A 71,381-nucleotide genomic window follows, 5' to 3' on the forward strand; every position below is an offset into this window, starting at 1 on the left:
AATCCTGCCTTCTTTCTCTTCTCTGCCAGCATTTGCGATGTCATTGGGCATTGCCCGTGTACTTTTAACCCTCTCCTTTTCATCTTAAGGACAACTGACTTAAGCAAACAAGCTGGTGAGATTCCCAGAATGCTGCAATCTGCACCAAGTACAGAAGAAGAAGAAGAAGAAGAAGAAGAAGAAGAAGAAGAAGAAGAAGAAGAAGAAGAAGAAGAAGAAGAAGAGAAGAAGGAAGAAGAAGAAGAAGAAGAAGAAGAAGAAGAAGAAGAAGAAAGAAGATGATGATGATATTGGATTTATATCCCACTTTTCTCTCTGAATCTTAAGAGTCTCAGAGTGACTCACAGTCTTCTTTATCTCCCTCCCACACAGCAAACACGCGGTGAGGTGGGTGGGGTTGAGAGTTCTCCCAGAAGCTGTCTTTCAAGGACAACCTCTGCCAGAGCTATGGCTAACCCAAGGCCATTTCAGCAGCTGCAAGTGGAGGAGTGGGGAATCAAGTCCATGCACTTAACCACTACACAACCTCTGCCAGAGCTATGGCTAACCCAAGGCATGGTGACAGTGGTACTGTAGTGGGAAAGATTCCCTACTCCTCCTCACGCATTTAACCACGACACTAAACTGTGTATTGGGCTGTGATCCGATTCCCCTGGAGAAATCATCCAATCCTTCCTGTTCCTTTTTCGAGGTACTGGTGGATCCCCCTCTCTCCACCGGGAGAAGAACGAGAGGCGCCCTGTCCAAGCAATTAAATAAACTGCCTCTTTTCCTGCTCTCTTTTGAAACCACACTTTACATATAGATTCTTTATGGTAAACACAGTCTGCCCGCCTGCTGAATGGCTTATGAAGAATGTGCTTTCATCTTGCAAATGCCAGTTCCATTTATCCTCACACTCCTAAACTTTACGGCTTTGGGAGAAGGGATGGGATTGATTGATTGCAATCTGGAAGCTTTCTCCTCCCCCCCGCCACCCCCGCAACCACCCACTGCAGTCTTCAGCTTATGCCATAAACCATTGAATAACGGAATCCAAAGGGCAGGGTGGCACCTTAAGGGGTCATCTGGACCTATTGCCCGCATATATTCAGGACGATCGCTAATGCAAGCATCTTTCACTGGCATTTGGGAGTGAGAATCCAAGGTGGGAAGGCTTGGAGAGGTAGCTTTGTTAAACACTCTATTGTAGCAAAGTAAAACAGAAGTCTAGCAGCACCTTTAAAGACCAACATATGAGCCCCGGAGATTATTACGATCGGCCAATCAACATCTTTTTGACTTCCCCTGGTTCAAAGGATGTCTGGCTTGCCTCGACCAGGGCCAGGGCCTTTTTGGACCTGGTGGAATCAGCTCTCCATGGAAACTCGGGCCCTACCCGATTTACTACCATTCTGTAGGTCCTGTAAAATGGAGCTATTCCGCCAGGCTTTTGGCTGAGGCAAGCAGGTGTCCTCATTCTATTTCATTTTATTGATTATACCATCTAATTGTCCTCTCTGCACTGATTTACCATCCTGGCTACTAGAGTTCGGGCCGATATCTTTGATATCTCGACACCTATGACATCTATGTCCTAATCTGTAAAATGTGCTTATGCCATCCACACTGTTTTATTTGCTTGTTTTAATTTGTAAGAGCCCCGTGGCGCAGAGTGTTAAAGCTGCAGTACTGCAGTCCTAAGCTCTGCTCACGACCTGAGTTCGATCCCTGGCGGAAGCTGGGTTTTCAGGTAGCCGGATCGAGGTTGACTCAGCCTTCCATCCTTCCGAGGTTGGTAAAATGAGTGCCCAGCTTGCTGGGGGGGAAAGTGTAGATGACTGGGGGAAGGCAATGGCAAACCGACCCCGTAAAAAGTCTGCCGTGAAAACGTGAAGGCAACATCACCCCAGAGTCGGAAACGACTGGTGCTTGCACAGGGGACCTTTCCTTTTCCTTTAATTGTTTAATTGTTGGAGTTTAAGTGGGCTGGGCAGTGCTTTTCTTGTAGAAAAAGCTCAGCAGGAACTCATTTGCCCATTAGGCGCACCCCTGATGTCAAGCCAGCCGTATCTGCGTTCCTGTTCAAAAAAAGCCCTGAGGTTGCAAAACTCTGGAGATTTGGGGAGGATTGGAGCACAGTGGGGTACAGTCCCATAGAGTCCACCTTCCAAAGCATCCAGTTTCTTCAGGGGAACTGATCTCTGTAAAAGAAGAAGACTGCAGATTTATACCCCGCGCTTCTCTCTGAATCAGAGTCTCAGAGCGGCTTTCAGTCTTCTATCTTCTTCCCCCACAACAGACACCCTGTGAAGTGGGTGGAGCTGAGAGAAATCTCACAGCAGCTGCCCTTTCAAGGACAGCTCTGCAAGAGTATAGCTGACCCAAGGCCATTCCAGCAGGTGCAGGTGGAGGAGTGGGGAAACAAACCTGGGTCTCCCAGATAAGAGTTTGCACACTCAACCACTACACCAAACTGGCTCCGTAGTCTGGAGATGAGCTGTAATGCTGGGGGATCCCCAGGTCCCACCTGGAGGCTGGCATCCCTAGAAATAGGGGAGACACAATTAGGATGCCAGCCTCCAGGTGGGACCTGAGGATCCCCCAGAATTACAGCTAGTCTCCAGACTTCAGAGATCAGTTCCTCTAGAGACAATGGATGCTTTGGAGGGTGGTCTCTGTGGCATTGGACCCCACTGAGGTCTCTGTCTCCTCCAGGCTCCAACCCCAAATTTCCAGGAGTTTCCCAACCTGGATTTAGTAACCCTACCTCCCCATCCCATGTCAGTGGCCAAGGTGGACCTGGCAATGCTACACATGGTCAGTGGCCTCCATCAGAAGCCCTGGGCCCTGGAAGAAGAAGGAAAGAAAGAAGAGAAAGAAAGAAAGAAAGAAAGAAAGAAAGAAAGAAGAGAAGAAAGAAAGAAAGAAAGAAAGAAAGAAAGAAAGAAAGAAAGAAAGAAGGAAGGAAGAAGGAAGAAGGAAGGAAGGAAGGAAGGAAGGAAGGAAGGAAGGAAGGAAGGAAGGAAGGAAGGAAGGAAGGAATGATAAATAGATAGATAGATAGATAGATAGATAGATAGATAGATAGATAGATAGATAGATAGATAGATATTGGATTTATACCCCACTGAATCTCAGAGTCTCTGAGCAGCTTACAATCTCCTTTATTTTCCTCCCTACAACAGACACCCTCTGAGGTGGGTGGGGCTGAGAGTTCTCCCAGAAGCTGCCCTTTCAAGGACAGCTCTGTGAGAGCTATGAATGACCCGAGGCCATTCCAGCAGCTGCAAGTGGAGGAAGTGGGGAATCAAACCCGGTTCTCCCAGATAAAACTCTGTGCACTTAACCGCTACATCAAACTGCCCCACCTGAGGGTATTGCCAATGCCTGCCTTGGATATGCTTCACTGTGCAAGAGACCACAAGAGATCTCATTTGTTACACGTAACGGATGATGAGCGGGGTCAGAGACTCCGGCTTCTCACAGAATGCAGATCTACAGAACTGCAATTAAGTAGGATCAACATCACTAATCAGAGAAGAAGCCATCTGAAAAATAAGAGGGGAGGGGGGGCATCTAACAGGCCTAGAATACGATGCAGCGTGTTACAAAGTGCCAGTTCATGTCTCTATAAATAATGTAGAGAAATAGAAAATCTTCAAAAAGGGTTCCTGCTGAGCTATCAGCCAGGCTGGAGATGCTTCAAATAAAGTGGTTTGCTGGCTCACCCCGTATCCCTGCTCCTGGGTTGACATAAGGCCAGCATTTGGAAGCAGGATAAGTGGGCAAAGCCAAATTCAGGTTGACCAGGGGGTTCCAACACAACCAAGAGACCGAGGGTATGATGTAGGTTTACATTCCCAGGAAGCTGCCTTATATTAAATCAGACGCTTGGTCCATCAAGCTCGGTATTGTCTACTCAGACTGGCAGCAGCTCTCCAGGGTCTTAGGTCTGCTGAGTCCTCATGGACATTCAATGAAATTACTGAGCAGCCAGGTTAGAACTGATAAAAGGAAGTCTTCTTCACCCAAAGGGTGATTAACACATGGAATTCACTGCCACAAGAACATAAGAGAAGCCATGTTAGATCAGGCCAATGGCTCATCCAGTCCAACACTCTGTGTCACACAGTGGCCAAAAAAAATTATATATATATATATATATATATATATATATATATATATATATATATATATATATATATATATATATATATATATATATATATATACACACACACACACACACACACACATATATACACACTGTGGCTAATAGCCACTGATGGACCTCTGCTCCATATTTTTATCTAACCCCCTCTTGAAGCTGGCTATGCTTGTAGCCACTGCCACCTCCTGTGGCAGTGAATTCCACATGTTAATCACCCTTTGGGTGAAGAAGTACTTCCTTTTATCCGTTTTAACCTGTCTGCTCAGCAATTTCAGGAGGTGGCAGTGGCTGCAAGCATAGACAGCTTCAAGGGGGGATTGGATAAGCATATGGAACAGAGGTCCATCAGTGGCTATTATCCACAGCGTATTGTTGGAACTCTCTGTCTGGGGCAGTGAGTCTCTGTATCCTTGGTGCTTGAGGGGGGGCACAGTGGGAGGGCTTCTAGTGTCCTGGCCCCACTGGTGGACCTCCTGATGGCACTTGTTTTTTTTGGCCACTGAGTGACACAGAGGTGTTGGATTTCCTTCTACTGGGGAGGAGCCATGGCTCAGTGAACATAGCTTCTCTTGTGTTCTTATGTTTCCTATCACCTCTCCTTTCAGGGCTTTTTTTGCAATATGCAACTCTTTTGCATATTAGGCCACACCTCCCTGATGTAGCCAACCCTCCAAGAGCTTACAGGACTCTTAGTCCAGGGCCTACTGTAAGCTCCAGGAGGATTGGCTACATCAGGGTGTGTGGCCTAATATGCAAAGGAGTGTTTGCTACAAAGGGGAAAAAAAAGCCCTGCCTTCTTTAAATTGGAGATGCCAGGGATTGAACATGGGACCTTCTGCATGCCATGCAGAGGTTCTGCCACTAAGCCACAGCCCCTTCCCTGGCCCAGATTGCCTCTGGCTTCAATCCCCAGTGTTGACCTGCTGAGGGTCTGACCTCTCAATGGTGAACTTGCTTGTGATGTCATTTCTCTGCCTGCTCGGAATTGTCACTTTGCAGTTCAGCTCTGCTCACAGTTCAGCTCCCAGGGGGAAGTGTCTGCCACCTCTCCTGTTTGGGAGGGGACAAGGCCAACTACATTTTCCAATACGATCCCATCAGATAGTCTCAAAAGTGGGAAAACTGCATTGACCCATGACCTCTTTAAAACGCAAGTCAGGTAAAGAGGAACGTAACACATCTGACACATTGTGCCGGTCATATTCCTGGCATGGCGAGATAATGGCTCTCCAGGGTCTTAGGCTGAGGTCTTTCCCATCACCTCCTTTTCACTGTGATGCCAGGGACTGAAACTGGGACCTTCTGCGCGCCAAGCAGCAGTTCTACCACTGAGCCGTGGCCCCTCCCCAGTAGAAGGAAATCAGGGCTTTTTTTGTAGCAGGAGCTCTTTTGCATATTAGACCACACACCCCTGATGTAGCCAATCCTCCAGGAGCTTACAGTAGGCCCTGCAAGAAGAGCCCTGGAAGCTCTTGGAGGATTGGCTACATCTGGGGGCGTGGCCTAATATGCAAAGGAGTTCCTGCTACAAAAAAGCCCTGAAGGAAATGATTTTTTTTTTGGAGTTTAGCAACCTTTCCTCTTTTTTGCCTTGTGCTTTCAGCCTATGCCACTCACTGGAGCCCTTTCAGCAGTCGCTGGTGTCTTATGACATCACCCAATATGCTTTGATGATGATTTGCCATCCTCCACTGAGCTGGAATAAATTGGACCACACTCAAATGCACTTAAGGGCACGAGGAAGCAATTTCTTTACATGCCAGCAGGGGGCGCAATGTCTATGCTGTAAGGAGGAAACTGAAAGAAACCCAGTAGTTCCCTTCCAGCAAAATCATACATCCAACTGCTTGCTGCTCTATAAATCACTGTTATAGGGGCAGTGGTTGTTGGGAAAAAGAATCCTGGAATATTTAGGGCAGGGGTGGCCAACCTGTGGCTTGGGATCCACAGGTGGCTCTTTCATACATATTGTGTGGCTCTTGAAGCCCCCACCACTCCATTGGCCAACATGGAGAAGGCATTTAAATCACTTCTCCAAGCCAAGCCAGCTGGCAGCTTGGAGAATGCATTTAAAGTTAAAGTTGCTTTCTTTCCACCTCTCACTCCTCCATCTATTTCCCTCCCTCCCTCCCTCCTTTCCTTCTTCAAACATCTGACATTCATGTCTTGTGGCTTTCAAACATCTGATGTTTATTCTATGTGGCTCTTACTTTAAGCAAGTTTGGCCACCCTTGAATTAGAGAAAAGGCCACTTCTCCTTTCTTTTTTTGGAGAGAGGGGGGAGTGCTTTCTTCATTGTAAAAGCTAATCAGAGTCTTGGAGCAGGATATGTATTGAATGAAACGAGCATGTACTCAGCAAAAGGAAGCGGAGGAGGGGGCGGGGGGAAGGCGAATTGTAGCAGACCGTCTTTCACAAGAACTGACCCCAAACCATCTTTCCAGCTTTCAGATTCTCTGAGCCAGAGCTAAAAGCAGCTTCGCGGAGAGAAACGCATCCCCCCGGTTTTTTAATCCAACGGGGAGTCGCCGGCGAGAGAAACGGGTGAACTGCAGGCTGACAGGTTAAATATATGTTTATCAAAACCCCAACCAAGCAGACACCCGCCTGGGAAACCTCCGAACATCTGCCTGGGAGAGGAGGCAGCAATTGCCGAGGTAAACACGGCCGACAGGATGATAGATGGCAGAGCCTCTGGGCAGCAGAGCTGAGCCGGGTGGGTTGGGGAAGGGGGGGGGGCGAAGAATAGACTGCGCCCCAAAAAGAGGGTAACGAATGAGGCTGTTGGGCGGGCCAGAGTTTGACCCTCTGGGAAATTAAAGATGTAAATCCTCTAAGATCTATAATTCAACACAAGCCGCCCACGGTCTACCAAGCTGGCACGTGAACTGCATGGAGATGGGGGCAGGCAGCGCTCAGTCTGTCAAAGATTGCCTTCCCTTGGCAGAGAGGCCTTCGAGCCAGGCTGCACAGCTTCTAGGGAGTCAGACCGAGCCCAGCTCACGGGACAGGGATCACCACCGCCTTCCAGATGCAAGACAATCCTCTCCTTTCTATTTTGTCCCACCTGGCTTATCCTGGCCCTTCGAAGCTGCCAAACGCAAGGATGGACTGAATCAGACCAGGGCTTTATTGGTAGCAGGAACTCTTTTGCATATTAGGCCACACACCCCTAATGTAGCCAATCCTGGAGCTTATAGTAGGCCCTGTACAAAGAGCTCTGTCAGTTCTTGGAGGATTGGCTACATCAGGGAAGTGTGGCCTAATAGGCAAAGGAGTTCTTGCTACAGAGAAAAGTCCTTGGTCCACCAGTGTCAGTATTGTCTGCTCACACTTGCAGTGGCTTTCCAGGGTCTCAGGTGGAGGTCTTTTCACATCACCTGCTGCCAGGTCTTTTAATTGGAGATGCCGGGGATTGAACCGAGGACCTTCTACAGGCCAAGCTCGGTTGCCAATCCCCAGGTGGGGGCAGGGGATCCCCTGGTTTGGAGGCCCTCCCCCCCACTTCAGGGTCATTAGAAAGCGGGGGGGGGATGTCTGCTGGGCACTCCATTATTCCCTATGGAGACCAATTCTCATTGAATATAATAGATAGTTGATCTGCAGGTATCTGGGGCTCTGGTGGGCTGGTTTTTGAGACAGAGGAACCAATTTCTCAGCATAGCATCCAGTGCCTCTCTCCAAAATACCCTCCAAGTTTCAAATGGATTGGACCAGGGGGTCCAATTCTATGAGCTCCCAAAGAAGGTGCCCCATTATTTCCAATGGAGGGAAGGCATTTAAAAGGTGTGCGGTCCCTTTAAATGTGATGGCCAGAACTCCCTTTGGAGTTCAATCATGCTTGTCACAACCTTGCTCCTGGCTCCACCCCCAATGTCTCCTGACTCCACCCCCAGTGTTTCCTGGCCCCACCCCCAAAGTCCCCAGATATTTCTTGAATTGGACATGGCAACCCTAAGCCAAGCAGAGGCACTTCCACGGAGCCACGGCCCTTCTCCATCACATCCTGCCTCTGACATCATGTCCTGTCCCTGGTGCTGTTGGCAGGATTGCCATCTCCAGGCTGGAAATGCCTGGAGATATGGAGTGGCAGAGCCTTGGTATTGTGGGGTTTGGGGAGGGGAGGGACCTCATCAGGGCATGAACACCATGGCCTCCACCCTCCAGAGCATCTGTTTTCTCCAGGGGAACAGAGACGGCATCTGGAAATCAGTCATAATTGCAAAAGATATCCAGGCCATACCTGGAGGTTGGCAACCCTCCCTGTCAGATGTATGTGCACTTGGAGTTCTGGACTCAGGACTTAATTCCCACACTCACACAGGCTGAATCGAAATGAGGGTTTAGGGGAGAGAAGGTTTAAGCACCATGCGTGGTGATAGTGGTACTCCTCCTCCACTTACAGTTAGCTGGGTGATCTTGAGTCAGTCACAGTTCTCTCAGAGCTCTTTCAGCCTCACTATGTCACAGGCAGTGTCCCCTCTTACGCTGAGTTAGCACGAGCTGGCTGGCTCACAGATTTTTTAGCCTCCAGCTCACACCTTTTGTCTTAGCTCAGGAAGGATGACCCCAGAGCACAATAATTGATGCAGCGGCTCACAACTTGAATGCCGGTAGCTCACAAAGTAGAATTTTTTGCTCACAAGACTCTGCAGCTTAGAGGGAACATTGCTCACAGGGGGCCTGTTGTAAGCCATTACAGCCCCACCTACCTCACAGGGTGTCTGTTGTGTGGAGGGGAAGGGAAAGGAGATTGTGAGCCACTCTGAGACTCCTCCTCCTCCCACTCCTCCTCCCCCCTCCTTGCCAGATCCAGTTTGGGAAACTCCTGGAGATTTGGGAATGGAGTCTGGGCAGGGCAGGACCTCAGTGGGGTACAATGTTAAACAACCCACCACCCCAAGCAGCCATTTCCTCCAAGGGAACTGATGTTTGTAGTCTGAAGATGAACTGCGGTTCTGCCGCCCACCTCCCCCAAAGCATCCCGCTTACAGTCCTGAATTCTGGAGGATGGCCATGCCCCACATGGAAGATGGCATCCCTGTCCTCAGCAGTCATAGTTAGGGTTGCCACTTCCAGGTTAGAAAATTCCTGGAGATTTGGGGCAGAAACCGTGGAAGATGTAGTTTGGGGAGGGGAGAGATCTTAGCAGGGCACAATGTAGGGTTGCTAAGTCCAAGTCAAGAAATATCTGGGGACGTTGGGGGTGGAGCCAGGAGATTTCAGGGTGGAGCCAGGAGCAAGGTTGTGGCAAGCATATCTGAACTCCAAAGGGAGTTTTGGTCATCACATTGAAAGGGACCACACATCTTTTAATGCCTTCCCTCCATTGGAAATAATGAAGGATGGGGGCACTTTCCTTGGGGGCTCACAGAATTGGACCCCCTGGTCCCATCATTTTGAAACTTGGTGAGTCTTCTGGGGAATGCACTGAATGCTATGCTGAAAATGTGGTGCCTCTAACTGAAAGAATAGCCCCCCCCAGCCCCAGATACTCGTGGATCAATTCTCCATTATTCCTTAAGGGAATTGGTCTCCGTAGGGAATAATGGAGTGCCCAGCAGACATTCCCCCCCTCACTTTCTGATGACCCTGAAGCAGGGGGAGGGCCTCCAAACCGGGGGATCCCCTGCCTCCACCTGGGAATTGGCAACCCTAGCACAATGCCATAGAGTCCACCCTCCAAAGTAGCCATTTTCTCCAGGGGAACTGATCTCTGCCATCTGGAGAGCAGTTGTACTTCGGGGAGATCTCCAGCTCCCACCTGGAGGCTGGCAACCCTCCTCCCCATCTTTTACCCGGCTGCTGAAGAGAAAGGCCTTCTGACATACAGATGATGGGGAAAGAAATAGTTTTTGGTTAAGAGAACTATGGGAGATAGAGGTGATGAGGGGTGTGTATCAGGTGATCCATGACTTTGGGTCTGTGATTCATCAGAAGACTATTAGCCTGGTGGTGAGGCCTGATAACCTTTGAATTTTCATGGCCTGCTGTGAAGTAAAAAGCATCTATTCCAGCCTCCTGCTTAAAGGCAGGGCCGTTCCTCCACTGGCCTCTGCAACAACCATGAAAGGATGGGTGTTTCCAAAGCATCTGAGAGAAAAGAGACACTTTTTCTTTTGAATTAAGACACACTTCATTTTTGTGCTTGATTTTTTTTTTTAGCTTTTAAATTGTGACTAACTAGGTATGTGACCTGAGAAGAGCCTACCCACAGTGTTTCTGCATGAGTCCCTGCTCTAAGAGCGCCTCCTGTAAGGTGATTCTGCTCTCTGAGTCTGAGGGGCTCAGTGCAGCAACCGGATACAGCTGCTGCTGATGATGATATTGGATTTATATCCGGCCCTCCACTTCGAAGAGTCTCAGAGCGGCTCACAATCTCCTTTACCTTCCTCCCCCACAACAGACACCCTGTGAGGTGGATGGGGCTGAGAGGGCTCTCACAGCAGCTGCCCTTCCAAGGACAACCTCTGCCAGAGCTATGGCTGACCCAAGGCCATTCCAGCAGGTGCAAGTGGAGGAGTGGGGAATCAAACCCGGTTCTCCCAGATAAGAGTCCGCACACTTAACCACTACACCAAACTGGCTGATGCAGAGACATGGCAGAATCACTCACCTATCCCAGAGGCTGATTGAGAACCAGCATGCTGTGGTGGTCAGAGCGTTGCCTCAAGACCCGGCCCATCCAGATTCGAATCCCCACTATGCCGTGAAGCTTATTGGGTGACCTTGGGCCAGTCTCTCTCTCATTCTGTTAGTCTAACGAACCTCACAGAGTTGTTGTGAAAGCGAAACAAGGAGAGGACAGCATTGTGTATCACACTGAGCACTTTGCAGGAAAGGCGCATTGAAAACATAGCAAATAAAAGCCAGGGCAGTTAATCATACAGAGACACCATAGGCAGCTTACTTTGTGAGTGGACCAGCATGATGTGACAGATTAGCAGCTGGGTTCAAATCCCCACTGCACCAGGGAAATGGACAGTTGGGTGACCTTGGACCAGTCACACACTCAGCCTGAGCAGCCTCGCAGGGCGGTTGTTGTGAGGTTAAAACGGAGCGAGGATGGTGATGTAAGTTGCTTTGGGTCTCTGTTGGGGAGAAAAATCAATCAATCAGTACTTTGTACCAGAGGTGATTTTGTAGAAAAAGAGGTGCCTGCTTTGTACACAGAAGACCCTTTCATGGTGTAGTTAATTCATTTTTGGGAGTATGTTAGAAATAGATCCTTGGGTAGGGTTGCCAGGTCTCTTTTGGAAAATACCTGGAGACTTTGGGGTGGATCCAGGAGAGGGTGGGGTTTGGGAAGGGGAGGGGCCTCAGCATGGTACAATGCCACAGAGTCCACCCTTCAGAGCAGCCATTTTCTCCAGGGGAGCTGTTCCCTGCCAGCTGGAGATCAGCTGTAAAAGCAGGAGATCTCCAGGCCCTGCCTGGAGGCTGGCAACCAGTGTTCCCTTGAAGCTGAGTTAGTGTGAGCTAGCTCGCAGATTTTTAGCCTCCAGTTCACACATTTTTGTCTTAGCTCAGGCAAAAATGGCCTCAGAGCAAACTGATTTATACAGTAGCTCACAACTGTCAGGCCAGTAGCTCACAAAGTAGAATTTTTGTTTACAAGACTCTGCAGCTTAGAGAGGGAACACGGCTGGCAACCCTGTTTGGGGAATAATTAATGGAGTGGAGGGTTATTGCAAGTGATCCAAACCAGACGGATGCACAGACTATATGGATCCACTTTCTTATGTGCCCCTTCTGGGTTGGATGGAGATTTATGATACACAGCTAGGGACTCAGATGACTGGCCGCAGAGTATCATTAACAGATGAAATTTATTATCACAAGAGTGAGGTTCAATTCCAATAGCACTTGTGTGGCCAACAGGATCTGAGGGATATAAATGTACAAGAGACGAAGCTCCCTTCAGCAGACTCCCAAAAGCTTATATCCTGAAATTCAGCCATGACTCTCAAAAGTTTATATCCCCTCAAATCTTGTCAGTCTCTTAAACTGCTGCCAGGCTGGAATCTGAGGTGGACAAATATGGCCGCCCTCCGAAACTATCCTCACAAGAAGCCAACACATGAAGCTGTCCTGTATGAATCCAAACACTGAAAAGGTAAGTATTGTCTACTCCGACTGACAGTGGCTTTCCAGGGTCTCTGGCAAAGAGCTTTTTATGGCATTTGGAGGCCCTCCCCCCACTTCAGGGTCATCAGAAAGCGGGGGGAGGGCAAGGAAATGTCTGCTGGACACTCCATTATACCCTATGGAGACCTGTTCCCATTGAGTATAATGGAGAATTGATCTGTGGGTATTGGGGGCTCTGGGGGCTGGGTTTTTTTAGGTTAAGGCACTGGATTTTCAGCATAGCATCCAGTGCCTCTCCTCAAAACACCCTCCGAGTCCCTTTAAATGTGATGACCAGAACTCCCTTTGGAGTTCAAGTATGCTTTTGGTGTAGTGGTTAAGTGTGTGGACTCTTATCTGGGAGAACCGGGTTTGATTCCCCACTCCTCCACTTGCACCTGCTAGCATGGCCTTGGGTCAGCCATAGCTCTGGCAGAGGTTGTCTTTGAAAGGGCAGCTGCTGTGAGAGCCCTCTCAGCCCCACCCACCTCATAGGGTGTCTGTTGTGGGGGAGGAAGGTAAAGGAGATTGTGAGCCGCTCTGAGACTCTTCGGAGTGGAGGGCGGGATATAAATCCAATATCATCATCTTCTTCAACCAAGCCTTGAATTCAGCAGGAGCTCACAGGATGGCCCCCCTCCTCCTTCCCACCTACCTTGTCCATTGAATAGTATAATAGTCCTTGGATTAGGAGAGCGGGTGGGCAGCCAGCCACCAGGGGCTTTGTCACACCCCCAGCAGCCCTCATTAACCCCTGGAGAAGACCACACCACCCTTTCTCCACTTCTTATGTGATTTTGGGTGGCAGGTGGCTTGCTGATCTTTTGACTGGGGGGCGGGGGTGGCCAAGGAGAGCCCCAGGTGAGTGAGGCCTGCTTGGGCTGGTTGGATCTCTAGCCAGCCCAAGCAGGCCTCACTTGCCCGGGGCTCTTCTTTCTTGTGTCAGGTTGCTTTTTGCTGGTGGGGGGAGGGCATATGCTAATGGCTTTTGCTAATAAGCACCACCACCTATTTTTCTACAAAACAACCCCTGGTCACAACCTTGCTGCTGGATCCACCCCCAAAGTCCCCTGACATGTCTTGAGATGAACCTGGCAATCCTAAGCCCCTTCGTCTGATGAGCAGATGCAGGAGACGAACGGGGTAAAGGACAGCAGTACTTGTCCTGCCTTTCTTCTCCGTTCTCAGAGGCACCTTGTGGAAAGAAGAACAGTGGTCTAGCTGTCCTCCTGCGTGAGCCACCGAAGCACGTTCTGATGTTCTCAAAACAAAAGCAAACAATTTGTCTCTCAACCAGGCCCGGCGACAACAGCCGCCTCCTCTCCTCCTGTAGCGTTTTTCACACTTTAGGCTAATTTCAGCGTCATGTTTATGAACACTTTTGGCGTTCCAGCACATGAAATATTTACCCCCGGCTCAGCACGTCGTGCCACTTTAGGGTAATGGAAGCTTTATACGCAGAGAAGAGCTTGCGTCTCATCACTGTCAGCTCAGGAAATTGGGTTCTTTTTTTTTTAACTGATCATGACAAAACGCCACAATTCACGGGTTTTAAAGGATGGTGGCATTTAAGTCTGAGGCTGGGTGAGTATAATTCCTCCCCCCTCCAAAAAAACAAACAAACACATACACATAGTCAGAACATAAGAACATAAGAGAAGCCATGTTAAATCAGGCCAATGGCCCATCCAGTCCAACACTCTGGGTCACACAGTGGCAATTTTTTTTTTTTATATATACACACACACTGTGGCTAATAGCCACTGATGGACCTCTGCTCCATATTTTTATCTAAACCCCTCTTGAAGGTGGCCATGCTTGTGGCCGCCACCACCTCCTGTGGCAGTGAATTCCACATGTTAATCACCCTTTGGGTGAAGAAGTACTTCCTTTTATCCGTTTTAACCTGTCTGCTCAGCAATTTCATCGAATGCCCACGAGTTCTTGTATTGTGAGAAAGGGAGAAAAGTACCTCTTTCTCTATTTTCTCCAACCCATGCATTATCTTGTAAACCTCTATCATGTCACCCCGCAGTCGACGTTTCTCCAAGCTAAAGAGCCCCAAGCGTTTCAACCTTTCTTCATAGGGAAAGTGTTCCAGCCCTTTAATCATTCTAGTTGCCCTTTTCTGGACTTTCTCCAACGCTATAATATCCTTTTTGAGGTGCAGCGACCAGAACTGCACACAGTACTCCAAATGAGTACTCCACACCATCAATTTATACAGGCGCAGTCTACAGGGGCTGGCCCTAGACTGTCTGACACCCTAGGAATGGCTAAATGCTGGTGCCCTCCTCCCAAAATGATACTGTCACCAAGTCACATGGGGGGTGCCCAATTTGGCGCCCCCAGAAGGCTGGCACCCTAGGCAGTTGCCTAGTGGAAGGGCCAGTCCTGCGCGTAGTGGGCTTTGGACTGTGCCCTAGGCCTTCAGCTCATTCCCACGGGCTAATTCCCTTTCCTTTCTTTTATTATTAAGCACATATGACCAAGGGTCTTCAACATAAAACCAGTAGAGTTGCCAGGTCTAAATCAAGAAATATCTGGGGACTTTGGGGGTGGAGCCAGGAGACATTGGGGGTGGAGCCAGGAGCAAGGGTGTGACAAGCATCATTGAACTCCAAAGGGAGCTCTGGCCATCACATTTCAAGGGGCTGTGCACCTTTTAAAGGCCTTCCTTCCATTGGAAATAATGGATAGGGGCACCTTTTGTGGCTCATAGAATTGGACCCCCTGCTCCAATCCTTTTGAAACTTGGAGGGTATTTTGGGGAGGGAGGCACTTGATGCCATGCTGAATATTTGGTGTCTCTAACTCAAAAAACGGCCCTCCCTGAGCCCTAGATACCTATGGATCAATTCTCCATTCTACCCTGTGGGAATCGGTCCCCCTAGGGAATAATGGAGTGCCCAGCAGACATTCCCCTCCCCACTTTCTGATGACCCTGAAGAGGAGGGAGGGCCTCCAAGCCAGGGGATCCCCTACCTGCTGTACTCCGAATCCACGCTCCTCAGGCTCTGTCTCCAAACCTCCAGGAAATTTCCCAAATGGGAACAGAAGGCCCTCAAGCAATGCTGGGTGAGCAGGATGGCTCAGCCTCATCAGCGGGTCAAGGGCTTTCGCCCTACCAACCCCCTCCCATGAGCTCCTATGCAGCCATTCCCCCCACTCCCCACTTCAAGATTCTTAGTCAGCTTCCGGAACAGGCCACCAACCTGGCTTGAGGTGCTTAGAGAAAAATCACTGAGGATTTTCGGAGGGGGGGGGGGAGAAAAGGTGCTGATACCTATAAAGTTGCCAACTCCCAGGCGGTGGCTGGAGATCTGGAATTCCAACTGCTCTCCAGGCTATAGCAATCATTTCCTCTGGAGAAAATGGCTGTTTTGGAAGCAGCCTTTATGGCAGGGGTGGCAAAACTGTGCTCAGGAGCCACATGTGGCTCTTCCATACATATTGTGTGGCTCTTGAAGCCCCCACCGCTCCATCAGGTGGCTTGGAGAATGGGTTTAAAGTTGCTTTATTTCCACCTCTCTCTCCCTTCCCATCTATTTGGTGCCTGCCTGCCTGTCTTGCGGATCTCAAGCATCTGACATTCATGTCTTGCGGCTCTCAAACATCTGACCTTTATTCTATGTGGGTCTTACATTAAGCAAGTTTGGCTACCCTTACTCTATGGCATATCCCTGATGAGGTTTCTTCCTTCTAGGGATGCTGGCCTTCAGGTGGGACATGGGGAGCCCCAGGAATTACAGCTCATGTCCATGCTTTCCCTGGAGAAAAGTATGCTTTAGCGAGTGGACTCTATGGCATTGTACCCCATTGTGGTCCCTGATCTCTCCAGGCTCCATCTCCAAATCAGTCCCCAAACGGAGAGCCAGTTTGGTGTAGTGGTTAACCGCACAAACTCTTATCTGGGAGAACCAGGTTTGATTCCCCACTCCTCCACTTGCACCTGCTGGAATGGCCTCAGGTCAGCCATAGCTATCGTAGGAGTTGTTCTTAAAAGGGCAACAGCTGTAAGAGCTCTCTCAGCCCCACCTACTTCACAGGGTGTCTGTTGTGTGGAGGGAGGAAGGTAGAGGAGATTGTAAGCTGCTCTGAGACTCTGAGATTCAGAGAGAAGGGCGGGGTATAAATCCAATTTCTTCAAGAATTTCTCAATAGGGAACTGGCAACCCTCTAGGGCCACCAAGCCCCCAGATCGGGCAGGAGTTCTCCAGCCCAAGAGGTTCCCAACCTGCTGGCCCACATTGGGCCGGCGGGGGGAACCTCCCTTGATGTCACTGGCATGATGACATCACCCACAGCCGATGTCATCGCGCTCGCATGCGCCGGCCACTCTGGGCGTTTCCGGGAAAACTCTATGGTTTTCCTGGATGTTCTAGCATTTGGGGAGGGAAAACTCTATGGTTTTCCTGGATGCTCTAGCATTTGGGGAGGGAAAACTATGGTACAATGTCATTGTGCCACGCACATGAAAAACAGTCCCCAGCCGGAGACTGCAGGCAACCCTATAACCCCCCGCCCCCATCTCCTGCCAGTGGCCGGGGAGTTCTTGGCAACCCTCCTTCCATCCCCAAACCCTGACCTATCCAGGCTCCACCCCACAAATTTCCAGGAATTTCCTAACCCAGAGGAGGCAACCTTAGGTCCTGGGAGAGAGTTTGTGTGAGAAAGAGACCTATTCAGATCAAAACCATTTATTTCTTTATTGTAGTCTCACAGAAGGAAAAAGGCTGTTATGTTTTAAAAAGGGGATGCAGCAATCATACAGCTGTGCAGTTTTAAAAGTTTCAACAAGTGGAACCCTCCTGCTCTCCCTTTTTAGGCCTGTCAGCATGGTTAAAAAGAAAGAGGAGTCCGTTCCAAAGCTGGGTGTGCAAAACATGGATGAAGGGAAGCTCTTTCTTAAAAAAAAAAAAAAAAGACAGCTAAGGTGGGTTAAAAAGGAGGAAGATTAAAGGGAATGGCTCTCTGCGGAGCTGGTGAAAGGAGCCCGTCACCCCTTGAGCATCGTGACACGCGTGCGCCTTTGTAGAGGGACAAAAAGTACAAGGTCGTTAAAGAGCTTAGAGGACAGAGCGGCCACAATAAGCAGACTCCGGCCTCCTGTGAACCATATTCCCCTGACACTGCAAAGACATTTTGTTTAAAAATTCTCATTTGTCCATAAGCTGTTCCTTCCTAGAGGCTGCTGCACTGGCCACGTCTCACTGGCCTTCCTGCGCCGAACATCTCTTGAGAAGCGTAGGTGATGTAGAGGAAGCCGTCGTCATCTTTGTTGTCTTGGTAGATCTCCATCATGGTGAGGCTCAGACACGGCAGGCTCTTGTCCTTCACCAGGAGATAGAAGGCTTGGGTGGCCGACAAGGAGAGGCGGGCTCTGGGAAAAGTGGGGGAGAGGCCATCAGCGATGGTAAGAAAATGGCGGCAGCAGATGCAGACTTCAATACTTGGAACCAGGGGCGGAATTCTAGCAGGAGCTCCTTTTAGGGTTGCCAAGTCCAATTGAAGAAATATCTGGGGACTTTGGGGGTGGAGCCAGGAGACATTGGGGGCAGAGCCAGGAGCAATCATTGAACTTCAAGGGAGTTCTGGCCATCACATTTAAAGGAACCGCACATCTTTTAAATCCCTTCCCTCCACAGGAAATAATTAAGGATAGGGGCACCTTCTTTTGGGGCTCATAGAATTGGACCCCCTGGTCCAAACTTTTTGAAACTTGGGGGGTATTTTGGGGAGAGGTACTGGATGCTATGCTGCAGATTTGGTGCCTCTACCTCAAAAAACAGCTCTCCCCAGAGCCCGATACCCGCGGATCAATTCTTCATTATTTCCAATGAGAATAAGTCTCCATAGGGAATAATAGAGTTCCCCCTCTCCCCCCGCTTTCTCTCACTCACACTCACACTCACGCTTAACTGTCTCTGGTGCCTCCACAACGAGGTCTGGAAAGTACACAGGCTAGGCTGCTCTCTTTTACACACACACTCACTTGTCTGCAACGAAAGCAAAACAAACGGAGGGGCTGCACTCTGAAGAGGTCTGCTGTTGCTAACCCTTCACCATGAAGTGCTTCCTGCTCTAATTTAAAGGCACACACACATTTTAAAACTGGACCTGTTTGCAGGTCCTGCCGGAGATCTAGAGGTACATGGTGGCTGTGAGGGAGGGGCTTCCCCTGCCAGCCAGCTGGCTGGGGGCGGGGGGAAGCCAGTAAAACCGGGGGATCCTCTGATGGGACCTAGGGATTGGGAAGCCTAGCTCCTTTGCATATTAGGCCACACACCCCTGATGTAGCCAATCCTCTTTTTTGTAAGGTCTTGGAGGACTGGCTACATCAGGGGTGTGTGGCCTAATATGCAAGAGCTCCCGCTAGAATTCCACCCCTGCTTGGAACCAAAGCTCCCTCTAAGATGGAGTCTGGTGAGCAAAAATTCTACTTTGTGAGCTACTGGCATGAAAGTTTTGAGCTACTGCCTAAATTAATTTGCTCTGGGGCAATTTTTCCTGAGCTAACTCAGCTTACTACTTGGAACCACCCCCGCCTCAACTTTCTCCCCAGTGGGGACATAAGAGCATAAGAGAAGCCATGTTGGATCAGGCCAGTGGCCCATCCAGTCCAACACTCTGTCTCACAGTGACCAAACCGCCCCCCCCCCCCAAGTCCCATCAGGAAGTCCATCAATGGGGCCAGGACACTAGAAGCCCTCCCACTGTTGCCCCCCCCCCCAGCACCAAGAATACAGAGCATTATTTGCCCCAAACAGAGAGCTCCAACAATACGTTGTGGCTAAGAGCCACTGATGGACCTCTGCTCCGTATGTTTATCCAGTCCCCTCTTGAAGATATCTATACTTATAGCTGCCACCACCTCCTGTGGCAGGGAATTCCATGGGTTAATCACCCTTTGGGTGAAGAAGTACTTCCATTTATCCCAAAGCAGCTCACAACATTATCCCACCCTTCCTTTTATTCTAACAGCCACCCTGTGAAGCAGGATAGACATAGGCTTGCCAACCACCAGGTGGGACCTGGAGATTTTACGGGATTATATCTGATCTCCAGACAACAGAGGACAGTTCCCTTGGAGAAAACAGCATCGTTGGCAGGTGGACTCTATGGCATTGTACCCAGCCAGGGTCCCTCTCCTCCTCAGATTCCATCCCACAAATCTCCAGGGATTTCCCAACCCAGAGTTGGCAACCCTAGTTAGACCACTTCACTGTACCTCCCTAAGTCCACTATGGCCCCAGAAGGTTTCCTTTCCAGAGTGCCAACAAGAGGCTCAATTATAGCAGATGAGCCATCTGATATTCACACATGCAAGGCACTGCTTTGTACCGGGGTATCAAGTTACTGCAAGGGAGGGGAAAGCATGTATGTTCAACAACTGGCATGTAGAAACACCATGGCTCAGTGGCAGAGCCTGTGCTTGGAATGCAGAAGGTTCCAGGTTCAATCCCCGGCATCTCCAGTTAAAAAGGACCAGGCAGTGGGTGATGTGAGACCCTGGACAGCTGCTGACAGTCTGAGTAGACAGTATTGACCAGTGGTAGCCAAACTGTGGCTCAGGAGTCACATTAAATTTATTTACTGTTCTAGACTCTTAAGTATATATTATACGTGCCCAACTGAGCCACCATTTATAGCTTCCTATGATTTGTTAAATTGTGTTGCTTGATTTGGTTTTTAACCGTTGTTTTATACCATTTTTAGAATGTTGTCATCTGCCTTGAGCCCATTTTTGGGAAAGGGCAGATTATAATTACCAAATAATAAATAAATGTGACTCTTTCACACATATTTTGTGGCTCTTGAAGCCTTCACCACCTCCCACTGGCCAACTTGGAGAAGGCATTTTTTTTTAAAATCACTTCTCCAAGCCAAGTGAGCAGATGGCTTGGAAAAGTGCATTTAAAGTTAAAGTTGCTTTCTTTCCATCTCTTCCTCTCGTCCCGCCCCCATCTATTTGCCTTCCTTCCGGCTCTCAAATATCCGACGTTTCTTCTATGTGGCCCTTACATTAAGCAAGTTTGTCTACCCCTGATGTTGACTTTGATGGACTGACGGGCCTGATTCGGTATAAAAGCAGCTTCATGCATTCTTGAGTGTTCACAGGAGATTCTCCCCATAGAAGGAGTCAGCGCAAGATACACGCATGTGCAAGCAGTCCCCAGCTTTACTGCCTTACATCACAAGGGCAGCCCTTTTCCCCCAACTGCAGGGGAATGAAGCTCTTTTCATTCCACATTGATTTCAAACTGCCAGATGTTTGGGGCTGGCATTGTACAACTCTACCAAAACCAGAGTTTGCTCGTAGCCCTAGCAACTTCTGCAGAGCAGAAGCCTCTAGACCAGGGGTGTCAAACTCATTTGTTATGAAGGCCGGATCTGACATAAATGAGACCTTGTTGGGCTGGGCCATAGGGCGAATTCCCCAGGTGGGGGCAGGGGATCCCCTGGTTTGGAGGCCCTCCCCCTGCTTCAGAGCCATCAGAAAGCGGGGGGAGGGGGGAGAATGTCTGCTGGGCACTCCATTATTCCCTATGAAGATCGATTCCCATAGGGTATAATGAAGAATTGATCTGCGGGTATCTGAGGCTCTAGGGAGGCTGTTTCTTGAAGTAGAGGCACCAAATTCTCCGCATAGCATCTGGTGCCTCTCCCCAAAATGCCCTCCAAGTTTCAAAAAGATTGGACCAAGGGGTCCAATTCTATGAGTCCAAAAAAGTGCCCCTATCCATTATTTCCAATGGAGGGAAAGCATTGAAAAGGTGTGCGGTCCCCTTAAATGTGGTGGCCAGAACTCCCTTTGGAGTTCAATTATGCTTGTCACACCCTTGCTCTTGGCTCCACCCCCAATGTCTCCAGGCTCCACCCCCAAAGTCCCCAGATATTCCTTGAATTGGACTTGGCAACCCTATCGGGCCATCTCGGGGTAGGCCAAGTCATGCGTGTACCTATTTAAGATTAGGTAGCAGAGATATACACTTTATAAAGGACAGAGACAGACAAAATTATATATATTAAAAACCTTAAAACATGCTTAAAATATTAGCACTTGTTGGTCTTAAAGGTACTCTTTGTATTTTCCAGGGAACTGGGCAAAGGAAGCTCTGGCTCTTTCCTTCTCTCACCAGGCGAACAGGGGAAGGAGTAGCCTGGACCAATAGAAGGGAAAGAGGCTTGGCTCAGTAGTTCTGCTGTGCGATTGAGAGAGCCTGGAAAAACAAGCTTTGCCTTTCCCCCCCTTTCCTCCACTAGGTAGGTGCCTCAGCCAATGGAGAAAATAGAGGTTTTGCTCTTTAGCTCCTGTGCGATTGAGCAAGCCTTGCAAAGCAAGCTGTTATGCAGAAGGAAGCATGAGATAGGGAGAAGGAAGCAGATGACAGCCAGTTGCTCGGGGGCCTGATGGGAGCCCTCCAGGGGCCTGATTCGGCCCCTGAACTGCATGCTTGACACCCCTGCTCTAGACTTTTAAAAGCCTTCAGGTGTCTAGTTCTCATAAGGACAACATAGTGGAAAGCAGGTGACGGTTTGCTAATGAAAAAAAACACTTATCTGTTCAATGCCAGGTTGGGCTTCAGACCCAATCCCTAGCTACAATCGTCTCCTGATGATCCTAAATAGTCCTGAGGTCAACCCTCCTGCTTTAGAAATGCTATCCCACAGGGCAATGTTGAAAGACAGCATCTGTTCTGGTGCTTTTCCATTCTGAGTTGCCACCATCACCGTGCGCCAACACTCGCAAGCGCCAAATGACTGTGGCACGTAAGAATGGCAACCTACCTTAGAGTGAGCATGAACTGAGACATAGATAGGTCCTGAGAGACCAAGAACTTGGACCTGTCCAGCAGGGGGAGCTCTTTCTCCTTCTGGTACCGCTCCACCACCACCTGCAAGAAGCGAAGACACAGACTGGTCAAGGGACCTTCGGCAGACGCAGCTGTTGAACAAGCTGGCTCTGCCCTTGTGCAGCTTACACCAGACTAGTTTTTAAATTATAGCCCTTACTAGCCCAGCCTCATCCGAGTTTGGAAGCCAAGCATGGTTAGTGCTTGGATAAGAGACTGACAAGGAAGACCAGGGTTGCTACGCAGAGGAAGGCAATGGCAAACCATCTCTACTGATCTCTTGCCTTAAACCCTCATGACCCCAGAGCCACTAGGAGTTGGTTACCAGTTTGATGGCACATTATTATTTATTAGTCCCTCAAAAGAAAGAAGGCATGATTGCAATAATAGATAAAAGCGAGAACAAAGCAGCCCTGCAGCCTGCGGACTTGATTGAAGAAGATATTGGATTTATATCCCGCCCTCCACTCTGAATTGCAGTCTCAGAGCGGCTCACAATCTCCGTTACCTTCCCTTCTGTTATGTTGTATGTGAACTAATACAGATATCAATGGTGTTCCTGCCTGTCTCATTGGAGCCGGAAGGACTGAGCTTGGGGACATTGGGCAGTAGGATCCAAATCCCTGCTGCCCTGCTGCAATCACGGGCCCCCTGCTGCTTTGATTGATCCAATAATGTGCTTGCACAGGAACCCAGAGTTGTATATAGTTCTCCAGGGCCCCGTGGGCCCAGTTCTCCAGTCTTTTACTGGGCAGCCATCTACCATGCTGTACCAAATAAAGAGCTGTTATTCACTACCACCTCACCAATGCATGGAACCCACTTTATTATACTTTCTCACAACAGACACCATGTGAAGTTGGTAGGGCTGAGAGAGCTCTCACAGAAGCTGCCCTTTCAAGGACAGCTTTGCCAGAACGATGGTTGTGGCAGCTTCTAGAGAAGTGGAGAATCAAACCCAGTTCTCCCAGATAAGAGTCTGAACACTTAACCACTATACCAAACTGGTTCTTTTAGAGAATCTGGGCCAGTCTAATCAGGTTTGGTAAACCAGGAGATGGTTCACTTCCCCAAAAAAACTTTGTTCATTTTTTAAGGGAACACCACTGACAGCAAGGTGGGATAACTTTAGGAAAATATAACCTCTCATTATAAAAGTCACTTAAGGACATGGCCACAGCCCACTCGTAAGATGGCCTATGGATTGACCTGGTGCCTCAGGCTAGCCTGACCTCATCCGATCTCAGAAGCTAAGCAGAGTCAGCTCTGATCAGTATTTAGATGGAAGACCTTCAAGGAAGTCCAGGGTTGTGGTTTAGAGGCAGGCAATGGCCTCTGCTCCTCTCTTGCCTTGAAAACCCTATGGGACAGGTGTCAAACATGCAGCCCGGGGGCTGAATGAGGCCCCCAGAGGGCTCCCATCAGGCTCCAGAGCAATTGGCAATCATCTGCTTCCTTCTCCCTCTCTCTTGCTTCCTTCTGCAAAACAGCTTGCTTTGGAAGGCTTGCTCAATTGCACAGGCGCTATAGAGCCAAGCCTCCACGGTGGCTCAGTGGTAGAGCATCTGCTTGGGAAGCAGAAGGTCCCAGGTTCAACCCCTGGCATCTCCAAAAAAGGGTCCAGGCAAATAGGTGTGAAAAACCTCAGCTTGAGACCCTGGAGAGCCGCTGCCAGTCTGAGAAGACAATACTGACTTTGATGGACCAAGGGTCTGATTCAGTAGAAGGCAGCTTCATATGTTCATATGTTCTCCATTGGCTAAGGCTCATTCTTTCGTGGGGGGGGGGGGGGAGTGCTTGCTTTGCCAAGTTCTCTCAATCGCATGGCTGAGCTACTGAGCAAAGCCTCTTTTCCTTCTATTAGCTAAGGAAGGAAAGATTTTTATTACTCTGTTTCAATTTTTTCTTCCACAGTGGTTAGGGCTCTTCAATCAATTATATCCAGGACGTCAATTGTATACAATTTAAGTGATGATATTCTGTAATTTATACAATGTATGAGCTTCCCTTTGAGATACTCTTCTCAATCTCTTATTTATTTATTGCGTGAACTTAGGAATCAAACCTTCTAAGAAAGAGGCCTGATTCCTAAGTTCATGCAAGAAATAAATAGGAGATTGAGAAGAGTATCTCAAGAGGAAGCTCATACATTGTATAAATTACAGAATATCATCACTTAAATTGTATACAGTTGACATCCTGGATATAATTGATTGAAGAGCCTTAACCACTGTGGAAGAAAAAATTGAAACGGAGTTAAAAAAAATACCTAGGACCTTCATTTGGAACTGGGCTAAGAGATCACTGCGTTGGACTCAATTATTATCATTATTGATTGTTTTTTGCCTAGTGCCAGGTTTCTTTTAAACTGTTCTAAACCATCACTCCCCTACTATTTTGGTGTCTAACACTGAAGGAAGGAAAGAGCCAGAGCTTCTTTTGCCCAGTTCCCTGGATCCCATGGGAGAAACACAAAGAAAGCACCTTTAAGGCCAATGAGTTCGTTTTAAAGCATGTTTTAAGGTGTTAAAACACTCTTTAATTGTGTTTGTGTCCTTTATAAAGTTTATATCTCTGCTACCTAATCTTAAATAGGTGCACACATGGCCCGGCCCAACAAGGTCTCATTTATGTCAGATCCGCCCTCATAACAAATTAGTTTGACACCCGTGTTCTACGAGGTCATTATAAATCAGCTGTGACTTGATGGCATCTTCCACTACCAAGGTACCAACAAGTTTGGAGAAGAGTGTCCTGTAGGGTTGTCAATCCCCAGGTGGGGGCAGGGGATCCCCCGGTTTGGAGGCCCTCCCCCCGCTTCAGAGTAATCAGAAAGTGGGGGGAGGGAGGGAAATGTCTGCTGGAAACTCAATTATACCCTATGGAGATCAATTCTCATGGGGTATAATGGAAAATTGATCCATGGATATCTGGGGCTCCAGAGGTGCTGTTTTTTGAGGTAGAGGCACCATATTTTCAGCGTAGCATCCTGTACCTCCCCTCAAAACACTCCCCAAGTTTCAAAAAGTTCAGACCAGAGGGTCCAATTCTATGAGCCCCCTATCCTCCATTATTTCCTATGGAAGGAAGGCATTTTAAAAGAGCATGGTCCCTTTAAATTTGATTGCCGGAACTCCTTTCGGGGTTCAGTTGTGCTTGTCACAGCCTTGCTCCTGGCTGCACCCCCAAAGTCTCCTGGCTCCACCCCCGAAGTCCCCAGATATTTCTTGAGTTGGACTTGGCAACCCTAGGCTGTCCTGTCCCTTTCATAGAGGCTTAATGGGTAGAAATGCACAGCTGGAGCTTTTCAGAACAAGAAGCTAAAGAGCAACACCTGATAAACAGCCTATTAAGCCTCTCTCAAAAGGACAGGGTGCTTTTTTCTCTCTGCAGGCAGGTGGGCAACTGATAGAGAACTTGCTTTGCATGCAGGAGATCCCAGGTTTAGTCTCCACCCATCAACTGTTTGAAGGTCCTCAGGTACTTGGAGGAACCATGGCTGGAGACTGGAAAGGTTGCTGTCAACTGCCGTAGACACAGAAGTGGTGCTCAAGATTCCAGTCCAGGGGCATCTGGCTGTGTCTTAGTGACATCACAATGGAGTCCCTTAACCCCAAGGAACACATGGTTGCTAAGAAATCCTACTGGGCAAGGGAGACAGATTGCTGGTGAAGGAGGAGAAGAGATTGGATTTATACCCTGCCCTTCACTCAGTCTCAGAGCAGCATACAGCATACAATTGCCTTCCCTTCATCTACCCACAACAGACACCCTGTGAGGTAGGTGGGGCTGAAAGAACTCTGAGAGAACAGCTTTGAGATAACTGTGACTGACCCAAGAAGAAGAGATTGGATTTATACCCCTTCCCTCAGAGTCTCAGAGCAGTTCACAATCTCCTTCCCTTCCTCCCCCCAGGGCCTGGGGGGAGGAAGGGAAGGAGATTGTGAACTGAGAGAGTTCTGAGAGAACTGCTCTTGAGAGAAAAGTTTTGAGAAAACTGTGACTGACCCAAGGAAGAAGAAGAGACTGAATTTATACCCCTTCCCTTCCCTCAGAGCAGTTTACAATCTCCTTCTCTTCCTCCCCCCACAACAGACACCCTGAGAGGCAGGTGGAGCTGAGAGAGCTCTCAGAGATCTGCTCTTGAGAGAACAGCTCCAAGAGAACTTGTGATTGGCCCAACGTCACCCAGCTGGCTTCATGTGGAGGAGGTGGTCGGGAATCAAACCCGGTTCATCGGATTAGAGTCCACCACTCTTAACCCCTACACCAAGGAGGTCGAATTCATTTATTATGAGGGCTGGATATTACATAAATGAGACCTTGTCAGGGTGGACCATGTCGGCTGGGCCATGTATGTAACTATCTAAGATTAGATAGCAGAGATATAAACTTTATAAAGGATACAGACAAAATTAAATGTTTTTTTTTAAAGTAACACACGCTTAAAGCGTTAGCACTCGTTGGTCTTAAAGGTGCTTTCTTTGTATTTCTCCCATGGGATCCAGGGAACTGGGCAAAGGAAACTGGCTCTTTCCTTCCTTTCCTCAGGGGACTTGCGGTGGAGGGGGGGGGGAAGCCTTAGCCAATAGCAGGAAGAGAGGCTTGTCTCAGCTGCTCTACTGCGTGATTGGGAGAGCCTTGAAAAACAAGCTCTGCCTCCCCTTCCTCCCCAAGGGAGGAGTCTCAGCCAATGGAGAAAACAGAGGTTTTGCTCTGTAGCTCCTGTGCGATTGAGCAAGCCTGGCAAGGCAAGCTGTTATGCAGAAGGAAAGCAAGAGAGAGGGAGAAGGTAGCAGATGACAGCCAGTTGCTCGGGGGGCCTGATAGGAGCTCTCCAGGGGCCTACTTAGACCCCTGGACTGCTCCATGACAGCTAGCATTTATTTAGCACTTTGTATATGAAATACTCTGGAGCACCTACTCACCGGGATTTTAACAACCAACACTAGGTTGTGGATATTGCTTTGCAGGGGTGGAATTCTAGCAGGAGCTCCTTTGCATATTAGGCCGTACCCACTGATGTAGCCAATCCTCCAAGAGCTTGCCAAAAAGAGCCTTGTAAGCTCTTGGAGGATTGGCCACATCAGGGGTGTGCGGCCTAATATGCAAAGGAGCTCCTGCTAGAATTCCACCCCTGCCGCTTTGACTCTTTTTGCTAGAACCATGATGGTTGCTGCTTCTGCACTTTTGCTTAGAGACCAACCCTGTTCCCTGAGATTTGAGTCCAGTTGCACCTTGGAGACCAACAATATTTTTGAGGTAGGAGATTTTGAGAGTCAAAGCTCCCTTCGTCAGATACAAGAATAGCTTGCATACCACAAGGGGAGCTTTGATTCGTTGACAGCTCATCCCTGCACATTCTTGTTGGCAAGGCGTTTTTTGTAGCAGGAACTCCTTTGCATATCAGGCTATGCCCCCCCAGATGTAGCCAATCCTCCAAGAGCTTACAGGGCTCCTAGTACAGGGCCTCCTGTAAGCTCCAGGAGGATTGGCTACATCAGGAGTGTGTGGCCTAATATGTAAAGGAGTTCTCACTACAGAAAAAGCCCTGCTTGTTGGTCTCTAAGGCGCAACTGGACTCAAATCAAGCTGTTCTACTGCAGACGAATGTGGCAACCCTCTGAAACTGTCCTATTCATATTTAGGGTTGCTAAGTCCCCTGCGGCCTACCTATTGTACCATAGAGTATTCCCTCCCAAACTGCTAGAGCATCCAGGAAAACCATAGAGTTTCCCCAGAAACGCCTAGAGCGGCCAATGTGTGGTGTCACCGGCATGATGACGTCATTTCAGTGGCGACATTGAGGGAGGTTCCCCCCACAGGCCCAATGTGGGCTGGCAGGTTGGGAACCTCCAGGGCCAACCCGGGGGCTTAGCAGCCCTATTCCTATTACTCACACGAAGTTCTCCCATGTTCTAAATGAACTGCTTAGAACTGGAGGCTTAAATGAGGAAGGCCAAGGTATTTTCTTCTCATTACAAGTTATTACGAGTCTTAGCGACACCGTGAAGAGTCACTACTCCATTGGAGTAGAATCCAGGGCTTCCATCTGGAAGAGAGCAGGCCACTAACATACTGGATATGTAAGGATAAAGGGAAGTTCTTCCCCTTTTAATTCCCATCCTTTCCTGTGGCCAATTTTTAAATATTTCCCAGAGCCAGAAAAGGTTTTTTGAAATGGTTGTATTATCTGACACACACACACACGCACACAAGGCACCTCCTGGAATAATTATAGAGAGAGGGGGAAATTATACTTCACTATTAATGTGCTGTGCATCTATCTGTCTAGTAATACCAAGTAAGCAACGTGTGGAGTACATTAAGAAAAAAGGAATCGTCTACGTTACTTTGAAATTCTTATTTTCATTTGTTCCATTTGTCCTGCTTGGGTATCTTTTTAATTTTCTTTTTTAAAAGAATATTGATACTGAGAAATTATGGCTGAGAAATTAAGTGGAAAAGATATTATACATTTGTGATACGTATCAAAAATCAGAATTGCGTCCTCAACGAAGACAGAATGTAATAACTGTTGATTAATGATTTTCTGATTTCAGTTCCCTCCCTCCCTTTCCCCCCCACCCCTGTATCCCACTACCTATATAATACATACGTTGTTACTCGAAATGCTTTCTGAAGGAATGGAGAGTTTTGGACTGCGTACTTCAGAATTTGGTAAGAAAACTGACCTGATCTCATCGAATCTCAAAAGCTGAGCAGGGTTGACCCTGATTGGTGCTTGGTTGGGAGACCACCAAGGAACGCAAGTGTTGGATTAAACCCTGTGGAGGCCCCTAGGCAGTCAAAATCTCAGGGGCCCCCTTGCAAGGTATCTCAGAGTTGGAGCACCCGCCCCACTACCGGCGTCCCCTACAGCAGCCTGCAGGCACCTTCTCAAAAGCCCCTTTGAAAGAGCTGCGGGGAAGAGGCAGAGAGAGGCAGACTTGGTGACAACACTAGCAGCAGCCTCACCAGGCAAGCTGGGCAAAGAGAGTTGCTGGCTGTGCATGCAGGCTGGCAGGGCTGCAAGCAGGGGCAAAACTGTGGGGGGAGAGGGAGCCGACGTGGTGCCCCTAAAGGTGTAGGGGCCCATAGGCCAGTGCCTAGTTGGCCTAATTGTTAATCCGGCCTTGCATGGAAGACCAGGGTCACTCCTCAAAGGCAGGAAGTGGCAAGCCATCCCTGTTTCAGCTCTGTCCTTGAAAACCCTGCAGGGTTCCCATAATAAATTAGCTGTGACTTGATGGCACTTTTGACCAAGAAAACCTTTTCCTGAGCATCAGGTTTTTAGGGCTGACTACTAGAAGAGCCAATGTGGTACAACAAGCAAAGTTTAATCCAGGTCAACTCACCAACCAGTTGTTAAGCCTATTGGATGGATTCCAGTCTAACCGGTTTCAAAAGTAGTAAGGGCAAGAAGGCTCATCTACCACCCAGAGTTTCAAAAAGACCTTTAGAACACAATCTTCTCTGATCCTTCTGAAATCAGCTGTGCTATTGGTCAGCTCTATCGGTGTACTTTCTAGATAAAAAGCTATGTACATTTGATCTTGAAACAAAGAACAATAAAAGTTTTATCAGTTATAGAACCTTACCGGGATCTTGTTTGGATACCTCTCCCGGATTTCGGCCACATCACGTGTCCGAGTGGCTGCAAAACAAGTCGGATTGAGATTAGCACGCTGAAAAAGGCACCTTTTCACGCTTTGATGTTGATGGCAAGCAGAATCCTGAAGCTGGGGCATAAAACTCCAGAATCCCCCAAATTCTAGCACAAGAAGGTGTCACCTGAAGAGCCACCAATAGGGCTGCCTCTTGTTTGGGGTACAAGATTCCTGAAGAAGTTCAAAGCACCAGATCAGCAGAAATTCAGCTAGGAGAGCTTGCTAAATAGAGAATCCATCCCCTCTAGAAGTCAGATATTAGTTGCAGGTAGAAAACACAGATGTTTAACACACTCCTCCTTTCTCTAAAGGGTTCCTTACGATATCATAGACCATGCCCATCCCTAATTGTATCCACACAAACAAGAAAAGTTGGTTTTATACCATATCTTTTACTACCTGAAGAAATCTTGGAACAGCTTACAATCTCCTTCCCCTCCTCTCCCCACAACAGACACCCTGTGAGGTAGGTGGGGCTGAGAGAATTATGACTGACCCAAGATCACCCAGCTGGCTTCAGGTGGAAGAAGAAAGTTTTTATACTCCATTTTTCTCCACCCTAAGGGCTCTCAATGCAGCTTACAACCGCTTCCTCTTCCTACAATAGGCACCCTGTGAGGGCCTTCAGGTTTACCACCTTTCATGCTTCTCTGCCAGGGTTGCCAACTTCCAGGCAGGGCCTGGAGATCTCTCAGAATTAGAACTGATCTCCAGGCAACATATATCAGTTCCCCTGGAGAAAATGTCTTGTTTTGGAGGATGGGCTGCAGGTTTAGTGTCAGAATACCCCAAGATGGGGCACAGTGAAGGACTACTGGTAGGACTCACTGCTGTTGGCCCCCACCCACACTCCTTCCCTACCACCAGGGCTTTTTTTGAGCAGGAATGCAGTTCTGGCTGCCTTGGTGTCATGGGGTGTGGCCTGACATGCAATTGAGTTCCTGCCGGGCTTTTCCCACAAAAAAGCTCTGTGTGGAACAATGGTGACATCAGGGTGTGTGTCTTAATACACAAATAAGTTCCTGCTGGGCTTTTCCCACAAAAAAGCCCTGCCAACAGATTAGCCCTCTCCCAGCTACCTGGAGTCCTTGAGGAAAGGTGCTGTGTGGGGTGCACTGTGGTGGCAGTTCTGGGGGAGTGGCAGCAACACCCTCAGCTGCATACATTGGCCAGTGCTGGAAAGGAATGGGTGTTCAGGTGGTGTGGAGAACTGAGGCTGGATGGTGGTTGCGGGGTGGGGGTGGGGAGGCTTGCAAGCAGGGTAAGGATTCATGAGCAGAGAGGCATGCAGGTGTTGGGGAAAGGAAGGCATAGAGGCTGATTGTGGCAAATAGGGCCCTTGGGTCCTGTCTACATAGCCCCCAATGTGGAACTGGCCCTGGTAGACTGCATAGCATCATCCTGCACTGAGGTCCTACCCCTTCTCAAACCCCTTCCCCCAAACCTCCACCCCACAGCTTCTTTTGGGGTGTATAGAATTGGACCCCCTGATCCAATCTTTTTGAAACTTGGGGGTTATTTAGTATAGCATCAAGAGACATTGGATGCTATACTAAAAATTTGGGCCTCTACCTCAAAAAACAGCCTCCCCCGAGCTCCAAATACCTGCGGATCAATTCTCCATTTTTTCCTATGGGAATAATAGAGTTCCCAGCAAGCATTTCCCTCCCCTCCCCCACTTTCTGACGACCCTGAAGCAGGGGGAGGGTGTCCAAACCAGGGATCCCCTGCCCCCACCTGGGGATTGGCAACCCTATTTCCAAGTATTCCCCAACCCAGAGGAGGTCACCCAATTCCACCCTCTAAACCATTCAGCCAATACCTTACCTAAACTTTTCCTCTGCTTGAAGGGGCGGGTATCGCTGCAGCGTCTCTGCATCTTTGCAAGAGCTGTCAGAACTTTCTCAAGAATGCAGACCCCAAAAGACAGGCTTTGCTGTCTCCCAATCAGTTGCTCCCTTTTAACATATAAGGCCCAGGTGGTTCTTGCTGACGGGGGAGCCTTCCTGTGACATCCTGCCTGAGAAATAAAGTGACAGTGTAAATGAAAGGGCAGAAAGGTATGATCCTGCGCACACTTAGCTGGAACACATTCTGAGGAAACTTGCATGGGATTGGGTGGTGAAACTGAAATGGCCCCAAGGTGTCCAATACCGTGATAGCTCCTAGAGAGCCAGTTTGGTGTAGTGGCTAAGTGTGCGGACTCTTATCTTGGAGAACCGGGTTTGATTCCCCACTCTTCCGCTTGCACCTGCTGGAATGGCTTTGGGTCAGCGATGGCTTTCGTTAGGAGTTGTCCTTGAAAGGGCAGCTGCTGTAAGAACTCTCTCAGCCGTACCTACCTCACAGGTTGTTTGTTGTTTGTGTGGGGGGAAGGGAAGTTGGAGGAGGCTGTGACCGCTCTGAGACGCTGAGATCCAGAGTATAGGGCGGGATATGATTCTTCTTCCTTGCACACAAGTTTAATCTTATAATGCATGTTTTCCAAGTAGTGTTGCCAACTTCCAGGGGAAGCCTGGAAATTTCCTGGAATTACTAACGATCTTCAGACTATAGAGATCAGCCCCCTCTGGAGAAAATGGCTGATTTGGAGGGTGAACTCTAGGGCTTTATGCCCCAGAGGTTCCTCACGTACCCAAACCAGTGTGGTTAGGAGTGGCGGACTCTAATCTGGAGAGCAAAGTTTGATTCGCCACTCCTCACCTGGGACCCTGGGCTAGTCACTGTTCTCTCAGAACTCTCTCTGCCCCACCTGCCTCACAAGGTGCCTGTTGTGGGCAGGGCCGGATCTGGGGGGGGGCAGAGGGGGGTGCTTGCCCCAGGTGCCAATGGAGGGGGGGACGCCAAATTGGGTATGGAGTCCATTGTATTCTAAGAGACCACATGTTAGAATGGCCCATAAGGGGGCGTCATTTTTTAATTTTGCCCCCCCCCCTCAAAAAACATGTAGATCTGGTCCTGGTTGTGGAGAGAGGAAGGGAGAAGCGATTGTATGCCACTTTGAGACTCCTTAAAGTAGATGAAAGTGGGGTCTTAAAATGTCTTCCTCCTCTTCCCCCCTGCTTTCCTCAGGCTCCATCTGCAAATTCCCAGGAATTTCCCAACTCAGAGCTGGCAGCCCTCTCCCAAGTCCCTTCATGTTGTGTTTTTTAAACCAAAAAAGGGAAAAGGTAGTCCCCTGTGCAAGCACCAGTCATTTCCGACTCTGGGGTGACGTTGCTTTCACAACGTTTTCACAGCAGACTTTTTACGGGGTGGTTTGCCATTGCCTCCCCCAGACATCTACACTTTCCCCCCAGCAAGCTGGGTACTCATTTTACCGACCTCAGAAGGATGGAAGGCTGAGTCAACCTGGAGCCAGCTACCCGAACCCAGCTTCTGCCAGGATCGAACTCAGGTCATGAGTAGAGCTTGGACTGCCATACTGCAGCTTACCACTCTGCGCCACGGGGCTCCTTTTTTAAACCAAAGAGAGTGCCTATTCCTGGTTCCTGTCTTTGATCTCTCTTTCGCCTTTGGGGAAAATATTGGAGGTGTTTTTAGAAATGTTGCTCAAGTGTGAACACATGAGTTCTTCCACTTTCAACCTGCTCTTGGAGGTCTCTCATTATTAAGGTGACGAACCAGTGCAGCCTTACTTGAGAGTAAGTCCTACTTCTCAGTAAGCACACATAGGCTTACTGCCTTGTGTGACGTGGCCCTAGCATCTTGACTCTCAAGCATGTTTGTAAAGAAAATGCATGCATACAAATTCAAAATGTTCATTGCTTCTCACTTGTCTTCCCCCAAACTGCCTGTCTCCTTCTTGCTGAATGTCTTTGGGTTGCATCTGGCAACTCTTCCACAAGAAGTACAACCACAGTTATTCTATAGGTTCCCCTCCTAGTATAAACTCCATGGGGCTTTCACTATCATTTTATCATAGCAGCAACAACAACCCTGTGAGGTTGGTTGCTTCCATGGCAGAGTGGGGATTTGAACCTGGGTCTCCCAGAGCCTGCATCTCAACCACCACTACACTGTTTGCTGGTGGTGGGAAGTGCCATCAAGTTGCAGCCTAACTTACAGTGACTCCATAGGGTTGTCAAGGCAAGAGGTGAATAGGGTTTGCCGTTGCTTGTCTCTGCATAGCAACCCTGAGCTTCCTTGGTGGTCTCATAAGAACATAAGAGAAGCCATGTTGAATCAGACCAATTGCCCACCCATTCCAACACTCTGTGTCACACAGTGGCCAAAAACCCCCCAGGTGCCATCAGGAGGTCAATCAGTGGGGCCAGAACACTAGAAACCCTCCCACTGTTGTTCCTCCAGGCACCGAGAATACAGAATGTCACATGCCACAGACAGAGATTTCCATCTATACCTTGCAGCTAATAGCCACTGATGGACCTGCTCCATATGTTTATCCAATCCCCTCTTGAAGCTGTATATGCTTGTAGTTGCCACCACCTCCTGTGGCATGTGTTAATCACCCTTTGGGTGAAGAAATACTTCCTTTTATCTGTTCTAACCCAACTGCTCAGCAATTTCATTGAGTGTCCACGAGTTCTTGTATGGTAAGAAAGGGAGAAAAGGACGTTCTCTACCTTCTCTATCCTATGCTTAATCTTGTAAACCTCTATCATGTCACCCCTCAGTTGAGGTTTCTCCAAGCTAAAGAGCCCTGAGAGCTTTAACCTTTCTAATTGGTCAGTGAGAAAGCATTCCATCCATTAGACTGAGGGCTGATCCTGCTCAGCGTCCAAGGTCTGATGGGATTGGGCTAGCCTAGGAGAGCTATGCAGGCAACACCTGATCAACATTGTTGTGTTTAATTGGATATATTTTCTTTATTGTTATTGCAATGTTTTAATGATGTAAGCTGCCCTGAGCCCACCTTGCGGGATAGGGTGGGGTATAAATCACAAATTAAAATTAAAACTTCGGAGCCCTTTGGATGTTTTTCAGGATATTAAAAAATGGGGCATGCTTTTGTTCAAAATAGGATTCTGATCCTATGTATTTCGCCTTCCTGAAGGCCAAGTAAATCTGCATTGAATTCTGGGTTGCCAGCTCCGGGTTGGTAAATACCAGGAGATTTTTTTTGTGGGGGTGGAGGCTGGGAGGCATGGCATTTGAGGAGGGGAGAGACCTCAGCACTGTATAATACCCTACAGTCCACCTTCCAAAGCAGAATGATATCTGTGAAGTGTTATGAGCCCTGAGGAGGGGGAGCTGGAAGGATTAACAGACCAGGAAGAACCCACAGCTGACCCATCAATCACTCCCCGCACATTTCAGGCACCCGTGCCGGTTGTTGACAAACAGTCTTCCTCAAGCTCTCTCCCTCCCATCTCAAGAATATGCAGCCGTCTTTGACAAACACTGGCAGAACACAGAAGCGCTGCACGTCAATGCTTCTGATCTCTTAGCCCTGATTACTAGGAGAACTACGGCCACTCAGGGAGCAGGCTGATTGAGGCACCCATATAACTCACGCCCGGGACTTGGCAACCTCATGGAAGCAACAAGTCGATTCCCTGGCTTGCATCCACGTTCCTTCCTGATTCCAGTTTCTGACCAGTTTGAATTCCTTGGCACCCTGACCCTTTGGCTTTGGACACTGACTTCTGCTTCTGGTTTGTGATTTTGCTGTGGTGACTCGGCTCCTGACTGACTCCTTGAACTTTGACTTCAGACCGGCTTTAGACTCCCTCCTGCCTGCGCCCTGAGAACGTGATATGAACAGTGAACACACTGTGTAAGATCAAAGCAAAAAAACAAAACAACTGTGCAGCCAGACAATGAAAGTCTCTTGTAATCAGGGCTTTTTTGGTAGCAGGAGCTCTTTTGCATATTAGGCTACACACACCCCTGACGTAGCCAACCCTCATGGAGCTTACAGTAGGCCCTATAAGAAGAACCCTATAAGCTCTTGGAGGATTGGCTACATCAGGGGGTGTGTGGCCTAATATGCAAAGGAGTTCCTGCTACAAAAAAAGCCCTGCTTGTAATATATTCACAGTCTAAATCCACAATATAGCTATAAGGACACAACATTGCAATAAAGGTCAGTAACATCAAATTGGAATGAACAAAACATCTTCACAAGTGCTTGATCTTTGACATTATTATCAGCACTTGTGAAGATATTTTGTTCATTCCAATTTGATGTTATTGACCTTTATTACAATTTTGTAGCCTTATAATTATATTGTGGATTCAGACTGTGAATGTATGACAAGAGACTTTCTAATTTCGTAAGAGACTTTCATTGTTTGGCTGCACAGTTGTTTTGTTCGCTTCCACCCTCCAAAGCAGGTATTCCCCCCCCCCCCCAGAAGAACCGGTTTTTGGTTGCCCGGAAAACAATTGTAATTGTGGGAGATCACCAGGTGCTACCTGGAGGTTGGCAACCCTAGCTGAATAACGTATTTGTTCAGTGGTTACATGGCCCGGTCGATGGATGCTTATTTGGAAATGGATGCAGCTGAATTCATGGCCACCAGCTCCAGAGCACATCTGTTTAGGGGTTGAGGCCTTAGGAAGCTGTTGGGGCACCTCAGGTCAGACCAGAACCATTGGTTGTGGCTAAACATAAGGAAGAACTTCCTGACAGGCAGAGTCGTTCCTCAGTGGAACAGGCTTCCTTGAGAGGTGGTGGGCTCTCCTTCTTTGGATATTTTTTAAACAGAGGCTAGATGGCCCTCTGACAGCAATGCAGATCCTGTGAACTTGGGCAGATCATGCGAGGGAGAGCAGGAAGGGCTGCATCAGTGCTTAGTGCTTGTGGCCCTTTCTTACGTGCCCAGGTAAATGCTGATTGCAACTTTGGGATCAGGTAGCCATTTTGCTCCAGGCCACTTTGGCCAGGGATTCTGGAGAGGGTTTGGGGTTTTTTTGGCCATCCTCTGGGCATGGAGCAGGGGTCACTGGGTGTGGGGGAGGTCTTTGTGAATTTCCTGTATTGTGCAGGGGGTTGGACTAGATGACCCTGGAGTCCCCTTCCAACTCTATGATTCTAGCTAAGGATGCCAGTAGGGTTGCCAATCCTCAGATGGGGGCAGAGGCCCTCCCCCCACTTCAGGGTCATCAGAAAACAGGGAAGGGGGAGGGAAATGTCTGCTGGGAACTCTGCTGTTATTCCCTGTGGAGACTTATTCCCATAGATAATGGAGAATTGATCCATGGGGTATCTGGGGCTCGGTGGGGGGAGGGCTGTGATTTGAGGTAGAGGCACCAAATGTTCAGTACAGCATCCAGTGCCTCTCCCCAAAATACCCCCCAAATTTCAAAAAGATTGGACCAGGGGGTCCAATTCTATGAGCCTCAAAAGAAGGTGCCCCTATCCTTCATTATTTCCTATGGAAGGAAGGCATTTAAAAGGTGCATGGTCCCTTTAAATGTGATGGCCAGAACTCCCTTTGGAGTTCAATTATGCTTGTCACAACCTTGCTCCTGGCTCCACCCCCAATATCTCCTGGGTCCACCCCCAAAGTCCCCAGATATTTCTTGAATTGGACTTGGCAACCCTAGATGCCAGCCTCCAGGTGGGACCTGGGGATCCCCTGGAATTACAGTTCATCTCCAGACTACAGATGTCAGTTCCCTTGGAGAAAATGGATGCTTTGAAGGGTGGACTTTATGGCAGTGTTCCCCACTGAGGTCCCTGTCTTCCCCAGACTCTATCCCCAAATCTCTAGGAGTTCCCTGTTTTGGAGCTGGCAATTCCAGCTCTAGCCCAGCTAGGCTTGTCACAACACAAATGCCTAGAATGTACTGAAAGCAGCAAAGAACAATCTTCTGCTGTCTGTTGACTCTTGATGGGAGAATGTGTGGTGTTCGCACAGAGCCAATGCGGTGTAGTGTTTAAGAGTGGTGTACTAGCACCTGAGAGACCTGGGTTTGAATCTCCACTCATGCCATGGTAGCTCACGGAGTGACTCTTGTCAGGGCTTTCCTTTGCATATTGGGCCACACCCCCATAATGTAGCCAATCCTCCAAGAGCTTACAGGGTTCTTCTTTCAGGGCCTATTGTAAGCTCTTGGGGAATTGGCTGCCTAATATGCAAAGGTGTGGCCTAATATGCAAAGGTGTTCCTGCTATAAAAGAAAAGCCCTGGTCCAAGGTAGTTTAGATTACTTCTGTTTCTATCTCTAAAACTTTGCTATCTGGAATGCAGTTCCTAAATAAAAGGACCTTTATTAGTCTTGAAAGGGATAAGGGATTTTGTGTATCTTTGTAACTTTGCACACTGAGAACAAAGTGCTTCTACTATGTGTAGCCAAGGTGAACTCTACTAAGCTGGGCAGTGATACCCCCAATCAGGGCTTCTTCTGTAGCAGGAACTCCTTTGCATATTAGGCCACACACCCCTGATGTAGCCAGTCCTCCTGGAGCTTACAGTAGGCCCTGTACTAAGAGCCCTGTAAGCTCTTGGAGGATTGGCTACATCAGGGGGGGTGTCACCTAATATGCAAAGGAGTTCCTGCTACAAAAAAGCCCTGCCCCCATACATCATGCCAGCACTGGGGCAGAACCAGCCGACTGGTGTGCCATAAAATTGCACCCAATCAATGCCTCAATCTTCTCCCACTTGTGCATGACCGACATTTCTTCCACCATTCTTTGCTACTTTTTTTGGCCCTCCTGGTCCGATGCAGAGGACTTGGGCAAAATCTGGTCCCCCTTCTCACGACTTGTCCCAAGGACAGACTCAGTCCCTTAAAAAGACTGCAGCCTCAAGTGAATTCGTTTGCAAGGGAGTCCTGTCGAACGTGACCGTTTGTCTCACCGAGCTCTAAGAAACATACAGCCAAGTAGAGCATCTATTGTTCTTACTGGCCTATCGATTCCAGGGCATCCTCAGAGACTCTCTAGTAGTTACATAGAGACAGGCAAGGATGGTGAAAGATTGCCGGAGAAAGGCAAGAAGGGTCCCAAGACGGGGAGGGAGGGCTCAATATTTTATAGCGTTTTGCATGTGTCCCCAAATCAATGCAAAGGAAATTGGTGGAATACTGAGAGAGCCTAGTTGCCACAGCAACAGCGCAAGCTCATTAGCAGATTTGATATCAAAAGTGAATTTGGGGATAAAAGATTCAGAGTCAAGAGCTCAAAGGGGAGGGGGGGATGTGGTGCTGTTCTCCTAAGCTTCCTCCTAAAGAGAATCCCTGTCTTCCTGATCCATGCATTCAGGGCTTTTTTTGTAGCAGGAGCTCCTTTGCATATTAGGCCACACACCCCTGATACAGCCAATCCTCCATTGGCTTACAGGGCCTACTGTAAACTCTTGGAGGATTGGCTACATCGGGGGAATGTAGCCTAATATGCAAAGGAGTTCCTGCTACAAAAAAAGCCCTGAATGCATGGATTGCCCACTTGGGTTAGGGTTGCCAATCCCCAGTTGGGGGCAGGGGATTCCCCAGTTTGGAGGATGTCCCCCCGCTTCAGGGTCATCAGAAAATGGGCGGAGGGGAGGGAAATGTCAGCTGGGTGCTCCATTATTCACTATGGAGACTTATTCCCATAGAAAATAATGGAGAATCGATCCATGGGTATCTGGGGCTCTGGGGGACTGTTTTTTGAGGTTGAGGCACCAGATTTTCAGCATAGCATCCAGTGCCTCTCCCCCAAATACCCTCCATGTTTCAAAAAGATTGGGCCAAGAGGCCCAATTCTATGAGCTTCAAAAGAAGGTGCCCCTATCCCTCATTATTTCCTATGGAAGGAAGGCATTTAAAAGGTATGCGGTCCCTTTAAATGTGATGGCCAGAACTCCCTTTGGAGTTCAATTATGCTTGTCACACCCTTTCTCCTGGCTCCATCTCCAGTGTCTCCTGGCTCCACCCACAAAGTCCCAAGCAATGTTCCCTCTAAGCCGTGGAGTCTTGAGAGCAAAAATTCTACTTTGTGAGCTTATTGGCATTCAAGTTGTGAGCTACTGCATAAATTAGTGTGCTCTGGGGCCATTTTTCCTGAGTTAAAACAAAAATGTGTGAGCTGGAGACTAAAAAGCTGTGAGCTCGTTCACACTAACTCAGCTTAGATGGAACACTGGTCCCCAGATATTTCTTGAATTGGACTTGGCAACCCTAACTTGGCTGGAGGCCAAATTTGGAAATGTTACTCTTTGTTTAATAGTTTTTATGGATCTTATACAGCAGGGGTGGCCAACGGTAGCTCTCCAGATGTTTTTTGCCTACAACTCCCATCAGCCCCAGCCATTGGCCATGCTGGCTGGGGCTGATGGGAGTTGTAGGCAAAAAACATCTGGAGAGGTACCGTTGGCCACCCCTGTTATACAGGGTTAGTTTACTGGTAGAATTACCAGCTTTGGGATGGGAAATACATGGAAATTGGGGGGGGGGGGGGTGGAGCCTGAGAAAGGCAGGCTTTGAGGAAGGCAAGGACTTAAATGGGGTATAATGTCACAGAGTCCACTTCCGCAAACTACCATTTTCTCCAGCGGAACTGAATCTCTGTAGCCTGGAGATCAGTTAGAATCCCAGGAGAATTCCAGCCACCACCTGGCTGTTGGCAACAAAGTGAGAAGCAAGCCTCCATATATCTGAAGTCTCAAATAAATCAAATGTCAACGTACTTTTGTGTATTTTTATATAGATGTCTTAAATCACAATAATAGTGTTCTTCATACCATCCAAAATACATCCAGTGAAAATGGAACACAATAGCCAGAATATGCAATTCAAAAAAAAAATTCCAAGAGTATATACACTTAAGATAAGAACCAGTCTCAGTTAGATGGATAGCTTCTACTCCAGCGATGCACAGTTCTATTCTCCTCCGTATGATCAGTCCATAATTACATGGAATATATGCGTTAGCAACAATGCTTTTCTAAAGCTTTAACAACAATGCTTTTCCAAAGCTTTATCAACCGGGCAAAGGCAGCGCGCCAGTTTCTGCAATCTTCCACAAGGTCAGAGGTGGAGTTCTAGCAGGAGCGCCTTTGCATATTAGGCCACACACCCCGATGTAGCCAATCTTCTAAGAGCTTACAAAAAAGAGCCCTGTAAGCTCTTGGAGGATCGGCTACATCAGGGGTGTGTGACCTAATATGCAAAGGAGCTCCTGCTAGAATTCCACCCCTGCGCAAGGTGACAATAGTCCACGTAATATTGGACCAACAACACATGGAGGAGATCAGAATTGCCAATGCTGGAATAGAAGCTGTCCATCTAATTGAGATTGATTCTCATCTTAAGTGTGCATACGTTTAGATGATTATTTTTTTCTGATTACATATTCTGGCTATTGTGTTCCGTTTTCACTGGATGTATTTTGGATAGTATTATGAAGACTATTTATTGTGATTTGAGACATATAAAAAACCCCACAAAAGTACACTGAAATCTGATTTATTTGAAACTTCCAAGGCACAGAGGCTTGCTGCCTAAATTTCTTTCTACCACCTGAATGTTGGCAGCCCTAGTTTACTGACATCCGGGGGGGGGGGTTGTAGCAGGAACTCCTTTGCATACTGGGCCACACCCTCCTGAGGTAGTCAATCCTCCAAGAGCTTACAGTAGGCCCTGCATTAAGAGCCCTGTAAGCTCCAGGACGATTGGCTACATCAGGGTTGTGTGGCCTACTATGCAAAGGAGTTCCTGCTACAAAAACAAATGCCCTGCATATCTGTCCCCCAATTCAGAAGAGGAAGCAACATCAATCTGTTGTTTCCAGCTGACCTCTGTGTACAGTTTTGTAATTGCAAATGTAGAGGAAAACACGGTTGCCAACTGTGTTGGGAAATTCCTGGAGATTAGGAGATGGAGACTGGAGAGTGTGGGAACTCAGCAGGGGATGGGTGCTGAGGAGGGGTGGGAACTCAGCAGGGGATATGATTACTGGGATGTTCAGTTTATACAGCAGCGTTTGCCCAGCCATAGAAGCAGTCTATTGCATGGAGTAAAACAGGCCTCATTTTTGAGCAGGAGCTCGCAGGAGTGGAGCTCCGGAACCTCTAAATTTTATTCCGCTCTTTCGTTCTTACCCCCCCCCTCCAAATAGTTGTTTCCAGGGCTTTCTTTGTAGAAAAAGCCCAGCAGGAACTCATTTGCAAATTAGGCCACACCCCCTGATGTCACTATTGATTCATACAGGGTTTTTGTAGGAAAATCCTAGCAGGAGCTCATTTGCATGTTAGGCCACACCCCCTAATGCCCAGCCAGCCGGCGCTGCATTCCTGCTCAAAAAAGCCCTTTTTTCCTGCTCAAAAAAGCTTGTTTCTGGACTCCATTGTTCAAACTCCCAGTCAGAATTTTGCTGAACTCTAAGATTTGACAAACTTTCTAATATTTCCCCCCACCAAAAATGGGAAAATAGCCAAAACATATAAAGCAGACAGATGGAAATCTTCCTCATGCCACTATGGCCACACAGGAGAAAGTAATTTAAAAAGTATGATGGGTGGGAGGAAGGCTTTCTTATGACAATTCTAATGCAAGAAGCATTTTAAGGTAGATGCTGAGTTGATATAATTCAGTACACCTTCTGGTGATGCCAGGGATGTGTAGCATATGCAAAGGAGTTGTGCTAATGAGCTCCAGCACTCCCCCCCCCCTATGAAATAGCCCCTGGAGTGAAATAAAACTCCTCAGAAACACGCGACAAAAAGGAAAACTTACATTTATTCAAGTAGATTCAGTTCACATCCATGTTGTAGTGGAAAAGCAGAGAAAGAAGGCTAGCTTAAAGAATTCTCTTCCGATCACAAGCAACCAGATAATCTGGCGTCGTGTATGTGGGTACCATTGTTTCTGCAGGAGAAACATGCAGAGACTTGTGACTCCATGAAGAGTCATGTAAAGGAGTGGCAGAGGACAAAGGGCTCAGGAGAGGAGGGGTCAGAGGGCGGTTTAAGAACAAAGGGAGGCATTCCATTCAAAGAAATAACACTTATGCACACTTAGAGTGATGTAACACCTCCCAGTGTCCTGTCCAGGCATCCTTAGTCTCTTACTCCTATTATGATGTCACAGAGTTCACCCTTCGAATCTTCCATTTTCTCCAGGCAAATTGACCTCTGTGATCTGGAGATCAGTTGCAAATCCAGGAGAATTCCAGCCAACCTGGAGGTTGGCACCCTCATTGCTGAGGACCAAGGGTCTCTCGAAGGCTGTAGCTCACTGGCAGAGCCTCTGCATGGCATGCAGGAGATCCCAGGTTCAGTCCCCGGCATCTCCAGTGTTGTGTATGTGGACTCAAGTGAGAACTGAAGTGGGTGTTCCTGCCTGGCTCACTGGAGCCAGACAAACAGAACTTGGGGACTTGGGAACAATGGGTGGCACGATCCAAATCCCTGCTGCCCTGCACCAATCGCAAGCTCCCTGCTGGTTTGAATGATCCAATAGCATGCTTGCGTGGGAACCTTGAGTTGTATAAAGTTGGCCTCGTTGGCCCAGTTCGCCAGTCTTGTTACCTAACCTATCCTGCGCTGAAATCAATAAAGAGCTGATGTTTCACTACCACCTCGCCTCCTTGGTGCATAGAACCCACTATATTATCTCCAGTTAAAAGGATCAGGTAGGAAGTGATATGAAAGATCTCAGCCTGAGACTCTGGAGAGCCACGGCCAGTCTGAGTAGACAAGACTGACTTTTAACAGACCAAGGCTCTGATTCTGCATAAGGCAGCTTCACATGTTCATCAGTGACCTCAGACCCATCAGGGTTCAGTTCATACTCCTGCCTGCCCTGCTGCATGGCTTGGGGGTGGCGACAGGCTAGAGTCCCTTGTGGTCATTGGGCCTCCTCTAAGCCTAGGGGGTGGAGTGTCTCCCAATTTTGGGGCCTCCAACTTGCCGGCACAGAACTGGCTGGCAGAGGGACACTCGCCCGAAAGAGCTCCGTTGGTGCCCAACATGACTGGTGCAATGAAGTCACCAGGAAATGATGTAATTGTGCCGGGCATGATGCGTGGGGATGTTCTAGCATTTGAGTAAAAAACTCTAGGCACCATGGAGGGAAATCCCCCGACAGCCAGATAAGACCTGGCAACCCTAGAATCATAGAGTTGGAAGGGACCTCCAGGGTCATTTAGTCCAACCCTCTGCACAATGCAGGAAACTCACAAATACCTCCCCCTAAATTCACAGGATCTTCATTGCTCTCAGATGGCCATCTAGCCTCTGTTTAAAAACTTCCAAGGAAGGAGAGCCCACCACCTCTTGAGAAAGCCTATTCCACTGAGGAACCACTCTAACAGTCAGGAAGTTCTTCCTAATGTTGAGCTGGTTCTTTTGATTTAATTTCAACCCATTGGTTCTGGTCCTGCCTTCTGGGGCCACAGAAAACAATTCCAATCATCCTTTATATAAACCTGCCTGGATGAGTGGGCAGTGACGGCAGCTAGAATGAAAAACAGCAGTTGCTGACACCTTGAAAAAGGCTGCTTCACACAGCTGCCATCACTGTCCACCTACTGGGCAAGTGAGAGGCAGTGATGGCATTAACTTGCAGTAGCAGCATTTGCCCCTTGGTTTTTTTGTCTCTGTCTGAAAGGGAGGGCAAATGGAGGAGGATGAGACAATGTTGATGGAATTTGGGGGGGGGGGGGTGACTAGAGGGCATCTTGCTCCCAGGGATCCTCAAAACCTGGAACTGGTTCCTACGCCTGGGCTGTCACCATCCTAGAAGCAAGATGGGTGCCCTTGGCTTGTTGTTCAGTTTGTTAAATCATGAATGCCACCCATTTGTAATTGCTCGTGTTTTCTTATGACAAATGAAATCCCAATTGACAACAGTACATACCACATGAATGATAAAGCAGTGATTATGTATTTGGAGCTCTGACAAATTAAATTAAAGGGTACGTCTTCTGTGGTGGACGTAACACAATTTTCACTGCAAACATTGTTGCCCTGTGATGCCTGAGAGAGAAATTGAAGAGCATGGAATCATAGAGCTGGAAGGGATCATAAAAGGGCAGCTAGTCCAACCGGCTGCTTAATGCAGGGTCAGCCTAAAGCAGGGGTGACCAAACTTGCTTAACATAAGAGCCACTTAGAATAAATGTCAGATGTTTGAGAGCCACAAGATATGAAGTCACATGTTTGAGAGCTGCAGGACATGAACATCGGACAGGAAGGACAGAAAAGGAAAGATTGGGGGGATGGAGGTTGAAAGAAAGCAACTTTAAATGTATTCTCCAAGCAACCAGATTGCTTGGCTTGGCAAAGTGATTTACAGAGAGAAATGCCTTCTCCAAGCTGGCCAACAGGGCAGGGAGGGCTTCATGAGCCACACTATATTTGTGAAAGAGCCACATGTGGCTCCGGAGCTATAGTTTGGCCACCCCTGGCCTAAAGTATCTCTGCCAAGTGTTCTTCTAGTCACTGCTTGAAGAATGCCAGTACGGGGGAGCTCACCACCTTCCTGGAACATAAAAAGAGCCCATCTGGATCCCACCCATGCTTTAGAACATAAGAACATAAGAGAAGCCATGTTGGATCAGGCCAATGGCCCATCCAGTCCAACACTCTGTCACACAGTGGCCAATATATGTGTGTGTGTGTACATATACATACATACATACACAGACACACAGACACAGACATATACATGTTAATCACTCTTTGGATGAAGAAGTACTTCCTTTTATCCATTTTAACCTGACTGCTCAGCAATTTCATCAAATGCTCACGAGTTCTTGTACTGTGAGAAAGGGAGAAAAGTATTTCTTTCTCTGCCTTCTCCATCCCATGCATAATCTTGTAAACCTCTATCATGTCACCCTGCAGTCGATGTTTCTCCAAGCTAAAAAGCCCCAAGCATTTTAACCTTTCTTCATAGGGAAAGCGTTCCAACCCTTTTGACAAATGAAATCCCAATGGACAACAGTACATACCACATGAATGAATGATACAGTACAGCATCCTGCCTCACATCATGAGCGGGCATGCAGACTTCTTCAGATATCTGTTGTATTCAAATCTAAACCACCAACAGCGCTGCCATCTCATGGGGATGGAGGGCAGGGGATCAGGATTGCCAAGACAGAACCATCCCTGTCCACAACTGAATGCCTGGCAGAACATCTCTGCCTTGCACGCCCTGCGGAATTGTCGCACGTCCCGCAGTGGATCTTATCTGGCAGAGAATTCCATCAGGTTGGAGCCAGGCCAGAAAATGCCCTGGCCAGATCAAAGGTGGGAATCTCTGCATCAATGGTGATGTTGGAGGAAGTGACCACAGGTGCAAGTCACACCTGTTGCCCCATCTGATGTCACTTCCCCCACCATTGACCCCCCCCCCAGGAAGCAGCTTGTGTAGCAAGAGTGCTGAACCGTTTTTCCTCAGAGTTAAAGAATGCATTATACGTGCCTGCAATAGAATCCTGATGATCACTTCTGTTAAGAAAAAGTAGCTTCAGGAGCTGCAGATTTTTAGTGGAGAAGCAACAGTGACGAGGGGATTGGCTTAACCTTTTCTCTGGGTATCTCATTCCCACTGCAATACTCGGGGCCGGCCCTAGGGCCTAGACTATCTGGCACCTTAGGCAAGGCTAACTTCTGGCACCCCCCCCCCCCACAGATAACAAACTTTGAAAACCTGATGAATTGGGGGTGGGTCAAATGAAAAGCACAAAACTTGAAATTGCTCCCTGACCTGGATAGTCCAGGTCACCAAGTCACATGGAGGGTACCCAAATTGGCACCCCCAGAAGGCTGGCACCCTAGGCAATCACCTAGTTTGCCTAGTGGCAGAGCTGGCCCTGGCAATACTCCTCCCACCTCCTCGAAGCCATTTTTCATTTCATGGTCTTCCGTTTCAAGGCTGACATCTGGAGAGATCTACCTCTAAAGGAGGCGACTGCAAGGTCTTGCTCAGAGGGAAACTGTAAACTAGTGTTATCTTGCTGTTCTCCTCCCTTTGGGGCTTGTGATTTAAGGAGGACCTGTCAGACTCTTCCAAAGCATCCTTATTCAGATGCAGCAGGTATAATTCGTGGGGTGGAAGAAGAGGGGCTTTTGGGAAACAAATCAGGGCTTGGTGGTGGTGGAAAGCGCCGGGCTGGGCAAAGCCATGTGTGTCATAAAATGTAATGCCAGGTAGCAGATATATAAACTTTACAAAGGACACTCACACATGCAAAGATTTTTTTTTTAAAAAAAACTTAATTAAAACAGGCTCAAAGCATTACCACTTCTTTATCCTAAAGGTGCTTTCTTTATATCTCTCCCCGTGTAATCCAAGCTCTCTCAATTTGCACAACAGAGCTACTGAGCCAAGCCTCTCTTCCTTCTGTTGGCTGATGTTCTGCCTCCTGGCCTCCTGGGGAAGGAAGGAAAGAGCCAGAGCTTCCTTTGAAGCAACCTATCCCTCTCCCCCTTCCTCCCCAAGGGAGGAGTCTCAGCCAATGGAGAAAATAGAGGCTTTACTCTGTAGCTCCTGTGTGACTGAGCAAGCCTGGCAAAGCAAGCTGTGATGCAGAAAGAAGCAAGAGAGAGGGAGAAGGATGCAGACGATAGCTAGTTGCTCGGGGGCCTGATAGGAGCCCTCTGGGGAGCCTGATTCAGTCCCTGGGCCGCAAGTTTGATGCCTCTGCCATAGGGTTTCCAAGGCAAGAGACATCTAGAGGTGGTTTGCCATTGCCTGCTTCCATGTCACGTTTCCTTGGAGATCTTCCATCCAAATACTAGCCAGGGCCGACCCTGGAAAAAGGGCAGAAAAGGGCAACTACTAGAATGATTAAGGGGATTTGGCAAGTTACTATCTCTCTCCCTTATTTTCTCCTCTGCAGAATGGGCATACTTAATAGGGTGGGAAGGACAAGGCACATCCTGAATATTAGAAGTACAGTGGCATTATGAGGGGGAAAGGCATCATATAAAATGAGAAGTTATTATGGCTTTTTCACCCACTGCGTGAGCTCAGCTCCCTCCTGACAGCTCTACATGTCAGTCTGCTGAATATACTTGCCCTTCCCTCAGACATGGGTTGTCCAACTAGGTTTTTAAAAAATATTTGAAGCCCCATACCTAATCGTCTTTCTAAACAGCTGAAAACTACTCAGGAATGGCGAGGAGATGGGTTAATGATATCACAGGTCCTAGCCAATAGGTGCCATCTACAGAGTCCCCCACTTAATGAACGCTTGTGCTGAAAACTCTACACACCCAGTTTTTAAAAGAGCTCCTCGCGGAATGCAAGTACATCTTTTTAAAAAGCAACAGAAATTCTGGTGTTACTCTGTGTATGCTGCATCACGGCGGCAGTGTGAGCTTGAATATCCTATTGTCTGTATCTTTTTTGTTTGCCATGGACTCACTAAGGTGGCTTTAGATCAGTTGTTATCAAACTCAGGCTCACAATATGGCAATAACCCCTGCTTTACCAGGTGGCTGTAAAGATGGAAATGTTAATTGGAATGTATAGGAAGCAAAGGAATGTATGAGACAGCCAGTTTGGTGTACTGGTTAAGTGCACGGATTCTTATCTGGGACTGGGACTGGGAGAATCGGGTTTGATTCCCTTCTCCTTTTCATTTAACTGCTGGAGTGACTTTGTGTCAGTCATAACTCTGTTAGAGCTGTTTTGGAGAGAGCAGTTTCTGTCAGAGCTCTCTCAGCCCACCTACCTCACAGAGTGTCTGTTGTGGGGAGGGGAAGGGAAAGCAGATGGTAAAGTGCTCTGAGACTCCTTCGAGTAGTGAAGGGTGGGATATAAATCCAATTTCCTCCTCCTCCTTTTTCTTCTTCCTACAAGCAGAATATGTATTCTGTGGTGCATACACCTTATCTACCTTTAACCTTGGATCTTACCTTTCCACTACTTAGGAAGTATGTCAGCTATTTGAAAACTGGAAGGGTACCAAAATACAGGCGCACTTGCAGATTACAACGTTGTAATATTTTGCTATCAGCAGTACTGGAGGATCATTATAAACACATGCCTTCAAATGACTGACGATGGCCTTGTGGTCCAGGGCTGATAGAAGATGATAAAAGTTGGGGACCACTGTGCTATTATATATCAGAAGCAATAATTTGGCACAACATTGTACAATGTATCCTCTGTTTTGTGTGTGTGTTTGTGTGTAGGGGAATGGGAAAAGAAAAAACCTGGCGAGTGCCTCATTAAGGTCCAGCTACTTGAAATCCGGGCTCGCTGAGTTAATTCTAATTCCAGCCCCTCCCAAGGAATAGTGTTGCCATGGCAACTGCACAGTGGGAAATTCCTGGAGATTTGGAGGTGGAGCCTAAGGAGGGCAGAGTTTGGTGGAGGGTACATTGCCATGCAGCCCCGTGGCGCAGAGTGGTAAAGCTGCAGTACTGCAGTCCTAAGCTCTGCTAACGACCTGAGTTCGATCCTGGCGGAAGCTGGGTTCAGGTAGCCGGCTCAAGGTTGACTCAGCCTTCCATCCTTCCAAGGTCGGTAAGATGAGGACCCAGCTTGCTGGGGGGAAAGTGTAGATGACTGGGGAAGGCAATGGCAAACCACCCCATTAAAAAAGTCTGTCATGAAAACGTCATAATGCGACGTCACCCCAGAGTCAGAAACGACTGGTGCTTGCACAGGGGACTACCTTTACCTTTTTTACAGCACCATACAGTTCATCCTCCAAAGCTGCCATTTTCTTCAGGGGAACTGATCTCTGCAGCTTGGACATGAGTTGTCATTCCAGGAGATCTCCAGATCCCACCTGGAGGTTGGCAACCTTACAAGATGAGATGCTTCTCCTTTCGCCACAGGGTTTCCCCTTACTTGGCCTGATGATGTGCCTTCCAACTGCCCTGTTCCGCTGAGCCTGTTTCATAAAAATGTCATGCAGCTAAAACACAAACACCAGCTCTTTGGAGAACAGGGGGATGAAAACATAGCCCTCGGAATGAATAAAAGTCCCAGCGCTTTCCCTTGTCATTGGCTCCCAGTCATTAATTAACTTAATCCAGGTTAATGATACCTAATGGCTCCCCTGGGCTAGTGTTTATCCAACTTTCTCTTAACAACCTTCAGTTTAAAGAGAGTACTTTCCCTTGTCAAAGGAGACAACTTCCTCCACACTGAGTCCCCCTAATTTAAGACCTTGCAAGTGAATCCCTTTCGGTCCTGTCCGGCGCTCAGAGGCTACAGAAGCAATAACCTACAAAAGAACACTGAATAAATTACATCCACGGAGGCTGGTGTGGATGGAAAACCCATTCTACTCCACCCGCTTCAGCGTTTTCTGTTTTGCTAACTAAAGAGGCCAATTTTCCTGCTCTCTCTTAACTCAAAGATTTCCCTTCCAAACAGTTAACGGACTCCCTGGCTTTCTTATAAACCACCACCAAGGGATTTATAGGCCTGGGTCTCTGCAAAACCTCCACCCCCGCACACATAGATTTCTAGCATAGGATAATCTCAAGAGTTGACCAAAGTCAGTTATCCACAAGGACTGGGGGAAGGGGGCGGAGTTATTTATGAGGTGGGCTGTTGATTGAAATTATTTTTGCCCTGCCTCCCCCGCTCTGAAGGTGTCTTGCAATCAATAAAACACAGTTGTTCCAAGCCGGTGAGATGTCACTGGCTTTTCAGTCCTATGTTGGTCATGTCAACTCGAGAGCAAGGATTAGGGGTGTGTGGCCAGAGATAGCTTTACAGGGTATGGGGCTGCCACATCATGTCCAGGTAGATCTGAAAAAAAGAAATGAAAGACCAGCGATTTCCTGGGGTTAGGGTTGCCAATCCCCAGGTGGGGGCAGGGGATCCCCTAGTTTGGAGGCCCTCCCCCCGCTTCAGGGTCGTCAGAAAGTGGGGGGAGGGAAGGGAAATGTCTTCTGGGAACTCTATTATTCCCTATGGAGATTTATTCCCATAGAAAATCATGGAGAATTGATCCGCGGGTATCTGGGGCTCTGGGGGGGCCTGTTTTTTGTGGTAGAGGCACCAAATTTTCAGTATAGCATCTAGTGCCTCTCCCCAAAATCCCCTCCAAGTTTCAAAAAGATTGGACCAGTGGGTCCAATTCTATGAGCCCCAAAAGAAGGTGCCTCTATCCTTCATTATTTCCTATGGAAGGAAGGAATTGAAAAGGTGTGCTGTCCCTTTAAATGTGATGGCCAGAACTCCCTTTGGAGTTCGATTATGCTTGTCACAGCCTTGATCTTGGCTCCACCCCTAATGTCTCCTGGCTCCACCCCCAAAGTCTCCTGGCTCCACCCCCAAAGTCCCCAGATATTTCTTGAAGTGGACTTGGCAACCCTACCTGGGGTTGCCAACTTCCAGGCGGGAAGAAGAGAAACAAACACTGTGATGTGCTGGCTAACAATGTTTAGTAAAACCATTTAAGAAAAACCTTTTTAAATCATATAATCTTTTTATACTGCACTAGAAACGTCCATTCACGTAAAAATATTACAACAAAGGTCCATTCTCACATTACAATATCACACGAAAGGTCCTATGAGCACCCGGATATAGGGTCATTTTGTCAATGAACTTCCTCAGGAGTAGGGTTCCCAACCCTCCCGCCCTGGTGGGGGACCCCAGGATTTCCACCCTCTTTCCCCGCTCCCCCCAAAAACGGAAGCGGGGGGAGGGGAGGAAACGGCGCCGGGGAGCATGGCGAGCTGCCCATCCTGGAGCGGGCGAGTCCGCCGCGCCGCCCCCTCCCCCTCCCCGCCCACCGCAGCTGCTCCTCCGAGATGGGCCCAAACTGAGCCCATCTCGGAGGAGCAGCCAAGAGGTGGCAGCAGCGCAGGCAAAACCAGAGAAGGGAAGGGCGGAGGCAGGCCAGGAGCATGGCGAGCCGCGAATCCGGGCCCTTCTAGGACGCCCCTGGCCCGCCTCCACCCCCCCCTCCGATTCCACCCCAGAGGCGGAGTGGAGCAGGCGAGGCCGCCGCACCGCCCCCCCCCCCCCGCCCCACCGAGATGGGCTCAACCTGAGCCCATCTCGGAGGAGCAGCCACGGCGAGCGGAGAAGAGGCGGCAGCTGTGAAGCGACGGTGCCCGGTCCGAGACGGGGCGGCTCGCCACGTTCCCCGGCGCCGTTTCCCCCCCTCCCCCTAGCTCCACCCCAGTGTCTCCTGGCTCCACCCCCAAAGTCTCCTGGCTCTACCCCCAAAGTCCCCAGATATTTCTGGGATTGGACTTGGCAACCCTACTCAGGAGTAGTCCTTCCTATTACTTCCAGGCTTACTAGCCTCTTGTAACAACCCCATGTTAATGCTCTTCTGCAACATCTTTTACTTCAGGTTTTCTCATCCTGGAATAAACCAAGGTAATAACAACAAGAAGATATTGAAGAAGAAGATATTGGATTTATATCCCGCCCTCCACTCCGAAGAGTCTCAGAGCGGCTTACAATCTCCTTTACCTTCCTCCCCCACAACAGACACCCTGTGAGGTGGGTGGGGCTGGAGAGGGCTCTCACAGCAGCTGCCCTTTCAAGGACAACCTCTACCAGAGCTATGGCTGACCCAAGGCCATGCTAGCAGGTGCAAGTGGAGGAGTGGGGAATCAGACCTGGTTCTCCCAGATAAGAGTCCGCACACTTAACCACTACACCAAACTGGCTCTCCTCCAGACATACCACAAAGCTGAATGGAAATAGATTATTCTTAATCTTTCAAATTTAAGATACTCTTTAAGATAACATTAACTATTGTTAATTAAGATATTATTAATTATTGTTAAAAACTTACTGCTCATTGACACACACTTAAGTGTATATATTTATATGGGGAGCTTAAGCCAGTCCAAACTTCTTTTAACCAGATGCACAAGCCTTCTGGAGTTTGTTTGTTTGTTTGTTTATTCGACTTGTATCCTGCCCTCCCCACTGAAGCAGACTCAGGGCAGCTCACATTAAGAGGTCACAAGACCAATAGTATTAGACAAAATATAAAAATACAAGTACATCATAATTAAAACATATAAAACAATTAGATAAAACAATGGTGGGTGCTTATAGATCAGATATATTGATGTATTAAAATGTATTAAAGATGGCGGATACTACCACTTCCATCGATGTTTAGATTCTATTATTCAAGTATTTCTGCTGGAGGTCCTATAAGGAAAAAAATCCCCAGTCACAATATGTTCAAGGTGGGCCAGATGGATTAGTTTCTGCCTTTCTGTTGCTGTCGATTTTAATTCAGAAATGCCTGGCGGAAGAGTGCTGTTTTGCAGGCCCTGCAGAACTGTGAAAGCTCTCGCAGGGCCCTAGCCTCCTCTGGCAGCCCATTCCACCAGGCAGGAGCTGCAACAGAGAAGGCCCTGGCTCTGGTCGTCTTGAGTCTGGCCTCTTTGATGCTAGGGATTGAGATCAGGTTTTGCGACCCTGACCGAAGTGCTTTCTGGGGCACATTTAGGGAAAGGCGGTCCCTAAGGTATGCCGGTCCGTGGCCATATAGGGTTTCAAAGGTAATAACCAGCACTATTTGCTGGCCAATAGCTTGCTGCAATATTTTTATTAGAAGCAAGCCCTTCCTTTTGATTGCAAAATGCTCTTATGCTCTCTCCATCCATCCATCCATCCATCCATCCATCCATCCATCCATCCATCCATCCATCCATCCATCCATCCATCCATCCATCCATCCATCTATCTATCTATCTATCTATCTATCTATCTATCTATCTATCTATCTATCTATCTATCTATCTATCTATCTATCTATCTATCTATCTATCTATCTATCTATTTCAAGCAAGCCATTCTCCAAGCTGGCCAACAGGGCAATGGGGACTTCAAGAGCCACAATTAGGAGGTTCTACTCAAGTAAGTGTAAGTTTTACTTTTGGCACTAAACTTTTTGGACATTTATTTATGGCTCACGATACCACCACGCTTCTATGATGGGTCAAGCTCTGCCACATTAATGACATATCCCCAGTATGGGTGGGGTTTTTTCTCAGTAAGTGTCATGATCCTGGGCCTAGCGAAGACTGCAAGCCTCAGGAAAGCCTGCTTAGGAGTTACTGGGGAAAGCCTACATTTCCCAGGATCCCCTCTGTCCCTCTGATTGGGTGGCAAAGTTTTGGAGGGAAACTAGCCCACAGAGGGTGGGATCTGGGAAGAGAGCATAAAAGGGCTAAGCCCAGACAGGGTATGTTCTTTTTCTGGAGAAGCTGCATGCAAAGAGGTTCTCTGTCTAGAGAGGTTGCAGACAGAGAAGGAGGGCTCTCTGGAAGAGGCAGGAAGAAAAGATCCCTTACCCACGGAGATATGAGTATTAGTTATTAGAGTAGGGACTGTATAGCTAAACGTGTCAGGGCTTTTGTTTCTTTGCACCAACTAGGCTTCCCAACCCTCCCACCCTGGCGGGGGACCCCAGAATTTACAGCCTCTTCCCCCGCTATCCAAAAAAATGGAAGTGGGGGGAGGGGGGAAACGGCACCAAGGAGCGTGGCGAGCCACCCCATCTCGGAAGAGCAGCTAAGGTGAACCAGAGAAGAGGCGGCAGCAGTGCAGCGGCATCGCCCGCTCCGCCTCTGAGGTAGAATCAGAGAAGGGGAGGGTGGAGGAAGGCCAGGAGCGTGGCGAGCCACGAATCTGGGTCCTTCTAGGACCCGGACTCGCAGCTCGCCACGCTCCTGGCCTGCCTCCACCCTCCCCTTCTCTGATTTCACCTCAGAGGCGGAGCGGGCGACACTGCTGCGCTGCCGCCTCTTCTCCGCTTCACTGTAGCTGCTCCTCCAAGATGGGCTCAGCCTGAGCCCATCTTGGAGGAGCAGTTACGGTGAAGCGGAGAAGAGGCGGCAGCAGCACAGCGGCATCGCCCACTCCGCTCCGCCTCTGAGGTGAAATCAGAGAAGGGGAGGGTGGAGGGAAGGAAGACATTTAAAAAGGTGTGCCATCCCTTGAAATGCGATGGCCAAAACTCCCGTTGGGGTTCAGTGATGCTTGTCACACCCTTGCTCCTAGCTCCACCCCAGTGTCTCCTGGCTCCACCCCCAATGTCTCCTGGCTCCACCCCCAAAGTCCCCAGAGATTTCTTGAATTGGACTTGGCAACCCTAGCACCAACCTTTACTGTTTTCATATTCACTTTAGCATGAAATCTTTGTCACCCAGTTATTGTTTTAGAGCACTAATTATAAACTTCTTTTTGTTGTTATACTGCCTGGGTTCTCACGTTTCCTTGGTCACAATTAGGAGGTATTTATGAATAAGAAAGACAAGGGTGGTTGGGTGCTCTGGGCCCTCCATACAGACCCTTACCAGAGTGGGGGCAGCCGGTAGAAGGCCCTGCTGTGTGACAGTAAGGTTCCCGGTGCATTTGACAGTCAGGGGAGACAGGCTGAAATTCAACAGGCTGGGTTTCACCCATTCCTGCATCTCTGTGCTGAGAAAAAACCTCACCTGATGAATCTCTAATTGCCCTCCAGCTGTTGCTAGTTTTTTTCTCCTGAGGATGTGTGTGTGTGTATGTGGAGGGGGGGGGAATCCACGGCAACTTGAAGAAAACTGAATATGCTGCCATAGGAACCGATTCTCCCCTTTCATATCGGCACTTTATTTTTACCCTTCCTTGCTCAGAGTAATTGGCTAGGAGTAATTTCTCTGTCTTCTGCTGCTAAATTGTCCCCAAATACAGAGACCGTGACTCATTCTTATACAATTCAGTCTCCTTGACCCTTGGAAAAGCACAGGGCAGAGACTTGCTTGCTTCCAGAGACTAGTAGATCAAACCCATTAAAATGGATCCGGCTGAGAGATCTCTCCACGAAGGACGCAATTTGGCACTTGTTAGTGGGGGATCTACCTGGTTCTTTGACCCTGGTGTAAGGGGCACCTGCCCAGCGGCCAATCTTTCCTGCTACCTGCGGTCAAAGTACATTTTTACTGTAAATCTCAGTTATTGATTTAAATCTCTCTTTTCCCCTGTTTTTCCTCTTGGTGCTACAAAAACAGCTGTTCAGGGCCTTGAAACTGCTGCTTGCAAAGGAGGAATAGATAATAGAAAGTTGACCTATTGGGTCATGTTTTGTTGGCGTAAGAATACATGTGCTTTGGCAGCCTTTATTGGACAAAGGTGCAGGTTCTGTTCAGAACTCTGCTGCGTATACAGTGCCTTTTCCCACCTAGGGTTGCCAGCCTCCAGGTCGGTGTAGCGGTTAAGAGAGGCGGACTGGGATTTGGAGAACTGGGTCTGATTCCCCACTCCTCCTGCACATGAAGCCAGCTGGGTGACCTTGGGCCAGTCACAGTTCTCTCAGAGCTCTCTCAGCCCCACCTACCTCATAGGGTGTCTGTTGTGGGGAGATAGATCTATAGTTAGCTGTGTTAGTCTGTTGCTGCAAGAGTCCAGTAGCACTTTGAAGACTAACAAATTTTTGTTGTCGTGTAAGCTTTCGAGAATCACAGCTCTCTTCATCAGATGAAAAGAGCTGTGATTCTCAAAAGCTTATGTTACAACAAAATTTGTTAGTCTTAAAGGTGCTACTGAACTCTTCTTCTTCTTGAGTTGTCCTTGAAAGGGCAGCTGCTGTAAGAACTCTTTCAGCCCTACCTACCTCACAGGGTGTCTGTTGTGTGTGTGTGTGGGGGGGGGGGAAGGTAAAGCAGATTGTGACCACTCGGAGATACAGAGTATAGGGTGGGATATAAATCCAATATCATCATCATCCATCCTTCTTCTTCTTCTTCTTCTTCTTCTTCTTCTTCTTCTTCTTCTTCTTCTTCTTCTTCTTCTTCTCCTCCTCCTCCTCCTCCTCCTCCTCCTCCTCCTCCTCCTCCTGGTATTACAACTGATCTCCAGACCACAGATATCACTACCCCTGAAGAAAATGGCTTCTTTGGGAGGTGGGCTCTATGGTATTCAACCAACTGAATTTCCTCCCTGCACCCTAAACTCATCAGGCTCTGCCTCTCAAATCTCCAGGAATTTCCCAACCTGGAGATTTCCCCGCCTCCCCATTTCCACTGCTGTCTTCTGTGTCCCCTGAAATTGTGCCTCCTTGGGTTAGCCAGCCCCTAAGGAGGAACATCATGTGGGTGGCCATGGGGGTCTGCAGCGAGAAAGGGGAGCTGGGGGAGTAGGGTTGCCAAATCCCCCGCGTCTTCCGGTGTATTGTACCATAGAGTTTTCCTTCCCAAATTGCTAGAGTGTCTGGGAAAACCATAGAGTTTTCCTGAAAATGCTTAGAGCAGCTGGTGTGCCCCAGCGCAATGACATTACTTGCAGGTGACATCCTTTTGCCGGTGATGTCAGGGGAGGTTGGGAACCTCCAGGGCGGGAGAATTCCTGCCCGGCTCGGGGACTCGGCAGCCCTATTAGGGGGACATCCGCTTCCTCCTCTTCCATGAGCGCAAATTCTTATCCTGAGCAGAAACAGCATTAGAATCCAAGCCAGGGGTGATGAATTCTCACTAGTGCAGAGATTAAAGGAACTGAACGTGCGCAGTCAGTCACTCCAAGTAAATAATACTTTTAATCATGAAGCATTTAGATTTTTCTCCCCTAGATTCCGGCTGCTTCAAACACACTTGTAGCTTCCAGAAACTTTCATATTAATGAGATCCTGGGTTTTGTTCTTTCCCAAGGCTCCTTTTGCTCTGCCGAATTGCTTGCCTGTTGCAAAAAGCGTGTCATTATGACCCAGAGAATATGCTTGTGCTCGTGTCCCGCCGTTCGGCCGGGGGGTTGCCGTTTTTAATCAGCCGTTGTCGCTTGTTCTCAAACGAGGGTCCTGATGCGCAGAGAGCGCCCCGATCAAGAACGATTCTCTCAGGGCGGTGAAAAGTCACACCGGCTGATCCCAACACAATCGCCTGCTGCTGTTCAAAGCACAAAAATGAGCCGGGCCCGGAAGAAACGGGAGAGTTCTTCTAGTCCATTCAACAGACAGAAGAGCCCTGCTAAGGCTATGTGGGTCCAGCGTGCTCCTCCTTTCTAGCATCTTGCCCTCGGCTGTTCTGCTCTCAGGAGCATGAATGCAGTCGCACTCCTAGGGCCACCATCAGGCCAGAAATTTTGGGGTGGTAGGCCAGAGATCAGGGCACTGCGGGAGGGGAACAGGGAACTTACTTCGATCATGAATTAGATTACTGAGCAGAGATGGCTGATGGTGGTGGTATGTAGTGCAAGGGTGTGGGTTGTGGGGCATGACTTGCAAATAAGGGGGCATGACCCTAAAATGTCCCTCTGTGGCTATGGGCCTAGTTGCCATGTGTTCCCCAGTGGGGCAAATAAAGGCTTTTTCTACAAAAAAACACACACACAGGAACTCATTTGCACATTTCCACACCCATTCCACACTCATTTCCACACCCCCTGATGCCAAGCCAGCCAGAACTGCATTCCTGTGGGTTCCTGCTCAAAAAAAAGCCCTGATCTTGATCTAAACTGGGCCTAAACCTCCCTGATTTTTAGACGTGGCGGGGGGAAGAATGTTGGGAGTTCCTTCCAAAGTCCAAAAACAAGCACAGCCATTCCCCCCCCACCCCGGTCGGTTGGAAACCTTTCATTGAACTCCCCTCACTGAACTCCCACTGTCTATCGAGCCTTGGGTTCAAATCCTTGACAAGCCTAGATGTACTTTGGGCAACCTTCACCTGGTTGCCTTCTCTCAGCTGACCTTATTTAATAGGGGATAAAATGGGATGCCTTTACGCATTGCTCCCAGAAAGGAAGTAGGAAAGAGTCAGTGTTCAGTAGCACCATAAAAACTAACAAAATTTATGTCAGGGTGAGAGATTTCTTCTTCTGAAATCACTGCTCCCTTCTTCAGATAAAGCTAGGATGTGAGTCCATCTGTCCTTATAGATGAAGAAGATATTGGATTTATATCCCGCCCTCCACTCCAAAGAGTCTCAGAGCGGCTCACAATCTCCTTTACCTTCCTCCCTCACAACAGACACCCTGTGAGGTGGGTGGGGTTGAGAGGGCTCTCACAGCAGCTGCCCTTTCAAGGACAACCTCTGCCAGAGCTATGGCTGATCCAAGGCCATTCCAGCAGGTGCAGGTGGAGTAGTGGGGAATCAAACCCAGTTCTCCCAGATAAGAGTCCGCACACTTAACCACTACACCAAACTGGCTCTCTCCAGAGCAGAGTGATTTCAGATACTGAATGACAATAGCAGGTGAATGACAAAAGCAGGCTTGGTTGAATTAGGTGTGATATGCAGAGGAGTAGTAGGCATGGAGAAATCAACATTGGTAATGAGACAGGAAACCCAGGTCTCCATTCAGTCCAGAGGGATGCATTGTCTTGAGCTTTGTCATCAGTTGCAGTTCAGCAGTCTCTCTTTCTAATTGCCCTTTGAACTGTCTTTGTAAGGGAACTGCTACTATTTTATCACTGAACAGGATAAAGCTATGATACCTCTCATGTACCTAGGATTCTGTCTTCATATTTCTGTCTTGTACATGGAAATTGGCCTTTGAAAATCTGACAATTGCAACTGGAAGGACTGCCTTGTAGACATGTTGGGTGTCATCAGACATGCTAACCTTTCTTTGGAATGGGATGGCCTTTTGTACCATTAGAGGGACATGTTCTTTTGCCAAGGATTTTTTGTTTATTTGTTTTTTTTCTCATGTCGCAATCAACTTATAAATGGCCTGATAGGTTTTTCAAGGCAAGAGACAGACAGAAGTGGTTTGCCATTGCCTATTCAGCATCAATAAAAACTAAGATCATGGCATCCGGCCCCATCACACCTTGGCAAATAGAAGGAGAAGACATGGAAGTAGTGACAGACTTCACATTTCTGGGATCCAAGATCACTGCAGATGGTGACTGTAGCCTTGAATTAAAAGACGTTTGCTCCTTGGGAGGACAGCTGTGGCGAACCTGGGCAGTATAATAAAAAGTAGAGACATCACCCTGCCAACAAACATCCATATAGTCAAAGCGATGGTATTCCCAGTAGTAATGTATGGCTGTGAGAGCTGGACCATAAGGAAGGCTGAGCGCAGAAGAATAGATGCTTTTGAGCTGTGGTGCTGGAGAAGACTCTTGAGAGTCCCTTGGACTGCAAGAAGATCAAATCAGTCAGTCCTAAGGGAAATCAACCCAGACTGTTCCCTGGAAAGTCAGATGCTGAAGCTGAAGCTCAAATACTTTGGCCACCAAATGAGAAGGGGGCACTCACTGGAGAAGATCCTGATGCTGGGAAAGCAGAAGGCAAAAGAAGAAGGGGACGGCAAAAGATGAGATGGCTGGACAGCATTACTGATGTAACAAACACGAATTTGAGCAGACTTCAGAGGATGGTGGAAGACAGGAGAGCCTGGCGTGACTTTGTCCCTGGGGTCGCAAAGAGTCGGACTTGACTGTGCGATTGAACAACAAACTGTTGCACAACATCTCTGGACTTCCTTGGTAGTCTGGTCTCTCTTCCAAGTTCTAACCAGGGCCAACCCTGCTTAGGTTCTGAGATCTGATAAAATCTGGCCTGCCTGGGCTACCCAGGATTATACAGCAGATTTATCTTTGTGGCATTGGGCAGTTGTACACCTGTTCAACAGGTGGGCTGTAATGCCTCCATGCCCATGGAACCCTTCCTTTGATGTTAGGTATGGCTGAATTTTCAGTTTGGAACACTGCTTTCATAGCATGACACGCTGACCACACCCTCTTCCTCTAGGGTTGCCAACCTCCAGGTGAGACCTGCAATCACAGTTAATCTCCAGATGGCAGAGATCAGTTTCCCTGGAGAAAATAGGGTTGCCAGCCTCCAGGCAAGGCCTGGAGATCATCTGGAATCACAGAGATCAGTTCCCCTGGAGGAAATCGTTGCTTTGGAGGATGGACTCTGCAGATGGCGTGAGAGCTTTCTGCATCATGGTGCCAAGATGGAGACAGCATGTTCTTCTTCTTGGTAGGTGCACGAAGTGAACAGGATGGGAGAGGAGGAATGGAAGAAAGGAGGAAGTTCCCTGAGAGTAACATTCTATTCTACATGACAGTAGCGAAAGAGACAACACAGGGAGAAAGTGTGAGCCTTCCTATCTAGCCGTCTGACTTTCTTGCCATGAAATCTGGAAACTGAGGCATGGGATGGCACCTGGTCCTTCACTTCCAACGCAGACCTCCCAGCATCTTCTTTGACATTCTCACTCCAACATCCCACTGGTTCTCTTGGGAATGCCATGACTGGATCTCTCAGTATTCTTTTTTATCCTGCAGAGCAGCAGTAGCCCCTCCCCCCATTTTTCCATTTCTTCTTGCCTACTGAGGCCAATTGCTCTAAGGGGAAAGTATCAACCCTTGCCCCCACTATGCAGAGAGGCCCACTTCCAAATCCACCCCCCCCCCAACAATGGCTTTTTGGTATTAAAACCTCTGAAGCCATAAGCAATGGTTGATTGTTTCCATGTGCGTAGTCTAACCAGGAGATCCTACAATTGTTTGGCTGCCAGAAGTTTTAGCTCTTTAGAATTACCCAGGCCGCATCATGAGGGAGCTAGTTAGAATTGCACCCCAGGTAGATATGATGGAGCTCTTTGAGCTCTCCCCAGTTGTGACTGAGATTGAAAATCTAGACAAGGGATGGCCAAACCTGCTTAACATAAGAGCCACAAAGAATAAACATCAGATGTTTGAGAGCCGCGAGACATGAATGTCACATGCTTGAGAACCACAAGAACCTTCTGGGGAGGAAGGAAGGGGGAGAGAGAGAGAGAAGGGTGGGAGAGGTGGAAATAAAGCAACTTTAATTTTTAAATGCATTCTCCAAGCTGCTGGCTTGGCTTGGAGGAGTGATTTAAAGAGACAAATGCCTTCTCCAAGCCAGCTGATGGGGTGGTGGGGGCTTTGAGAACCACACAATATGTGTGAAAGAGCTCCCAAGTCACAGTTTGGCCACCTCTGATCTAGATATTAGTATTTGGGGGGATTACCCAATTGGTCTGCTTACCCACTGTATCAACTTGGTTTTGTATCTTAAAATTATTATATGGTTCCTATGCCTAACTAGATAAATAAATAAAGAGCCATGATCATAAATCTCGAACAAAATGTGAAACTTGACCATTAGCTCTTGAATGTGGGGCAGATATCACTGGGGTGGAGTATCAAGTCCAGGGATGTCGAACTCATTTGTTACGAGGGCCAGATCTGACAAGAAGAAGAAGAAATGAGACCTTTTAGGACTGAGCTAGGCTGTGTCGGGCCGGGCCGTATCGGGCCAGGCCTTGTTTGTACGTATTTAAGAATAGGTAGTAGAGATACAAACTTTTTAAAGGACACAAACATGAAACTTAAAACATGCTTAAAACATTAGCACTTTTTGGTCTTAAAGGTGTTTTCTTTGTAGTTCTCCCATGAGATCCAGGGAACTGGGCTCTGGCTCTTTCCCTCCCTCCCCAGAAGACCAGGAGGGGGAGGAGCTTCAACCAATGGAAAAGATCAAGATTTTGCTCTGTAGCTCTTGTGCGATTGAGCAAGCCTTGCAAAGCAAGTTGAGATGCAGAAGGAAGCAAGAGAAAGGGAGATGGAAGTAGACAAGAGCCGGTTGCTCCAGGGGCCTTATAGGAGCCCTCGGGGGCCTGATTTGATACCCGTGATCTAGACAGTTGGGACACATGAAGCAGCCTTAAACTAAGTCAGTCTCTTGGTCTATTAGAGTCAATATTGTCTCCTCAGACCGGCAGGAGCTCTCCAGGGTCTCAGGCAGAGGTCTTTCATGTCACCTACAACCTGGTCCTTTTTTAACTGGAGATGCCGGGGATCGAACCTGGGACCTTCTACATGCTGAGCTGACACTCTGCCACTGAGCCACAGCCCCTCCCAGAGCACTCCTGGTTGGCCTAACTACAGCATAAAGTGACTGAAAACCCATCTCCTCCTCCTGCCAGCAGACACTCATGTTCATATTTGCTGGCCACAGCAGGAGCCGCTGCACTGTCCTGCTGCTCAAGTTAATGCTGCGTTCCTTGGATATTTGTGCTTGGCAAAGTCAATGCTGGCTGTGATCTTACCGAGAGAAGGCTACAACCTCTGTCCTCCTGCATTTCATTTCCCTTGTAGCTGAGAAAGTCCAAGGGAGGGCAATCTTTCTCTATAATTGTCATGTTCCCTGGCCCTGGCAATCCCCACAGAACTTGCTGCATCTCTTTGCTTTGAATTGGAGTGAGATTCCCACAGTGCCTATCCTGCTGTTCAGATGCTAGTTTCTTCCACTCGATGGCCCTGGCTAGTCCATTCTTCACAGATCTTGGAAGCTAAGCAGGGTTGGCCTTGGTTAGTACTTGGATGGGAGACCATCATGGAAGGAGGAGGAGGAGAAGGGGAAAAGGAGGAGGAGATTGGATTTATATCCCGCCCTTCACTAAGTTTACAATCTCCTTCCCCTCCTCACAGCAGACACCCTGTGAGGTATGCGGGGCTGAGCGAGCTCTCCCATACCTGCTGTTGAGCAGAACAGCTCTGAGAGAGTTATGACCAATGTTCCATCTAAGCTGCAGAGTCTTGTGAGCAAAAATTCTACTTTGTTAGTTACTGACATTAAAGTGGTGAGCTGCTGCATAAATTAGTGTAGCTCTGGGGTCATCCTTCCTGAGCTAAGACAAAAATGTGTGAGCTGGAGGCGAAAAATCTGTGAGCTAGCTCACACTAACTCAGCTTAGAGGGAACACTGGTTATCACCAGGGCTTTTTTTGACAGAAAAAGCCCAGCGGGAGCTCATTTGTATATTAGGCCACACCCCCTGGCGTCACCATTGTTCCATACAGGGCTTTTTAAAAGAAAAAGCCCAGCAGGAGCTCATTTGCATATTAGACCACACCCCCTGAACTGCATTCCTGTGTGTTGCTGCTAAAAAAAAAAAGCCCTGGTTATGACTGATCCAAGGTCATTCCAGAAGGTATATGTGGAGGAGTAGGGGATCGAACCCCTTTCTCCCAGGCAAGAGTCACCACACTTGATTACTTCACCAAACTGGCTCTGGAATTGGAAGATGGGAGCTGCTACACAGAGTAGCAATGTCACCCTCAATGTGGGACGTGGGGATCCCCCAGCATTACAGTTTATCTCTAGACTACAGAGACCAGTTCCCCTGGAGGAAATGGATGCTCTTGGAGGATGCATTCTATGGCACTGTACTCCATTGATGTCCCTGTCCTCCTCAGGTTCCATCCACAAATATCCAGGTGTTTCCCAACCTGGCGACCATACCACATCCCCTGCCAGTGGCCGGGGGGGGGGACCTGGAAAACAATAGCAAACCACAGCTGAAAGCCTTTGCCTTGGAAACCACAGGGTTGACACAACTTGGCTACGACTTGACGGCATTTACCACCACCCCACTCTTCCACTAGGGAGACTGGGTCCAGACTGGCAGCTCTGGGCACATGGGAGCATTCCAAATCGGGCCGGTTCCAAATAGAGTTCATTATTCCTGGTCAGACAATCCCACACAAGTCACCCATATCCCAAATGGAGGGTGCTTTTGCATGGTAGGATGGCTGTTATACACCGTCTTCTTAGCATGTTTTGGGTTTCTTTTTCCTCAAAACATTTTAATAGTCATGTGCATATGTGTTCATGCGCTTGAACATAAGAGAAGCCATGTTGGATCAGGCCAATGGCCCATCCAGTCCAACACTCTGTGTCACACAGTGGCCAAAAAAACCAACTGCCATCAAGAGGTCCACCAGTGGGCCTAGAAGCCCTTCCACTGTGCCCCACCCCCACAGCACAAGAATACAGAGCATCACTGCCCCAGACAGAGAGTTCCAACGATAAGCTGTGGCTAGTTGCCATTGATGAACCTCTGCTCCATATGCTTATCCAATCCCCTTTTGAAGCTGACTATGCTGGTAGCCGCCACTACCTCCTGCAGCAGTGAATTCCACATGTTAATCACCCTTTGGATGAAGAAGTACTTCCTTTTATCCGTTCTAACCCCGCTCAGCAATTTCATTGAATGTCCACGAGTTCTCATATTGTGAGAAAGGGAGAAAAGTACTTTCTCTTTTTTCTTTTTCTTTTTCTATCCCATGCATGATCTTGTAAACCTCTATCATATCACCCCTCAGTTAACATTTTTCCAAGCTGAAGAGCCCCAAGCGTTTTAACCTTTCTTCTTAGGGAAAGTGTTTCAACCCTTTAATCATTCTAGTTGCCCTTTTCTGCACTTTTTCCAATGCTATAATATTTTTTTTGAGGTGTGGTGACCAGAATTGTACGCAGTATTCCAAATGAGGCCACACCATCAATTTATACAGGGGTATTATGATACTGGCTGATTTGTTTTCAATTCCCTTCCAAATAATTCCCAGCATGGCGTTGGCCTTTTTTATTGCAATCACACACTGTCTTGACATTTTCAGTGAGTTATCTACCATGACCTTAAGATCTCTCTCTTGGTCAGTCTCTGCCAGTTCACAACAGCCTGGTGGCTATTTTTTTTAAAAAAGCTGGAAGCCGTTGGGGGCAGCCTGGCGGGGTCACACCCCCAATCCACCTCGCTTGCTCCCACATTCAGATTGCCAGAAAGGTGGATGGCGTGCAGCAGAAGAATTTGCTACCACTTTCAAAATGGTAGCTTTCTGAGCCCACCTCAGAGACGCTGGAGGACAGAGTAAGTATGGGAGGGGGACAGGAGGCAGATATGTGTGTATGAACTTGATATTTTAATCAGTCTGGAGGCCGTATCTGTGTCGACTTAAACTGGCTGTCTGGCCCCAGCCAAGGTCCTGACTTTACCCTCCATCTCTCTGCTGAGACACAAGCAGTCTCCGCAGCGGTGGATTGGTCCCACTCTGAAGAGTCAGACCACCTGTCATCATGCCTCGGCAAGTGAGTTTTCTCTCCTACCCCATCGAGTGTGAGAGGCTTCATACCTCAGTTCTCGCACCCAGGCCGAAATGTCTTGAGCAGAAAAGAGGTGGTGTGGAAGAACTTGTTTTGAAAAGGGAAACTGTCTCTCGAGCCTTTGACATATGACAAGTGTCCTTTCGGAAGAAGCGGCATGAAATGCAGGGAAAGTTTGCCGGCTCCCATCAGGTGACAGCGATGATCAGTGCACATCCAGACATCTGAACTAAGCAGCTTCCTCCTTGACGGATGGAACGGCTCCCTCCCTGCCCCCTCCCTGCCATATATAACGTCGCAAAAGGACAATCTGTCATCCTTTTTTCCCCTCCCTGATGTGTTTCATATACATATTTAATATATTTTGCTGTTCGGCGATATATTAGACTGTATTACTTAGCCATAAAAATCTCCAGGAGACGTGCTCGTCACTGGTTTGGAAAATTACATTAGCAATATATATTCCATCTGTGTAGCAACTTGGCCCATTACAAATTTATGCCCTTAATAAATTTTGTTCTTGAAATGGAGTTGGTGGCATAGAGGGAGGTGTGGAGAAGTGCAGGGGGGGTGGGGTGGAGAAGGGGCACTCTGAACTCCAAACAATAAACCGATAAATATTAAGCGGCCTTCTTGAGCTCGCTAATAAAACAAATTGATTACGCATTTTGGCCGACTTAATTCTCGATCGGAGCAGGTGCTAATTGCTTTCTCGAAGAGCGACAAAACTTTCTCCTCCCCCCCCCCTCCACGTTTCAATCTCTTCTCTCATCCCCCCCATTTTAAATTAGTTCATTAAGAACACACATCTATTATTTATTGGTTTAATTTCCCCAAATATTGCCAACAATGCCAACGCCTGACTGTGGGATTCACCGGTCTGCATGGAAACGTGGCGACGATTTCATTAACGGAGCTAATTAATTAAAGATGAAGGGGAAATGGTTCTTTCTCGGTGGAGGAGAGGAGGGGTCAAGGAGAGACAGCATCAAAGGAAACTCTTAATGGTGTGACATCTTCAGCCTCTCATACCCACGCTGGCCTTCTTCCTTGGCAAATTATATAACATATAGTTTCTCGTTGGCGAAAAGCGGACAGCAGGGATCACAGATTTAACAAGGAAGAATATGCAATTAGCAGATGACATGAAAGGTAAAATATGACTACAGCTGCCAGCCAGTGGTTGTGAGGATATATCCAGCCTTAAGTGCTTTAAAAAACTCTGTCTCTTCCCACAGAATCCAATGAATTAATGTGATGGAATCCTTAACAGAATTCTCAGTACCTCACTAAACTACAGTTCCCAGGAGTCTTTGGGGGAAGGCCATAACGGGATAAAACTAATATCAGTTTATAGTACAGATAGAGCCTAATAAAAGTAAGATTAGAACATAGAACAGGGTATACTGATATATTGATGTGTCTTTGGTTCCAGCTCTGTTTTTGTTATGGGTTGGTTAGTCTGTCTTCCACCTGAACTGGAATAATTTTAATTGTTTGATTGCTTTTGTTTTAATTGCTAAATGTGCTGTTAGTTATCTATTGTTACTGTTATCTGATTAAATTTGTTGTACTCCCCTGAGCCCACTAGTGGGATAGGGCAGAACAGAAATCAACAAAATAAATAAATAAATACACAGAAGGCTCCCTGATAGGGTTGCCAGCCTCCAGGTGGGGCCTGGGGATCCCGAGAATTACAGTTTATTGCCAGACAGTGTGCCACCAGTGTTCCCTCTAAGCTGAGTGTGAACTAGCTCACAGTTTTTTTAGCCTCCAGCTCACACATTTTTGTCTTAGCTCAGGAAAGATGCCTCCAAAGCAAACCAATTTATGCACTAGTTCACAACTTTAAGGCCAGTAGCTCATGAAGTTGAAGTTTTGCTCAGAAGACTCCACAGCTTAGAGGGAACATTGGTTGCCACATCCTGCCTTCTCATCGACGGGAGATGGGAGGAGAAGAAGAAGATATTGGATTTATATCCTGCCCTATACTCTGAATCTCAGAGCGGTCACAATCTCCTTTACCTTCCTTCCCCATAACAGACACCCTGTGAGGTAGGTGAGGCTGAGAGAGCTCTTACAGCAGTTGCCCTTTCAAGGACAACTCCTATGAGAGCTATGGCTGACTCAAGGCCATTCCAGCAGGTGCAACTGGAGGAGTGGGGACTCAAATCCAGACTCCCAGATAAGAGTCCGCACACTTAACCACTACACCAAACTGGCTTTTTGGGATGAGGGCGGGATGCTATTGCCCCACAAAATATGCTCAGTGTGATGATGTCACACCAAAGTAGCATCCTCATGCTGGGGATGTTGCAGCAGCTGGTTGCTGTTGGGGGCAGGGCTTCCTCCCGCTGGTCAGCTGGCTGGCAGTGGACAGGAACCCATGAAATTGTGGGGTCCCTTGTTCAGTGCTGGATTAAACCCCGTGGAGGCCCCTAGGCAGTCAAAATCTCAGGGGTCCTCCTTGAAAATTATCTCGGAGTTGGAGCACCCACCCTGCCATCTGTGGCCCCCACTGCAGCCTGCAGGCACTTTCCCAAAAGCTCCTTTGACAAAACGGGGGCGGGGGGAGAGGCAGAAAAGGCAAACTTCAGCAGCAGCCGCACCAGGCAAGTTGGGCAAAGAGCAGCTCACTTGCTGGCTGCGCGTGGAGGCTGGGAGGGCTGCAGGCAGGGGGGAAACTGGAGAGTGAAAGCCAGCCTGGGGCCCCTAAAGGCATGGAGGCCTATAGGCCAGTGTCTACTTAATCTAATTGTTAATCTGGCCCTGCCCCTGTTCCCACCTGAAGGTTGGTAACACTATTGCCAGACTGCAGAGATCAGTTCCCCTGGAGAAAATGGATGCATTGGAGGGTGGAGTCTATGCAGGGTTGCCAAGTCCCCTGCGGCCTCCAGGGCGCAACGATGTCACCACGAGTGATATCATTGCCCTGGTGATGGCGTGCGCCGACCACTCTAGGTGTTTCCGGGGAAACTATAGTTTTCTGAATGCTCTAGCAGTTTGGGAGGTAAAAAGTCTTCAAAGCCTCCAAAGCAAACCAATTTATGCACTAGCTCACAACTTTAAGGCCAGTAGCTCATGAAGCTGAAGTTTTGCTCAGAAGACTCCACAGCTTAGAGGGAACATTGGTTGCATTGGTTTTCCCTCCCAAAATGCTAGAGCATCCAGGAAAACCATGGAGTTTTTCCGGAAACGCCTAGAGTGGCTGGAAGTGCCTAGTGGGTGACGTTATCGTGCCGGCAACCTCGGGGGAGGTTCCCCCCACTGGCTCAGTGTGGGAGAACCCCTGCCCAGCCCGGGGGCTTGGCAGCTCTAAGTCTGTGGCATTGTATCTCACTGAAGTCTCTGTCCTCCCCAGGCTCCAGTCCCAAATCTCCAAGGGTTTTCCAACATGGATCTGGCAGCCCTACCCACCCCCCATCCCCAGCCAGTAACCAGGGGGAATCTGTCAACTCTCCCTCCTGAGATATGATACTGGAGCAAATGTGGTTAAAGTGACAGTGGGCAAGAGCCAGTGGTGTGTAGTGTTTGGAACACAGGGCACACTGCAATGAAGCTTGTTGGGCGACCTTGGATCAATCACACACTCTCGACCTAACCTACCTCAAAAGGTTGCTGTGAGAGAGAAAACTGGGAAAGGAGATCTATGCACGACACTCAGAGCCCCTGGGAGGCACAGCACAAGGCATTCCTTTATTTACTTATTTCATTTACATCTTTGTCCCCAAGAGGTACCCAGATCTGCTTCCATAGTTCTCCTCTCCTTCGTTTTTTATCCTCACAACAGCCTTGTAAGGGAGGTTTAGACTGAGAGTGTGTGACTGCCCAAAGGTCACCCAGCAGTTTCCGTGGCAGGAGTGAGGATTCGAACCTCAGTCTCCCAGATCCTCATCCGGCACTCTTAACCGATATACCAAACTGACTCTGTAGGATGTAATAGATTTTTTTAAAAATGAAATGTACTGGTTAAAAAAAGATGTACTGGATTACAGGACATCTCTGGGAATGAAAGAGTGAGATCAGGGGTGGCCAAACTTGCTTAACGTAAGAGCCACATAGAATAAATGTCAGATGTTCAAGAGCCGCAAGACAGGAACATCAGATGTTTGAGAGTAGCAGGAAGGAGGGAAGGCAGGCAGGCAAATAGATGGGGAAGAGGTGGAAAGAAAGCAACTTTAAATGCATTCTCTATGCCACTGGCTGGCTTGGCTTGGAGAAGTGTTTTAAAGAGACAAATGCCTCCTCTGACCTGGCCAATGGGGTGGTGGGGGTTTTGAGAGCCACACAATATGCGTGAAAGAGCCACATGTGGCTCCCGAGCCACAGTTTGACCACCCCTGAGTTAGACGGATATGGGTATTTTGACACCCCAGCAATGTGTAATAACCATGCAGAGTCAGTGAAAATCCTGATCAATATTAGGGGTCCCAACCCCCCCGCTCTACCGGGGGACCCCAGGTTTCCGAGCCTCTTCCCCCGCTCCCCCCCAAAACGGAAGCGGGGGGAGAAGCAGCGTCCTCCTGCTGCTGCTGGCGGCGTCGGGGAGGATGCTGGGGGTGAACAGCATCACCAGCGGGGGTTGAGGGGGCGAGGCCGCCGCGCCGCTGCACTGCACGCCCAAGCGCTTGCATCCGAGCAGCGCCCCCTGGGCATGCAGCCAGCAATGCGCCCTCACCCTGCGCGCCCCTGCTCGGCTCACCCGCTACGGAGGCTCCAGCTCCGCTCCCGACCGCTCAGGCTCCAGCGCGGAATGCGGCCCAGCCAGGTGACAAAGGCAGGCGATTGGGCCCCCGCTCGGCCCGCCCACGGCCGCCTCTTCCTCCTCCTTTTCGCGCCTTCCCCGCCGGCCCGTGCCAAGTTTCCTTGTGCGCTGCCGTGCCAAGTGCACCCTTTGCGCACTGCCCGGGGCGAGCCCCGCGTGTGCCCGGTCCGGAGCAGGTAAGACCAGCTGGGCTTTCCGGGGAGAAGGGGGACACCGGGCCTGGCTGGAGGCGGCCGCCAGCTAGCGATAGGTCTGCCCGGGCCACGTGGGGGGTGGACTGGGGCTGGGCGCCTGGCGCGTAAACAGAGCCTCGGGCAGAGGAGGAGGTGGCTGCAGGCTGCTGTCTCCATGCGGGGTTGCCAAGTCCCACTCAAGAAATATCAGGGGATTTGGGGTGGGGGGAGCCAGGAGCAAGGGTTTGGCAAGCACCATTAAACTCCCAAGGGAGTCCTGGCGCTCACATCTGCACGGACCTCAACGCCTTGGAAATGCCTTCCCTCCATTGGAAAGAAGGAAGCAGATAGGCGTGCGGAGAAGAGGCAGCAGCGCTCGCCACGCTCCCCGGCGCCGTTTCCCCCTCCCCCTAGCTCCACCCCAGTGTCTCCTGGCTCCACCCCCAAAGTCTCCTGGCTCCACCCCCAAAGTCCCCAGATATTTCTCGGGTTGGACTTGGCAACCCTAATCAATATTGTTGACATCCAGGTGACAATGTGAATATTCTCCGGTGCATGATGAGGATTCATTAAAGTCAGGACAGATCTCAGGATGGTTGCCAGAACTTTCAGAGTAGGATTTGGAAGCACTGAAATCTCAGCATTGAACCCAAACTTTAATTTGGGAAGGAGGCTGACTTTCGGCTGGAGGCCTAATGTAGAATATATTACATTCCCTATGATCTTTGTTGCAACTAATAGTATTTCCTACCACCGAAACAGAGATTTGAAGCTGAGAGGGGCTGGGTCCCCAACCTTGAAATTTTCAAGCCTGTGGGCACATCTGATACTTGGTGGGCAAAGTAGTTTTGCCTGCCCCCAGGTCCAGGCAGGGGATCCCCAGGTTTTGCAGGCTCCACCCTGCCGCCAGACAGCTGGCCAGTGGGGGGAAGCCG

General features: G+C 48.5%; 1 protein-coding gene across 1 annotated transcript; it reads right to left on the bottom strand.

Annotated features, from left to right (window-relative positions):
- Positions 1-16,964: 16,964 nt before the first annotated feature.
- LOC132582005 (microtubule-associated proteins 1A/1B light chain 3C-like) lies at positions 16,965-33,391 on the bottom strand. Its single transcript, XM_060253541.1, has 5 exons — positions 33,243-33,391; positions 31,635-31,827; positions 29,739-29,794; positions 22,073-22,179; positions 16,965-17,663 (listed from the first exon to the last, which is right to left on the bottom strand). Exons 2-5 carry the CDS (start codon positions 31,684-31,686, stop codon positions 17,465-17,467), a joined length of 414 nt encoding a protein of 137 aa, XP_060109524.1. The 5' UTR covers positions 31,687-31,827; positions 33,243-33,391; the 3' UTR covers positions 16,965-17,464.
- Between the last annotated feature and the right edge of the window lie 37,990 nt (positions 33,392-71,381).

The sequence above is a fragment of the Heteronotia binoei genome, chromosome 13, assembly GCF_032191835.1.
Source record: "Heteronotia binoei isolate CCM8104 ecotype False Entrance Well chromosome 13, APGP_CSIRO_Hbin_v1, whole genome shotgun sequence".
NCBI lineage: Eukaryota > Metazoa > Chordata > Lepidosauria > Squamata > Gekkonidae > Heteronotia > Heteronotia binoei.

Excerpts from the sequence above, each read along its gene's own strand:
- LOC132582005 (XM_060253541.1), bottom strand. The coding sequence starts at position 31,686 with ATGCAGAGACGCTGCAGCGATACCCGCCCCTTCAAGCAGAGGAAAAGT. Across the intron at positions 29,795-31,634 it reads CAAGCAGAGGAAAAGTTTAG|CCACTCGGACACGTGATGTG; the intron begins GTAAGGTATTGG and ends CTTGTTTTGCAG. Across the intron at positions 22,180-29,738 it reads GGTATCCAAACAAGATCCCG|GTGGTGGTGGAGCGGTACCA; the intron begins GTAAGGTTCTAT and ends CGCTTCTTGCAG.